The 72,089-nt window shown below is 37.5% G+C and overlaps 3 protein-coding genes across 11 annotated transcripts in view; all 3 read right to left on the bottom strand.

Annotated features, from left to right (window-relative positions):
• Positions 1–22,798, bottom strand: part of lzts2a (leucine zipper, putative tumor suppressor 2a) — a 54,909-nt gene extending 32,111 nt beyond the window's left edge. The window contains exon 1 of one of the 4 annotated variants that reach the window (XM_024297361.2): positions 22,383–22,798. The gene's annotated coding sequence lies outside the window, so the exon portion shown is untranslated. Of the gene's footprint in view, positions 1–511; positions 533–3,693; positions 3,919–3,994; positions 4,014–22,382 lie in introns of those variants that run through there. The other 3 variants (XM_036215445.1, XM_024297362.2, XM_024297363.2) reach the window with 3 other exon arrangements.
• A 17,825-nt stretch (positions 22,799–40,623) lies between these two features.
• On the bottom strand, positions 40,624–65,134 carry LOC112161812 (semaphorin-4G). 3 transcript variants are annotated; one of them, XR_004949170.1, is made up of 16 exons: positions 64,656–65,134; positions 60,559–60,809; positions 54,058–54,206; positions 53,436–53,498; positions 53,229–53,327; positions 53,023–53,116; positions 52,823–52,936; positions 52,464–52,612; positions 51,611–51,786; positions 48,538–48,682; positions 47,794–48,016; positions 45,759–45,874; positions 45,514–45,668; positions 45,152–45,210; positions 43,332–44,654; positions 40,624–43,072 (listed from the first exon to the last, which is right to left on the bottom strand). XR_004949170.1 is itself a non-coding variant. In XM_024297275.2 (16 exons), exons 2-16 carry the CDS (start codon positions 60,686–60,688, stop codon positions 43,053–43,055), a joined length of 1,836 nt encoding a protein of 611 aa, XP_024153043.1. In that variant the 5' UTR covers positions 60,689–60,809; positions 64,656–65,133; the 3' UTR covers positions 40,624–43,052. The 3 variants fall into 3 exon arrangements, 2 of the variants coding, with proteins under 2 accessions (XP_024153043.1, XP_024153042.1); XM_024297275.2 differs by having other exon boundaries at positions 44,511–44,654; positions 64,656–65,133; XM_024297274.2 differs by having other exon boundaries at positions 40,624–44,654.
• A 3,169-nt stretch (positions 65,135–68,303) lies between these two features.
• The window catches only part of LOC112161492 (apoptosis-stimulating of p53 protein 2), a 22,828-nt gene continuing 19,042 nt past the window's right edge, over positions 68,304–72,089 (bottom strand). For all 4 annotated transcript variants that reach the window (XM_024296642.2, XM_024296643.2, XM_024296645.2 and 1 more), the window contains 5 exons: positions 71,546–71,683; positions 71,324–71,457; positions 69,669–69,835; positions 69,366–69,565; positions 68,304–69,279 (listed from right to left, as the gene is read on the bottom strand). In XM_024296642.2, coding sequence (XP_024152410.1) covers positions 69,238–69,279; positions 69,366–69,565; positions 69,669–69,835; positions 71,324–71,457; positions 71,546–71,683 — 681 coding nt within the window. In that variant the 3' untranslated portion in view covers positions 68,304–69,237. The remainder of the gene's footprint in view (positions 69,280–69,365; positions 69,566–69,668; positions 69,836–71,323; positions 71,458–71,545; positions 71,684–72,089) is intronic.

Raw genomic sequence — 72,089 nt, 5'->3', positions numbered from 1 at the left:
TTGGTCACTTGGCTCTGAAGTTGTTGCAGGCTGTTGTGTGCTTGGATTTCTACATTTCTGTGAGTCCTGGTGCTTGAATAAACTTCTGCAGGAGTTGATTAAAACTGTCAAAACGAACAACTGAAGAGTGGAGCAAACATGTCTGAACGTTACTGTTGGCACACGACAACAAATAACTGACAAAACCTGTTGTGAATTCAAAAATGGCAACTTGTTTTCATTTTGTCACAAGTGTTTCTCCATTTTTATAGCTAAAATGACACCACTTAACACCAGATGGCTAAGATGTTCTGAGAAAATAATATTTAGATAACTCTAGATCTAATTATTTTAAAAAATTCAAGTTTTTCCATAACTTTTAAGCTCACCTTCACAAAAGTCTAATAAATGAAAAAACAGGCGACTCAAGTGCAGCTTTCAGGCCAGAATACTATCAACAGGAATAACAGAACACTCTCCTTTCACTGCAGTTACGTAATTCAATGTCTCTGCACTTATTTTCTGTTATTACCTGACACTGGTGCCCACAACTTTAGCGCTGCTCCTGTCGTTACTTTCAAGAAAGTGGAAAGCTGCTTTGCTGCCATAATATGCCCTGTGTGATGCTTGGCCCACTTTCCTGTCTCCTTTCATTGTGTAAGCACATATACATAAAACATGATTTGCTGCTTCAGTTTCTGACTTTTATTCAGGTGGGATTTGGTGGCAGACAACATCAGAGCCATGAAAAAAGAAAGCAGAGCAGCAACCAAAAAAAAAAAAAAAAAAAATCCAAGACTCTCCCTTTGATCCTCTCCGGCATCGAGGAGGAGAGAAAGAGTTGGCAGCGTTACAGAGAACAAGGTTTAATCACTGACCTCTACACTTGCAGCTGAAGAACATGATTAACGAGGGACATTCATCTTATTGTTTAGGAGCAGGACAATAGGAACCATGTTTGTCTGTGTTGCTTTGATCGATGTAGCTGCAGTAAATTTTAACTTCAATCCTCTTAGGTTTTCCTCACATTTGATCAAAGGAGCCACGTCAGGCTCAACGCAGATCCAGTTTTGACCACTAGAGGGCAGCCTGTGTAAATGCAGCAGCCGGAAAGTTCACACCATGTGACAACAACAGACTTTGTATAAAAACATATTTGTGTAAATTAGTTTTGTTGGTTGCAAGAGGATTTTCAAAAAGTATACTTTTTAACTTTAAACATCTTGAGTAAAAGCATTCACAAAAAAGGACTTTAAATTTTATAAAAATATCACAAGTCAATTTTAAAATATTTTGAGGAGATATCAAACATGACCATTCAATGAAAAAAAATGAAAAAGCCTAAAATACACAATAAAAGAAAAAACTAACACTTTTTAAAATAAAGTTATCGTTTTTATTGAATGTGAAACTCACAGAAAACAACCATTTTTTAAAAAAAAAGTCCCTTTAATTTGTTATTTTAACTCAACTTAAAAGTAAAACCCAAAGAAAACCAAAAGTCATTGTACTTAATTAACCCGACTGAGAGTTACTAGACTGTCCTTAAAGGTGTTAGTGAGTTCAACAAGCTTATTAATGCATCAGCACACAAATTACTTGATCTGCTAAAAACTTCAAACCAGCAACCTTAAAGTCTGGTACCGGGACGCTGACAACAGACCCTACAGGTCATGAGGTGTTTAGAGTGGAACCTCTCAGTGTCAGGCACTTCTAATGCGACTGATCAGCACCCAACATGTACGTTAGACTGCCATGAGAATACAAAAGAATTTGGGGAATTCTATTCATCTTGGTTAATTTGGGTGTTGGATGAAGCGTAGTGACAGTTTTTTGATTGTCGGTTCAGTGTAAACCTTAGTTTGACATTAAACAAATGAATTAATAAAAATGATTACAAATAATTTTAATTAGTACAATAAAATCTTTCAAGAGTTTTTTTGGACATCCATCCATCCATCCATTTTCTTGACCGCTTCATCCCTTTCGGGGTCGCGGGGTTGCCGGAGCCTATCCCGGCTACTGATGGGCGAAGGCGGGGTACACCCTGGACAGGTCGCCAGTCTGTCACAGGGCCTCAATCACACACCCATTCACTCTCACATTCACACCTAGGGGCAATTTAGAGTCTCCAATTAACCTATGAAGCATGTTTTTGGACGGTGGGAGGAAGCCGGAGTCCCCGGTGAAAACCCACGCATGCACGGGGAGAACATGCAAACTCCACACAGAAAGGTCCCAGCCGGGAGTCGAACCAGGGCCTTCTCGCTGTGAGGCGAGAGCGCTAACCACTTGCGCCACCGTGCAGCCCGTTTTTTTGGACAGCATTATTAAATATTATTGAATCTTTCATCTTTGCTGCTAATCTCTCAGTTTAAGTCACTCCTTGGAAAAGCAGATGTCACATAGTTGGTCAAAAAAATTAAATAAAATTTATATACAACCTATAGATTTCTACTTATAATAGCTTAGCTAGTTCCAAATTAAAAAAAATTTTGCAACAGCCTTTACAGTAGTTCGGAACTATATTATATTAAAGTACTTTGTCAAATAATTTAATCAAGTAGAGGCAAAAAAAGTAAAATTATATTGCTTGTTTTTTCATAAAATTAAATTTAACAACTACAGATAGTCTCAAGGCTACATAAAAAATGTAAATAGCTGATGCTATTCAGGAGCGGTGAGCTGCAGACACAGCCGCGTTCAGGAAGCATTGGCTTTTTTAACCCTATCCGTAACCGTCATCCTAACTTTAACCTATTTTTAAACCATTGCTGACAGTTCCGTTTGTCCACACTGACTTTGGAAAAAGGGCCTTTACAATTGCTGCCCTACAGGACTTACAGAAAACTTTTGTGTTATTATTTATCACAAGTATAATAAAGAAATGTATGAGAAAAAAATGAAAAAAGCTGGAAAAAAAACAGAATTCCAGGAAAAATGTAAAATAAGCAGCAGTGCTCTTAGGAGAGAAATTAACTTTTCCAGACAGAATTTTCTTTTTTTGCATAATTTTATGTCTAGTGTGTGAATATAACATGGAAAAAGTACTAAACAAAGTTACTGTCACATAGGAGAGGTTGTCCTGATTAAAATGATACCAAATAAGCAAACAGGTAGTCTTTCAAACTGAACATTGATGTAAATTCAAAAGTAGACGAAACTGAGTTTTAGACCTTATAGGTTTCAAAGGAATAAGAATTAATGTTCTAAATGTACAATTTTGTGTGTGATTTCATATTATAATAGTTTACAGATAATAAGTGGCTGGCAAATACTATAAAAAAAAAGTTGATTAAACGCGATTAATTTTTTCCAAATTTGCGATTAATAAATTATTTTTTTTTAGCGATTCCCGGCCCTGGTAAAAAGCAAATAAACTAACCACATTTGTTGCAATCCAGGTCATATTATTAAGCTTTGGAGGACATAAAAAAGACCTGTCAGAGATTATTAATATACAGTTAGAAAAAAAATGAAAACAACAAAGCGAGAAAAAACATAGAAAGACAGCATGAAAGCTCCAGTAGATCCAGTTACTTAAAGAGCTCAGCAGAATCCATCATCTGGTTTTACTCAAATCCTGTCTGCAAACTTTTTTTTTCTTAAAGTTCCTTTAGCAACCATCACCAGAACAAACACTTCCTGTGCACAAATGTCACGCACAGTTACACTTACTTTTAATAAATTTTATTAAAACTTTATCACACTTACCCACCATGAAATCTTTTTTTTGTAGTCGTCCTAAACAGCTTTACTAACATGTTGAAAGCACATTGTCATTAATGTTGTGCAAAAGAAAGCTAATATGTTTCATATGCAAATATCGATCATGCTTCTGTGATGTTCCACTAAGATCTTAAGTCATCTTCCTTGGTGGCCAGATTATTAGGGATGATATGAGCTGAGGGGGCAGCAGACGATGTGGGTAAAGTCGATCCCTGAAAGCAATCTTCAGGGCAGCTGTAGCTCTGCCACAGCTGCACACAATCAGCCTTTAGTATGAAAGGCTTACCAGTGATGAGCTTGCATGTTCACTGACAGCTGTTGAGTAATGAGGGGAAGCAGAGACGTGGGCAGGAGGAGCAAAAGGTGAACACACTAAAGGAAAAAAAAATGTAAACAAGTAAAGTCTTGGGAAATCTTTATATTTGTTTCAGCGCTCTAATCACAATCACAGCCTTTCTTTTATTCTATGATCTCTCTACTGTCTGGAGGGGGATCACAATCCTCCCTTTCTCTAATTCTTCTGCATCTTTTTTGCCTTTTTCCCTTCTAATCTCCAACTGTTTCTGCGCACAGACTCCCTTTGTCGTAGCTCAAAGCAGATCTCAGTGTTGTGCTGCAGCTCAGGCAGCAGCAGCTATGCTGTAAACCTGCATACATTTGTCAAAGACCCACTCAGCACAAATAAAACATGTGAGGGCAGCGTCTGCAAAGCTTCAGGTGGCTAAAGGGTTCAATATTTTATACTCACTGCAAAACCAAAGTGCACCTTGAAGGGAGGAAATCACGAAGACGGATGGAAATCAAAGGATTTGAGTAATATGTGAAAGTGAATTTCTTTACAATTTTGCACATGCTTATGTTTACTTTCTTTGGATTCATGAATATGTCTTAAGCCGGACAGCCCTGAGTGAACAATAAATCACAGAAACAAGGAAAGCTTTAGTTTTCCTGATTTCATTTCAAGACTCATGCAAACACAGCAGTCAAAAATAGTGAAATGTTTAGTTTATTTATCAACATTCTGTGCAAAAAAACTAGAAAAGTTGCATTCCCTGCAATAATACTAGTGTGAATGTTTTTTGCTGAAAACAGTCGCTGAAGATGCTGAAGCTTTTTGCTGAAAATGGTAACACAATTTACTTTAACTGTTGGATTTGCTGAAAAGTAAAATAAATTTGCTATAAGTTAAATTTGCTAAAAGACTGGAAATTTCCATAAAGATCTATAAAAAAAGTGTTGAAGTTGAGCTAAATTTCTCAAAATGTTGTAAAATTTCTTAAAAATCCCTGATACATGTAGATTTCACATACAAATTTTAGTGTGCTGCTTAAATATGAGCTCATATTTAAGCAGAAAAAACCTTAGTAAATACCAAATTAACCAAAAAAAGCTAACTCATTGCCTAAATATTAGCTAAACTACAAAATAGTCTAAAATTCCTCAGTAAACTAAATTTGCCAAAAATGTTAGCTTGTTGCTAAGATAGAAGCTAAACTCTAAATTAGCCTAAAAAAATTAGATAAAAAATTAGCCAAAATATTGGCATTTTACTATAATATTAGCTAAGCTCCAAATTAGCACAAAAAACCTCATTAGATGCCAAATTAAAAATAAAAAAAGCTAACACGCTGCTTAAATACTTTATAAACTCCAAAATAGCTTAAATTCCTCAGTAAACTAAATTAGTCAAAAACATTAGCCTGTTGCTAAATTAGAAGCTAAACTCTAAATTAGCTTAAAAAACAGTAGATTACAAATTAGCCAAAAATGTTAGCATGTTTCCAAAAATTTTAGGTAAAGTCCAATTTGTTTGACAATTACTATAAAAGATTAAAACATAACCCATGAATATATATATATGTATATAAATAAAGGCATGTTGCTAATCTAAGTAAAAATATTGAATTTGAAGACTCTCTCATTCATTTCAAGGAGCACAATATTTGCTCAATATTTTTTAAAACTATCAAGTTTATGAATACAAGCAGTAATGTCATGAACGAGAGTCCAAGATTGCCGAAATCGCTGAAATATGGATGAGTTTTTACATGCAACAAAAACAAACGGAAAGAAGCAGGAGAATCACTATAGTGTGAATGCTTATTATTAAATTGTAAAGCAATTATATATAGCCTCAATTTCATAAAATACTTAATAAGTTGGAACAAAAGTTATTTTTTTCTTTTTTTGGTTTAAGATCTTAAAAAATGTACCAAATGTAATAGAAAGAAATTCACATATTTGACTTGAAAATATTTGAAATGCATCACTTAAAACATGTGTCAAGGTCAAGGCCCAGAGGCCAGATCCGGCCCTCCAGATCATTTTATTTATTGTTAATAATGGCCCAATGTTTTCTTGCACTTATTTCTAACTTGTACAATTTTGACAAAATATATTTTTACGGAGGGTGAAATTATTTAAGATTTAAGTTAATGTATTCTATATTCATATTTCTCCCTGTTCTTATTTATAGTCATGTTATAAAAAGTTAAGTTTTTAAAGTTTTTAGAAATGAAGTTTTAGCGTGTGTCAATAAATGTTCATCCTGTTCGGCCCGTGACCTAAGGTGTGTTTTGGATTTTGGCTCCCTGTGCGATTGAGTTTGACAACCGTGACTTAAAAGAACAAAAGTTCATGTTGAGTATCATATAAGCTCATAGTTATTTCTGTTGTATTCACATTTTAAACAAAGCGTCTTTTTAAGAAAAAAAAAATGTGTTTGAAGTGCAATTATGTGCATGTGCATTTTGCTGCAGTGGAAACATAAAAAGTATGAATGTGAGTCCTTCCTAAGCCAGAGGGGAAATGCCTAAAGCTAGCCTGAGAGAAGTGAATAAGCCTGTCGACTCGACACACATGCACTCACCTGCACACGCACCTGTTCTCCTGAGAGAGGACTGAACAGTGGAAAACTCACAGATGTGCAAATCAGGCTCGGAGAATACAAAAAGTAAACTTTAAGGACACAGGAGAGTTTGCTGCTAATTTATTCTCAATCATTTATGTGATTCTTTGTGGATTCAAATCAACATTGTGCTCTTTAACGTGCACTTTTTGCCCCCAAATCTTTTTAAAAATAGTTTAAATCTAGCTATCTTCTTCATTTTTGTTTAGCTTTTTTCCCCCCTCACTCATGCTTCAAATCAGAGGTAGTCATATTTTCTCCACAACCTGTCTTTACGCCCTCAGGGTGTGCATGTGTGTGTTTCTGTGTATAGAGATAACACAGACTGACATGAGAACTGACACGGATGCTGAGCTCTGCTTCACTGGGCCAAGCGGTCTAACCCAACAGCAGGGATAAACTATAAATAGTCTCTTATCCCCCCTTAGCACTCACCATCTCCTATTTTCCTCCGATTTTTTTTTTTTTTGCCCCTTTTACTTCATCTCTGCTTTCAGAGCATATTTGTTCAAATGTCTGATGTGGATATTTTCTTCATTTTCATCTAACGAGAGAATAAAATGAACATATGACCCAGCAATTATAACATCATGTGTGTAGTCAAGGGTTGCTAAAGATGGAGGTGGTGGGGGTTATTGAGTTATGTAAGTGAAGCTAATCCCCCTTCCATCCCTGCATGGTAAATGAGACAAAATGACACTGGCCTCATTTTATCTGCTCATCACTGCCCTGCAAAACGCTCAGTCTCCACCTTAATCTGCGTTTGATCTTTCACAGCAGCTACAGTTGTAACCTCCACACACCGTCCTCTCCACATGCTGACAATGACGGCAAGACTGGAACCCAGCAGATGAGTCGTTACATAACTGCTGTTTTTCGTATGAAGGTGCTCCGGGGTTATTGTACAAACTTGGTTTTCCTGCTCAACAAACATCTGATTTAATTCCCTCATTTCTATTAGTTAGAATAACCGTGACAAAATTACATTTCTAGAAGAAGGAATAGTTAACAGGAGCAGAGATACTCTTTTTTTTTTTGGTGCATAAATCTTCAACATTATTGTGTTCCTCAATTTTTCTTCTACACTGTAAGTCAGATTTACTTTTGGTAGTGACATTTTTAGCACCTTTAGCACCTTTTGCACTCAGTAATCCATGTTTAAACCAGTTATTTTAATTCGTCACTCGCTTTTCCACCAGTAAATAGTTATCCTTTCTGCATCATTCTCTGATACGTTTAGTATCCACTACAACATGTTGTGCAGATTACTCACCAGAATGTTCTTTGGTGTATGCCACCGCACAAAGTTTAAACGTAAATTGAATGAGCGTTTCTAGACCATCGCTACACTGGATCACAACACAAATACCACAGACAGCCAGCGTCAGCACGAGCTGAAGGAGCTCATGAAGCTAGCTGATCACCGCTTGCTTCACATAGAAAGTGTGTGTTTGTATTAGGCTGGGGGCTGTGCTGGCAGCACAGACTCTTCCTGAAAGTGGCTGTTAACAATTTGTGACCTAAGCTCGTGAGAACCTGCTTGTTTTCGTGGGTTGGAAGGGGCTGGTGCTCAGAACGCAGATTTTTAGAGACTCAGAAATGCGTGAGCGGATCAAAATAGCGCTTTAGGGCTGTTTATAGTGAGAAATGAACATTTTACAGTTTTTCCCAATTGCTAAAACACTAAGTGCCATTCTCCAAACAAGCTCATCAATTGCTTTAGCTCTTTTCTCAAAAACATCACTCTTTGGTCAAAACCTAAAACACACAATTTGCAGTTAACACACAATTTTCAAAACTCCAATTCACTCTTTGCGGAACACAAGACACATTTTCACTTTTAAGACACAGTCGGCATTCACAACACACAAGGTGCAGAACATTAACACAAAGAGACAAAACTCAAACTCTGTTCCAACACAGGAGTCATCATTAACACACAACTGGTCAAAGCTGAAGACACTTTTTGCTAATAAACTGCACTGAATATATAGGCAGTTCTGAAGCAACTAAACAGCTAATGAAAAATGGAAAACAGAGAAAAGCAATTGAGACCCAGACCCACATTGGGACCCGAACCCCCACCCAGACCTGCACCCAGGCCCAGACCAGCACCAAGACCAGAACCTCCACCAAGACCCGCACCCAGGCCCAGACCAGAACCAAGACCAGAACCTCCACCCAGACCAGCACCTAGACTCGCTCCAAGACCCAGACAAAGGACAGCTATTTCAGATGCGATCTGAGCCACTGTAATTGACCATGTGTTGGTTCATGGAATGACCATGAGGGAAGCGGGTCAAAGGGTCAACCCCCAACTCAGTCGGTTCACAGTGGCATCAATCGTGCGGACATTTACAGTAAAAAGGAAAACAGGTCAGTGCAAACTGAAACAATTAGAGAATACGAAATGAAAGTATGTTTTACTTACTGTGACAAGGGATAAACATAAAATATATGTGATGTGAACAAACATTTGATGTTGTCTTTATCCATTTGAGTGAAAACACATTAGCAACATAGCTAACACATAGCTCTTTGTAAAACATTTTGTGAACAGTGCCAAGTGTTTTGTTGTGTAGTGTGTTGTGATTGCTGCATGTTTGTTAGTTTTGACGAGAGAGTCTTCATTATGAACTCATAGTGAGCATCTGACTGAAGAGTCAAAAATTTTGTATATTTAGTTTATATTTTGAAAATTGTGTGTTGGTGTGTAGTGTGTTGGATTTGATGCGTGTGTATAAGGTTTGACAACAGAGTCTTCCTTTTGACCTCAAAGTGAGATTCTGATTCATGAGTTAAGTATTTTGTATATTTAGCTTATGTTTTGAAAATTGTGTTTGGTTAAATTGGTCTAATGTTTCAGAAAATGTGTTTTAGCATTTGGAAAAAACTGTAATAAACTTAAAAGCTTAAAAAGTTGATTTTTAATGGTATAGGCCCTTTAACAGTAGCAGGATGACTACTTATTTGAAAATACTGAAGAAATCTGACTCTAAGCAAAGGCATTAACATTCAAATCTGCATTTTGGATACCCAGATTGTTGTTTTTGGGTTTCGGCAACAATTAATCAGTGAAAGAACTTCCAACAACTTTGTTGTTTGCTTAAACTCTCATTTTTCAAGTGGATTTGTGAACATTTAGAATGCCACTATTTCAAGCAATAGTTCTGAAGTGTATCAGACTTTTCTTTCCTAATGTGACTGATTTTAGTATAAAAAGATATTTTGATAAAGTTTAAATGCATTGTATTATAAAACGTTTATTGAATGACATCCTCCTAAACCTCTAAAAATCAAATTAGGAAAAATTAAAAACAAGCATAGAAATGTCAGGAAACAGTCTAGATCTTTAAAAGGAATCAGTGGACAAATAAAATGTAATTGATTTTCTAAAAAGAAAGCTATGATGCCTGAAATGCCCTTCTGAATATTAAGAACTGAATAATGGATAACAATAATAGTGGATATCACTAATCCAGTTTATCTATTAAGTATTAAACAGGGTCTCTTCTAAGTGCAGAATATTTTAAAGTTCAAAAGTGAATCTGAGTGAATTATTATGTTTCAAGTCACACCAGACACTTTTAATGCAAGGCAGGGCAGAATAGCAAAGATAAATTTAAAATGATTAATGTTCAGTTATGTTTTCTTAAACTTGCACTTGATTTCAAAGTGATTTTTTTTTCAACCAGGAGTGGAGAAAGTTTGTTGTAAAAACAGTTCTATCAGCCACATCTGTGTGTGTCACAATGCCATGTGAAAAAGTGAATTTCCTCCAATAGAGAATGTGAAGGTCACGACTTATTTGCGTTTGTTTCAACACCATTGTGTCGCATGTGCTCGCTCTAACACTCTCTTGTAGCTTGGAAACGTGACATTTCCTGTTTCAGTCAGTGGAGAAAAAAATACTGGACAATCCCATCTCCCTGCAGAAATGATTTTTTTTTTTTGCTGAGCAAAAATAGCAAGAAGGTTAAAGGTTTTTATTACTTAACACAATCCCCCTTGTATCACATTTGATACAGACATTTTTGTGACTCCTATATCATCAGTGTGATCCAAACTTTCCTGAAAACCTCATTGTATATAGCTTGATCCATGTTTTCTGCCCTGTAGTTCACCATCAGTCCACTAGGGGCAGTAGAAGGGCTTTTCCTGCTCATTTCAATATGGCTGCCCATGATATCTCAAAAACACTTTTGTCAAGAAAAGTTTTGCTAATTTACCAAACTTTGGGATGAGGATAGTTCATCTATTGTTCACTTTCTCAGTGACTATTTGCTGTATTGAAATAATGCATTTTTTGATAGTTGATTCTTTATGACACAGTTACACCATGTTGAAAATGTATGTATCAAATTTGAGACAATGGGTAAATAAGGTACTTTTTATCTTCACCATTTATGTCAATATTTTTGCATCTAAAAATAGAATTGCTGTGGACAAAAACTTAAAAAATTACCAAGCCTTTCATAATGATTTAATAGAAAATCTCAAAGACAAAAATGATGTAACATTTTTTTTTGTGAATTTAATTTTAAAACATTAAAAAAACATCTTACTTCAGAAAAAATACAGTAGATTTTCTCTCAAATCTTAGTAGTGGTCTTTACAGGGTTAATTTTTGTAAAATCACAAAAAGTAACACACAAAAAGCATTTGATTTATGAGCATTTAATTGTTTGATTAGCATTACTTTAAACAACACACAGCTCGATTTAAAAAGACAGGAGGTGTCGTCATAAGTTCAGCTGTCAACCTGGTCCAACAAATGTTCAGGAATCATCAAAAAAACTAAAACTGCTGTCTCATATCTCTCGCGAGAGTGATATAGCTCGCAAAATCAGTATTAGAGCAACATACGATGATTTTTATACAGTTTCTGACAAAAAAACCTAGATTCAAATTTTCTTGATAAACCTCCTGCACAAAACTCTGCTTAGTTACACATCAACCCACCTGTTGATTTTGTAAGCCCTCTGATCTGCAGAGAAATGTTTTGCTCACAAAAGTCTAAATCTAAAGTAAATATGTCAGAGGCAGACAAAAATCAGCAAAGTTACGACAAAGGCTCTGGACTGATTTTGCGCGGGCCGGAGGTATGGGTCGCCATGTCCAGTTCACATATGAACAGTCTCTGGCTGTAACAGAAGTTACGGTAAGTGGGGGGCGGGCTTACCCTGCAACAACAGTCCCTTTCACAACTTAGTGCAAAATTTCCTGCCAATCTGCAGAAACTATGTCCTAGAGAGCGATACAGATTTAAAAAAAATATTTGTACTCAAAACAGCAATATTTGAACACTTATGGGGGGGTCACAGGGATGCTGGAGCCTATCCTATCCTCTACTGGGTGAAGGTTCTATGGTCTATGTTAAAAGCAAAAATGCATTTTTTGCTACATGTTTCCAAAAAGTTTAGTTGGCCGGTAATTTACAAGAAAACTAACGTAACATTGAAGAAGAGTCCTACAGTTTTCACCCATTGACTGGAGTTTTTGTAATGCTTTTAGGAATACATTTTATGTTTTTAATATCTTAGGCTGAAAAAATAAAATGAGGTAAAGAATGAGCATATTTTAGGATAAATCCACTAATTACGTTCAATAAGAGTGGCTGTCAATCAGATCACTTTTATATGTAAAAGCAGAAGTCTGTGTGTACTCTATAAAGAAAAAGTCTGACAGCCTTCACTTTTGAATTGACGTTCTATCAACTCTTTTTGAATATTTAAGGTGGTTATTATTAATTTAAAAAAAGGAGGGGCTGTCAGTGTGGTTGGATAAAACAGAGAAGCCCGCCATCTGTTGGAAAGATGTTCCTGGCACCAACAACACCCTTTAACCCCCCTCCACCTCTCTGGTTCTCCTGCTCAGACAGGACGCTCTACTAAACTTTGACCTACTTCTGTCTAAACGCAGTCTGTGCTTTCAGAAGGCCTACAGAGGGGGGGTGTGATAGAACTTCACGCTTGTCTTGCCTGTTCATAATTATGCGAATATCAAAGGTTTATTTGGACAATACTCTCTTTCAAAATGCAGAGGCAAGCTTCAGCTGGCTTGAGGCGGAGAGTGTGTATGAAAGATTCTCCATGCTGTGAGTTTAATATTCAGCCGGACCCACACACACTCACATCCCAGGTTGAAGACTTGCTGATCATTTGCAAGAGAAACTCTGTTTTTCCTTCACTTCTCCCTCTTTCTCTGTCTCACCTCCAAGAAATCTCCTTTAGCAGACGAACACAATCCCCCAGAACCAATTCCCAGCAGAATAATCCAAAGCAGAATTCTGACACGGGCATGAAGCACCTTCAGGATTTTAGCTGGGACCGAACACCAGCATCAGACTGGATACACAGAGAAAATGTTCAATATGCCATATTTTTCACAAGAAGAGAGCAGACTCGAGGCTGGTTGATGATGAGGGATGAGGTTTGCCTAAGACGAGTGGTGGGAGTTAAGTTACCAAAATCTGGGACAGCATCCCAGATTTTCCCAGAAGAATGCTGAGAAACTCAACTTGTGCATGAGAAAGAGGATGGAAGTCATGGTCGATGAGGAGGAGACATCTGTCACCAATTACACAGAAGGGATTGATCCCCGATGATGCCAAACAGATACAGTTTTCCTTTTCTCATGGTAGAAACGACCAACGCCCACTACGTTCAGCCGAGCTTTTGTCAGCTGACGCAGGAAGGGGGCTGGGTGCGGGGTGGTAGAATCTCAGCAGAGAGGTCATCTGGCAGATGCGTCCTCCAATCTGGCTTAACTCCATCAAGCGAGTTTGCACAAACACAAGGAAAGAAGGCGGCCTAGAGAGTGCAGGAAATCCAATTTCAGAACCAAACACATGTCCAAACAACGGGGTGTCAACGTATATCCGATTATGTCAGATCAGAGGTCTCCCAGTATACCACACTGAGAAAATAACGTAAATGAAGCAGGGGAGGAATGTAAGAATGAAATCATACCTTAGATCACGTGTGTCAAAGTCACGGCCCAGGGGCCGAATCCGGCCCTCCAGATCATTTTATTTTATTGTTATTAATGGCCCGATTTTGTCTTGCGCTCATTTTTAACTTGTATAATTTGACAAAATATGTTTTTATGGAGGGTAAATTATTGAAAGTTGTTTAAAGTTGATTTATTCTGGAATAATATTTCTGTCTTTTATTCATAACCATGTTAAAAAGTTATGGTTTTAAAGTTTTAAAAATTGTCATTCTGGTAGCTTTTTGGACTAGTTTAGCATTTACTACAATTCTTTCAACTATTTTAGGCTAGTTTAGCGAATATTTCAGCTACATGCTAGCTGTTTTGGCTAATTTTTAAAAAGTTTTTTAGGCTGTTTTGGCGTTAAGCTAATATTTACACATTAGCTGTTTTTCATCATTTAGGCTTTTTTCAGTTTTTACGTTATTTTGAAGTTAAGCTATTTTTTGGCTATTTTTGGATAACCCAAGTTTTTTGTTTTTTTTTAATGCTAATTTGGCACTTAGCTAATATTTTAGCTGGCTATCAGCTTCGACGTTTTCAGCTATAAGCTTCAGTGATTTCAACTATCAACTTCCGTATTTTTAGCTATCAATTTTAGCATCCTCAGCTATGAGCTCTAGCATCTTCAGCAGCCGAATTCATCTTACAGTATTTACACTAGAATTATTGAAGATAATACTATACACAGTATCTAGTTCATAATTATGTTAAAAAATTTTCAGTTTCAAAGTTTTAAAAATTTTAGAGTAGAGTTTTAGAGTATTTAATAAATTGTTATCCTGTTCGGCCCGCGACCTAAGCTGTGTTTTAGATTTTGGCCCCTTGTGCGATTGAGTTTGACACCCCTGCCTTAGAGCAATGGTCCCCCACCTTTTTCCCCACCTATAAAAAAATTAAACGTTTAAATATCCCAAAAGATTTTGCTCACCATAAAATATATCCTCTACCATATAAGATAACATTGGGCAGTTAATAATTATAATATTAATTGATCTGGAGGGGTAGATATAATTACCCTGTTGGCCTTGATTTTGATCTTAAGTAAATGTAACAAGCAGAATCAAACGTGAAGCATTTTTCACTCTGACATTTTTGAAGAGCACACAAACATGGCTTAACTTCCAGATCTCCTCATCTGACTGATTCAGACACTTAAAGCAACCGCTTTGAAGCACTCTGGCTTACATAGTGTCAAGGGTCAATTGGATAAAAGTCACCAAGTGTGTAAGTTATGTCACACTAAACTTAGATATGTGGAGAACGCAAAAAAATTGTAAAATCCACAATTTGCAGCTAGCTAGACACTATCTATTTTGTTTGATGTGAGTTAAAGAGCGTTTCATTAAAACTGGTCTAACGATAAAATGTAACATCTTGTTTATCTCATTTAAGGGAAAATGTTTCTCTTTTGACACTGTGAAAGATTTTTGATTATCAAACGAAATATTTTTTATGTTAGAATTATGATTATGCTCTTAATAAAAGTTAAACAAGTTTCCTGATCTTGTCTTTACTTAAAATTGCACTTTGGTTGACAAAAGTAAGTCATAGAGAGACATTTCTAAACAAAAAAAAAAAATTCAGATTCGGAAATCATTGATAATTGTTTCATAATCAAATCATTTAAAAGTCAAATCATTTCCTCCTCAATCGTAATCGAATCGTGAGGCGCCCCAAGATTCCCGCCTCTAGTTGTCAGTGCAGCTGCTTTAAGAAAGTACTGGATGGATTTTTTTATACCGTACTTGGCTGAACAACTTAGCATACTGTATGTCAACAATGAGTCGGATCTGGAAGGGAGAATCCGGTGGTTTTCCAAAATAAAACTTCAATCAGAATCAGATTTTGTGGGTTTTTTTCTCTCGCCTTAGAGGATCACTTTGGACTCCTGCAATCAAACCTGAACACAGCATCAGCACTTAACAAGCTTTTACATGATTTCAATCATTAATTATTTTGTTTTTCAAAATGACAATAAAACGTTAAGCTTTTGTATGAAACATTTCCCATCTTTGATTTCTCAAGGACAAAATTGCCACTAATAAAAACATCTAATTGGAGCAGCAATAAGTCATCGCCCCCCAAATGAATTTTGTGCCACAGAGAAACGAAGCTCAATCTGGACATCATGCTTGTGTCATCCATCAATGTTGATCGTATCTGTGTGTGGTCTGCTGTTTCAGCACCGGCCATTTGGCTTCTCATTCATCACCCCTCTGACAGAAGTGAAGTGACACTTTGTGACATATGAGGCCACGTCCCGCGCTCCTCTGGAACGGCCGGAAAAAACGCAGAAACTCTGCTCAGATGGAGGACGTTTTCAAGCATCGTGACGTCTCTCATACTTCCTGCACGCTGGGGAGTCATTCTGCTGTGACCAAATACATGTGTTGAGCAAGTGCGTTTTGTGAACGATCACAGCTCAGCACTTTAGGCTCCTATGTGATTTGTACCAGCTTTCTTGCCCACTAACGCCCAATTTAGCAAGACTGTCTCCCCTCTGCATCGATTCTGTCTCTTCTGACACAGTGCTAGGGCTTTTATACTATCTTCTCGGCTTATAAACTACCAGTATGCAACAGTAATTTAAAGACCCACTCCGATAAACAATGTTTTTTGGTATTTTGGACATGTTTTTTTCTAAAAATTGAGAATTTATATAATGAAAATTAGCTTAAAATTGCTGTTCTTAGTATTCCTTAATTGTGATTGTTGTGAATCAAGAACAGACACGTCTTTTTTTTACCTCATCCGAGCTGGAATCTTGCTAAATGTTGCTCTCCATTTTGTTGCAACGGTTATGCAATGTTGGTGGGGCTTATTTTGGCTAAAAATTGCATTATAATTGCCCAAATCCAAATTTGTCCCCTACCTCTATGGCTTCTCCCTACTCCTACATATAGCCCTCCAAATGGAGAGTCATAGAAAAATAGTGTCTTTTAATTCGGATGGCACTAACAATCGATGACGTCATCAACAGTCGCCGGTCAGCTACATTAGCGCTGAGCTGCTAGCGCTTGAAAATACATAACAATAGTGCTATTATAACTTTAAAAAGCTCATGCTAAGACCAAAAGTCATTACTGACATTTAAATGTCATTTTTTTATACATCAGACCACATCTCTAACTATTTGACACCCCTACCCCTCCGAATGCCCCTATAATTGGAGGAGTAGGGAGAAACCTTAGGGATAGGGGAAGAATTCGGCCATAGTAAAATACCACTGGAAACCCTTTTAAAATCAAAAGTTGATAGTAGTGGGTCTTTAAATGCTCCTCAAAGCTTTAGGATTCTGCAAGGCCACGATGAAAGATCTGCTGTGTGTATGTTTATGTCTGCATTTGAGTGTCTCTAGGAGGAAATGACAGGTTAAGACTGAAGCAAACTGTGACTCAGTTTTTATGCGACGTAACATGGATGCCAGTTCTCCTTGATTTACGAGTTTGTTTACAGTCTGCAACCAAACACTGACACGCTCCACTAAATGAATACATGTCTGCATACAACAAAATCCATTGAAAAGTGGTTGCATGTAAGAAAGTCCCAGACAAAACACTTTAAAACACATTGCTGCACAACTCTGGTGAGAATCTAGAAAAGCAGAGGAGTATCCTGACTTTAAAGAGTAAAAAAAAAAATCATGCATTAAACCAGCTGAAGTATTTGCAGAGGCCAAACTGATACTGATTTATTCATGCATTTTATTTAGTTGCACAGAGAGCTTCTGGAGCAGCCACAGCTGTCAGTACACCTACAGATACCTCCAGTGATGACTTTAAGGCTGTTCTCAATGTTATTTTATCTTTGAACTTCACATCTGTAAATGTAAAAAAACAAATAAATAAAACGAGAAGAATAATTGTATAAGTTTAAGTTGGACCAGAAGGAGAAAAGACAAATCAAGTCCTCGTTTCAGAAACTTTAGCTCTATAAAATGTTTGTAATTGAGAAGCTGTTTACAGTTTCAATGATTTTTCTTTGTAAATCACAGTAACTATATTGAAGAATGTTGTATTCATGTTCTGACACAAAATTTATTAAAATTTTATAATAGGGCTAGGTTGATAAAATCGACTTAACACATAAAGCTAAAAAGTTCGCTAGCTTTATGCTAACGTTTAATGGAATTTCCCATAGGACGGCTAATGCTAACGCTTGGTCGACGTAAACATACATTGCTGACTAAACAAACAGCTTTATAAACTCAGAGGCATGAATTTTCCAAACTATTTTAAGAAATATTTTTTTTAACTATCAGTAGTCTAAATGACATTTTTTAGCTCATCCTTTGCTTATTCTTCATGAAAAATGTGTACAGTTATAACGCGATCGCCACCTAGTGGCCAAACTAAAACGCCCTCCAGTAGAAGCAGGACAATGCTTAAAATGTTAATTATCTGAACACTTTCTCCTGTATGCTATTAACAATCTGATTATTTCAATAATAAACTCAGCAGTATGTGAACTGTATCAGATTAATATAAATATATTCAAAACATAAAGTAAATTATGAATGTATTTCTAAACAAATGTGCATAAATGTGTAAACTCAAAATTGAATTGAATCTAATTGAGAGAATCAAAAGAGTAGAAAAAATCAGAATTAAATTGATCCATCGTTTCTGGAAATTATTATTGATACCCAGCCCTAATTTTAGGGATGGATGAGTCTGTCTTTATTTACAAAGCACATCAATCTAAAATAAGAAGTAGATTTCTGTGCAACACTTTTTCCCGATTCTTTGAGCTTCAACACTAAAGCTATAAAAAACAGCAAACTCTTTCACTGCTAGTGCATATATTTTGCAGGGGCAACCGGGCGAATCCCAACGGAGCGATGAAATTTACAACGCTGACACAGACTCTGAGAGCATAAATTAGCCTCTAGTTTGTGTAGCTCAGCCAGTGCTGCTTAAACTTTGATCTTTTTTTCAAAAGGGGCTGCAGTTTTATAGTATGGCAAAATGTTCAATCACTGTAACAACTAATAAACTCTCTGCAGACATGCGGTTTGTTGGAGAAGCTGTCGGCATAACGTCATGCGATGTCAAGTCATGATTACCCTCATTCATTCAAGCAGCAAAGCTCATCGCCGTTAGCAAAAATATCAGTTAAAAGAGGAAAATAACCTTATAAAAAATATCAACAACTGTGGAAAATTCTGCTTATGAAAAATGCACAAAAAATTAGGTTTGCATGATTAATCTGTATTAAAACATCATTGATATTGTTATTACTGTGAATGCTGAGCTGCATGACCTAAAGGTGACGGTTTATCACGTGATTTAATCAACAGCTTACAGAAGAGCAAACATGTCCTTTGCTCTGAGCTTTTTTTCTGCACCAAACTTGCTTCATTCGATTATGGTAAAATGTCAGCTCATTAAATGCATTTAGAAATACATCACATTTGAATGCATCATTGAAAACAACACCTGAGAACAAACTTCACTGTCAAAATTTGGGAGCTTTTCAGCTACTAATGTTGCAACAAAAATGGATTTAAAAGCAAAGATGCAAACATAAAAGCAGCCATTCTGACACTTTAATCTTCAAAAGCAGACAAAAAAGGTTGCACACCGAGGCAGATTTTAATTACATTTCCACACACAAGGACAGCGTTTGTGTTTGTGCGTGTCTGACTGACAGTTTGTCCCTCCCCCTGCTGTGCTCTCGCTCTACACGGATGACCCGCACGGCGAGACACCAGCAGAAATCTAAATGACACAATCAGTGGTGGAGAAGTCACAGCACAGGGAAATCTGCAAAAAAGACAAATCCTACAGCGATGCGTCAAACAGATGCTTGATTTAATACGTAGTTAGAAACAGAATCAGGCTCCAGGAAACAAATCACTCAAATTGAAAACAAAGAAAAATTCCTCCCATTTTTTCTTAGACGTGTTTGTGGTGATATTTAATAAGAGCAGCGTGTTGTGGTGGAATTCAACACTTCATGCTGTCAGATCATTTCTGCAGCTGATCGGACGACTGTCACGCTACAAACTCCCCTCATGTGATTAAAGACCTATTTTATCTCAAAAGCTTTAAAAGCTTTCTTTGAGTAACAATCATTACATTGGTTGTAGTTTTCTTCACTTTAGGAGGGATTTTCATCTACTTCTAGCTAGTAGAGCCTCATAGTGCTCAGCAAACGTCATATAATCAGATGAGATTAACTGACGACTGGTAAATACAAAACGTGTTATGTCAGTGTGCATCAACTCACTTGTAAACAACCTATAAGCCATTAAATGAAAATCTTGTTTTATAACATGTTCTTGAAGCATTTTTCTCATGATGTAGGACATATAATCAAGAAAATTAAGCTTAAAATTCAATTTATGAGTAGTTATTTATTCAATTTGTTGTGAATTGGGAGCAGACAAATAAAAAAAATGCTGTAGGTGTGACATAGAAGCTACTACGGCAAGCCTCAAGCTCCCTGCTCCACGCCATTCTGATGCACTTGTAGACAAATAGATTCATGTACGTCTTCGTTTTCCTCGTCTGAGCTGACTTCTGCTCAAAACTGTACGACTGGATAGCTCCGATATTGCTGACCATTTTTGTTGCACAGTAATGTTAGCTATGAGGTGTGAGGGGCTGTAAGCTAGAGGCAGAGGGTGTAAACACAGTGGTGGACTTATTAGTTGGGGGGCCACAGACGAGCCCATCAAATAATTTCTTTATTTGTCCACTTTAAGGCATCAGTATGGGAAACTCAAATGTTTTGACAAGATTTTCAAAAGTAAAATCACATTTAAATATTACAGAAGTGTGTATCATAGATTAATATATAGCTAACTTGCTGTTGATGGAATAGTCCATTTCTACACAAGGACAGAAGACGACAAAAAACAAAAAAAAATGGGTTTTTAAATACTACAGGATGTGAAAATTATTTTTGACATTGTTCAGTCTGGGGCCCCTAAAATGTTGGGCAATCGCCTACCTTCACCAAATCTTAAGTCAGTCCCTGCGTAAAAAAATTGGATTTTTGGAAGTAGGGGCTTACTCCAAGCCAACAGCCTCGCCCACAACTGAGAGGCTAATTTCTAATGAACTACTGCCACTCTACAGAAACTAAGTCCTGGAAATTGATTTTCTTTTTTTTTTTTAATTTGGCTCCAAATTGCATAAATATAATTACCATTGGGAAAATCAAAAGATGATCGGAGTGCGACTTTAACAACCTACGAGCCATTAAAGTTAGAATATTACCAATTAATGTTTTTTATCATAATATTATTAGTAAACATCAAGCTGCCCATCCCCCAATAACAATTGGCTCCATAATGAAACTCATTCAGCATCACACCCTCCTCCCCCATCTGACTCCACTTGAACTGCTCCAATCCATCACAAACACCTGACCTCCACAAAGCCCCGCCCTCCATTTGATGTATGCACTGTGCTGACAGATCTGTGGAATATGTTTGAACACCGCCTTAGCATTACAGCTGACACTCAGCCACACTAGAAGACATGTGATTGTTTGGTCACATTTAGGAATCTCAATTAACTCCCAAACCAAAAAAATTAAAACACTATTTTGTGATATTTATGCACTGTTTCAGCACAGAGTTTTTGAGGGATATACTAAAACATAACACTTTTTCTGTTTTCAAGGCTAGTCAACAAACTCAACTGCAGTTAAACTGAAGCAAACACGTCAATGTAAAGAAGCTCATATTTTCAACACAAATTAAGCTTTAACTCTGCTTCCAAACCCTTTTTTGAGCCTCCGCCACTGAATATCCATGAGGGGGAATTTTTATGCTCCTCATCTTTTTTAATTTGCATTTTTTTCCATCAAAATTGCTGTTAAAGAACTGCAGCAAGAAATTCCTAGATCTATTTTTCATTAAATCCTTTGAGTTTTCAGGTCCTTTCTGTGGATTTTGTCTCCAAGCACTCTAGGCCGTTCTACAATCTAAAAAAAAAAAGTTTTAAACCCTATAATTAATGACTTAATAGTCCATTATAGGAGAGAGCAGGCGTTCTCTTTTTCTGCATCTGGATTAGTCAAAATCTTTTGATCAACAACTACATTTTCTGTTGTAAATTTACCAAAATGTTGTCAGTTTTTGCTAAATTCAGGATCACATCAAAGATAAAGTTGGAGAAACTTTCTTGCTTGCTCAGATTTAGGAGCAGGAGAAGATGATCTCCCTTATATGCTTTTACCTGACAAGTTTCTTCCTGATGAGAAGTAAAGTTTAGATTTTCTTTTTGCGTGAATTATTGATGCCATCAACTCAAAGCCAACCCTTACTGAAGCCTCAGGGCATATGAAGTAAGAAGCGTCTCCTTGTGTCTTCTCCTTTTGCATTTACCATACAGTAAAAGCAGCTGGAGACACCCTGAGAGGAAACTGACATAACAAGAAAAGTCTCTTCTAGAAGCAGCTGTGCAGGAGTCTGTGTGAGTGACAGAAACAGCTGGATCACAAGAAGAAAAGAAAATCACTGGTTTCTTTCCTTTTGCGAGCACAAAAACGCAGCACTGTATAACTCCGTTTTCTGGCTTTGAGAAAACCTGTGAAGCAGTAAAGTGATTTACAGCTGACATAATCTGTTTGGATCTCCTGCAGATTACAAGGTTGCACTTCATGAAAGCAATAAACATCCACGCGGGCATTTGACGCAGCGCAAAGCGCGTCAACACATGTGTTGGTAAACACAAACATCCTCTCTCATCCATCAGCGCTCCTTTTACTGTAAGTCAGTCATTTATATGCTTCTCAAAATGAAGGATCAACTCACCGAATCCACAATCAACCCAAACAGCGGGGGTCTCCGGCGGGAGGGGGGGTCTCCACAACAACTTTTCATCAAACTGCTGATCCTTCCTCTCTACTTCTGCCTTTGTCCGTCAGACTGTGGAGTTTAGGGGTCAGCGGCTCCGTCCGCTCTGCTGCGCGAGTCTGTTTGGTGCCATCACCGCCAGAGCCCGCCGGTCCGCCGCGCAATCTGAGCTCCAGCGGGGCGGACTGCTGGTCCGGAGTTTAAGAGAGGAAGGAAGGGCAGGGGCTCAGCCAGGGGGGGCTGCGACGGTCAGTGACGCTCCTTCTCCGGTCCATAGAGAAACAGAGCGGAGCTTTGTCAATGACATTCTGTTTGGCGTTACTGCTTATGTAAATAAGATATCCCAATTCTATGTCTCATTATCCTATTTACAAAATATTATACTCAGAAAACTACATTTAAAAATACAACTTATTTGAGTTATTAACCTAATAAAGGCTGGGTTGAAAAAAATGGATTTGAATCGATTTAAGCTTAATAGATCAATAATCGATTCACAAGATATAAATCAATTTAGCACACAAAGCTAAAGTCCGCTAGCTTGATGCCAACGTTCAGTAGAATTTCAAAAGGAGGGTTAATGCTAACGCTCGGTTGACCAAAAATACATTGTTGACTAAATGAACATCTTTATTTACTTACAGGCATTAATTGTCCAAACTTTTTAAAGGAAATACTGTTTAAAGTAACTATTTGTGGTCTAAAACTTCGTTCCTCCCCCCCCCCCCCTCATACTATTGTCTTCTTCTTGAGCAAGGTGCACTTCTATGGCGCGATCGCCACCTAGTGGCCAAACTGAAACGCCCTCCAGGAGAAGCAGCACTGATTACGATGTCAATGATCTTAACATTTTTATTAAAACTTCTCCCTTAGAGAATCTATGTAACACTGTATGATATTAACAATCTCATTATTTCACTAATACATTTTACAATATGTGAACTGTATCAGATTTAAATAAATATATTCAAAATAAATAATAGATTTTTAATGTATAAAAAAATGTGTATACATTTGTAAACCTAAAATTGAATTGAAGAATCGAAAGAATCAGAAAAAAATCTGAATCGAATCAATTCAGGCTCTTGTGAATCGAATCAAATCTTTTCTGGAAATTATAACCAAATAACCTAAATCAAACATTATGTACAGTCTTTTTCACTCAGTACTACTGAAAAAAAATCTTTCTCAGCGTAATAAAAGGATTTTACTTTTACTCATTTATTTATAACCCCCTTTTTTGAAAATTGATTACTGTATGTTACTTTAATGTTTTAAATAAAGTTCTAAAGCTAATTTATTTCTCCAAAAACTATAAAACTGATTCAGTTCTACTTCAGAGCTATATATAGATATTTTACATTTTAAGACAAAAAAAAAAAATCACTTTTTGTGCCATTATATCTGAAGGATGCATGTCTATTCGCTAAAGAGTCCCTGTTATAAAATACAAATAAAACGTTTTAAAAATGCAAATTTTACAATCACATTTAATACAGTAATTTACAAACTGGACCAAAACTTATGAATCCAAACCCAATTTAGTAGTTCTCATTCATTAAGGGAAATATTGTAGTTTTTATTTCTAGAAGCACAAGTAGTCTTAATTAATTGTTTTTGTTAATCTTTTTTTTTTTGGTAAATAACTCAAATGCATTAAATATAATTAAATATAGGCAAAAAAAGTAAGAAAGAAATCAAAACAGCATTTAAAAATGAATTTAATGTTGTATTTTTATGTGTTAAATTGTGTTTTTTTTAGCTGTAGTTTAGCACAATCAACTCTGCAGATTAAAATGATCTTGCACGATTAGATGTAACAAAACCCGTTTCTTAGGAACCATTGAATTAAAAAAATATAGGAGAACATTGGTGAAAAATAAACAGAAATGTAAAACTGCAATTAAATAGGTGGGAAAATAAAGAAAATACACGACAAAGTACAAATTCTACTATAACTATTAGATTAGGCCAGCTTTGGTAAAGAGGTAGATCAGTGGACCTGCTTGGCCTCTGCCCATGTGCTGAAGTGTCTTTGGGCAAGGTACTAAACCCCACATTGATTCTGCAGGTTGACGCCATCTTTGTGTAAATATGTGTGTGGACGGGACTGGGATTGTAAAGCATTTCTGGGCTTCAAGAAAGACAAAAAGTGCTATATACCATTAAAAAAAACAAGGAAATTATTATTTTGCAGAGTAAAGAAAAAAACAGAGATCTTAATCAAAGCTAGAAGTTGCTGGTTCCTCAGAAATAAAAACTAAAACCTGCAAGAAGTAGTTTTAACCTCATTGCAACAATACAGTCTGAGAGCGAGGAGATCCTGATGCTTCAGGTATAAGAAAGGCTCTGCAGGGGATAAGAATTATATTTTATTTTCTACATTTAACCAGATAAGGGGAGGTTGTGAAAGCACATTTGCAATTTTGAATTAAGAGAAAGTGTTTTTTTTCTATTTTGAGTTGTAATAATTCATCTCTGACATGGATTTATCTGTATTTTATCTTGAATTTAAAGCTAATTAAGGTTGCAAAAATTACTTTCTGACATTACTGGTATTAGGTTTTCATAAATAGTTCTTATCCAAGCTGATTTACAGACAATAACACCAAAGTTTCTTATAAAATTGTTTGTTTGTAAGGATGTAGTTGAATTTCTGCACAAATGGATCTAAATCAGGAGCAACATCAACAGAAACAATTGTTATTTAATATTTATTTCTATAGCTGTAACCTCTGGCTTATGTTTTTAATTCAGTGATTACTTTTATTTTACCTCTTTACTGCTCAGAAAAATGTCACATTTTATGGAAAATATAAATTCAAATTCTCTGCTATTTCATCTGCTCATTTTGTACAATACTTCATGAGTCTATGGAGCATTAAATACTTCATTTAAGGGAGAACCTCCTGCAGAGACTCATCATATGGAATGTTCCAATCCTTCTACACCTGACAGACAAACCTGCCGACGTTTGAAAAGCGAGCAAAAACCTCTATGCTGTTGTAGAAACATATCTCTGTCATGTTTAATCCAGCAGCAGAGCATCCGTCTGCGTCTTTGATGTTCAGCAGCAATCTGGGTATTAAAGAGTCCTGTCATTTCTGAACTTCAGGTGACCCCTTCCCTTACAACAAATCACTTTATTTCCTTCACTAAATCCGAGCACATAACCCCCAGCTTTTCCTTGCCTGGTCCTCCTTCTTATGTGATTCTTTCCCCTCAGAAGCACCTCTGCTCATTTTCCTCATCCCACTCCCTCCCAGCAATCACCCGTCCTGCAATAGCGTTGCATCTTTTCCTGTTTTCAGCTTCCTTTCACCCTTTTCACAGCTCCGTCAAATCATCTTCATTTTGACTTCAGGCTTCAGCAGACTTCCAGTTTTAATGAAACATGGAAACCTCTGCTCAGCCTCAGTAATTTCCTATTCCTATTTTACTAAGAACCTTTTTTTTATTAAAGTAGTCCAAAATACAAATTGCTTGGGTTTAACGTTCTTTGTAAAGACATCCTTCGTCATTTCCATGTCCCCAAAGCCTTTCCACTTAACATTCCTGCATGAGGAATGCTCCGTCTTTTTGCAAAACGACCCTCCAACCAATCATTAAAATGGAGAGGGAGCGTGATTTAAAACACTTCAATGAGATGGCTGTTGGTGCCAGATGATCTGGTTCAGAGCAGTTTTTCAGAGAATTGTGGTGTTCTGGGATTAACACACCCAAACACTTTGAGGGTTTCACAAAACGGTGCTGAAAATCGAGTGAGATTTCTGCAGATGAGGTCAGTAAAGAATGACCAGATGATTTACCATTCCCCGAAAACCTTAAATAACCTGAGTTTGGACAAAAAAGAGAGAAGAAAGTGAGGTTGTTTTGATCAAGACAACTGATTTCTTCATTTCTGATGTAATTTTAAAGACCCACTCTAATGAAAAAGGGTGTTTTTAACATCTTCTTGTCGCACTTTTCTAAATTTGAGGACAAATATGAAGAAAATTAAGCTTGAAATTGCATTTTTGGGTATTTTTATATTCAAATCATGAATCAAAAGCAGATGAAAAAGTGCTGTTTAAAAAAAAGGTTATTTGTAATAAAGAAATACACTGGGTGGGGAAGGGGGGTGGGGTTGCCTTGCGCCATTGGTCCCGCCCAGAAATCAGAGACAAATTTCTAATCAACTACTGCTGCTCTGCAGAAACTTTGTCAGAGAAAACAACACAGGTTTCTTAAAATGTTTGGCTAAAAATGGCAAAATCATAATTAAATTAAACTAAAATAGATCAAAAGAAGATCAGAGTGGGACTTTGATGACATGTGAGGGATTTAACAGGTTTTCTTGACCGTGTCTATCTGCTTAACTGCACTGAATTGCTGCTGATGGTTTTGCGAATCTGTTTTTGCACATCCAGTCTTCAAACATGATTGTTTTTTTAGAGCAGGGGTGTCAAACTCCAAAACACACCTTAGGTTGCAGGCCGAACAGGATAAACATTTATTGAATAGACTAAGGCTTTGTCCGAATTCCCCCCTAATCCTAACTACTAAAAAAACCATATAGTGCAGGATTATATAGTGTCCTGGATTTTAAGGCAATTCGGACACGATGCTCACTACTTTTCTTTCGTTTTTTTCTAAAGAACAGATATGACATCAGCGATTTCAAGTCAAAAAAGAACAAAAACGAACATTTCATGATGTTTATTTCTGACTCCACTGTGTTCTGATGGTGAAAATGTGGTTGGTTTATTCAAATATTATATTTAAACATGTTTTTTTGTTCAAAATTGTTCAACCGCAATGCATTGTGGTCTATATCCGCTAATCTAGTGATCATCGATGAACGCTAGTTTTTCTGCAAAGACTTCTGTGAAATTTCGAGTGCACTCGATTTGGAATGAGTAGATTCAGGCAGCACTAAAAATGGAGAACGCATAATATTTTAAGTAACTGTTAATTCAGACACAACCTAAAACTACATTTTTAAAACTTTAAAAACATAATAGTGTAACGCGGACTGAACCGGGACCCAGCTGGTACCCTAACCCTTGCCTAGTCCACGTACCAACTGTCCTGTACTGGGTTATGGTTAGGGTTAGGATACCAGTGCGGTCTACAGACCGGTACCGGTTTGCGGCCCGGAGATTAGAGACCCCTGGCTTAACTGGAACAGCCAGTACATCAATAAACGACGAGTTGGGACTCCCAAAATGTCAATTTTTGACGCAGAGGGGTCCTTAACCATATGTCAATATGTGACGACTTAGGAATAAGAATTTGCTGCAATATTCTACCAGTGCAAGATAACATCAGGCCTTGAATAAATATAAAATAAAATGATCGGATATAATCACCCAGCGGGCTGGATCTGGCCCCGGGCCTTGACTTTGACACTTGTTTGGAGTATATTGAAGTATAGCTCAGTGGCCTTGTGGGGTCAGAGTTAGAGTGTCTGCCCTGAGAATGGAAAGTCGTGAGTCCAAATCCAGGCCGAATCATACCAAAGACTCTAAAAATGGGACCCAGTGCCTCCCTGCTTGACACTCAACATTAAGGGTTGGATTTGGGGGGTTAAACAACCAAATGGTTCCTGGGCGCAGCTGTGTCTGCAGCTCACCCCTCCCCCACAGGATGGGTCGAATGCAGAGAACAAATTTCATTCACCAAGAAACTGATGTTTCTTTGTGAAATGACGCACTTTAACATCTGTTTTTTGTCTTTCAAAGTGAAGGTTCCAACTAGAAAATCCAGTTTTTGAAGATCCTCTGAGCTGCACTTTGATTCCCCCAAATTTTGGCTGGTTCAGTCTGTGTGGTTTGTGAATGATGCATGCAAAACTATTGACATTTTCAATCAATTTCAACCTCTGTAGATCCATCTTTGTCTCCCGGCAGACTTTAGAATCCTCCCTCAAGCTGAGCGTTTTGCATGTCCAACCCAAACAGAAGAAAAACGAGGGTCAGTCGAATGTTTTGTTATCTTTGAGGTTTGTCCCTGTTTCCTTGCAGTGTAAACTGCACATGCTGTGTTAGCCTGCTATCGCTTCCACAGCTGCTACATCTCTGAAAACAGCTGAGAGTGAGGAGGTAATCATGGTGTCACAGCTCCGATTAACAAGATGAAGTCGATTCATGGAGACATTCCTCACAGTCATGTTTCAGCAGGAATACTTTTGGTTTCCAATCCTCTTTTCCCCATCCAGTGAATACCAAAACCCCCGGATCATATGACTCACACATGCTTGGTCCCCTCGGGGTCTTCAGCCCATCGGCAGACCAAAGCCTGACCCTCAACCCCCATCCTGGCTGTGAAATATCAAAGCGGTTTCACGCAGACTTCTCCACGGATTAGCACAAACATTCATCCAACTCACTCAACTTAAAGCTGCATTCACTCAAGCAAACTTTTGTTTTTAATAGCTCATTAATTGTTCATGATCCATTTGTCAAATGGGTAAATTTTCCCTGATCAATTAACAATGAAGCTCAAAGTGCACCCTGGTTTAATCAGTCACACACAAAAAAAAGCAGCATGGGGTGGATTTTGAGTAATGCAATTATCTTTGTTGTGGCTCTTTAAAAATTCATCAAGCACTCTGACATCTCTGTTATGCTCCCAATCAGAGATGTGCTGCTCTGCCAGCTCGATGCAGAGGTGTATTTACATATTTCCATAATGACCAAATCAGGAGAGTGCAGTGTAGCGTGAAGCACTTCATTACCTCAGGTTTTGCTCTTTTGGGGCCCATCAAATATTGAATTTTTTTTTTTTATCTGTGAAGAAAAACACCACAACTGCAGAAAAAAACATGAAAAGAGCATGGCGCCTGTTTTCATGCTGCTCCCTCCTCAGATCCTCTCATCCCCCTTTTTGTCAAGCTGAGTCTTGTAAACAAACGTGATGTCTCAGTTTCTGTCTAATTCTCTGAAATGTTTCGCTGCCGCAGTCAGGTCCTTTTGCAGTGCAAACTCACTCAACCACACACTGAGGATGATTATTTAATGCAGCTTTTCTGCACATGCTCGTTAGGACCTAATCTGTGGAACAAAAACTCCACATAATTTATTCAGTCGCCAGCCACCCCTTTGATCATCCCCTTTTTTCTCACATGCTTTTATGCATTTTAATTGCTGTCCTATATGTGTGTAACTTCTGCTGTACTGGCACTGCAGCTGAACCCAAAACTTAAAACTGTTATGGCAGAGAAAACATTTTCAATAATATTATTAACCGTTGAAGCTAATGAGTTACTGGCTTTTTATATCCTGCATTGAGGATGTTACAGAAACATGAATTTGCTTTTGTAGTTTCACAATCCTCGATATTTGTACTTTAAGGGATGAACAAAAATAAAAACTTCAATTTATTATTTTTTTACGATGTTAAAAGAAAAAAAAGCAAACATACTGTTTAGGTTTCTACCCTTTCGTGCATGTGAACTATATTTAACTACATCAGTCGCTGATGTTTTCCACTTTAGTTGTTTCTTGGAACATTTTTCTGGTTGGCCAAGCATGAAAGATATGACCTAATGTTGAAGTTCAGGTAAATCTGGACCAAAAAAGAAAAAGCTTTAAAAGTTTGAGTACTTAAAAGATTTTTAGACAATAAATCCACACATCCGACTGCAATCCGATGAAATAATTTGTTAGATTAAACTCCAGAATGTGCAAAAATCTTAATTTTTGTATCTTTTACGTTAAACCTGGCTCGGGCCCAGAGGGAAAAGCACAAAAGAGGACACAGAGAATAAAAGGAACACAGTTTATTAAATAAAAGGAAATCCTGAGTCCTGAAATGAAAGAACAAAATCAAATAATTAGTGCACTAGTCCAAACAAAAAGACAAACCAAAAGGAGTTGGAACCTTGACCAAAAATAAAATAAGTCAGGAAGACTGCTGACCCAGCCATGTCGACTGTCAGAGTCAGCTGCCTAACTAAAATCTAATCTAAGAAAACAAATAAACAAAGCCTGCAAATCAAGACTACCAAGGTCCAACCCCAAACTAAAATAACAAAACTCAGCAGTGTAAGACGGATGAGGAAGAAAAGAACAAAACACAAACTCAAAGTAAACCCCAAATGCTTCACAGGCTACTGCTCTGCCCCCTCCCTGCCTGTCTTGCCTCCTTTGACTTAAATAGTTAGCAGCTCCCATTTAAGGCACATTGGCCACACCTCCCAGGGAAGCAGAAGGACGGTGTAGGTACCATATGTACTCGGCCTGCAAGATCGGCTCGGGGACTTGCGACCTGATGATGTGTAAGATTGTGATTGGTCCGGACCATTAGATCACCATCACGTGACATGTGATATGACACACACATTGACGGTATAAGAAAGAATAATTAGACTTTTTATTAGACTGTCTATGGACACACATGCGCCATAACAATGCACAGTGTCGCCCTGAGTAAAGAACTGAAGAGGTCTGAATAAGTACGCAAAGAATCACAAAAGGGGGCGCAATATATTTTATCAACCGCAAAAACCTTCACAACAAAATAATCTGATGTGGGAGAATCAATATAGGATAGTAATCGGATTTTAATAGAGAGAAATCAGGCTGGGAAGCGTGAAGTTTGTGCTAAAGTGGGTGCTAGCGAGTAGCATGATAGTTTGTCGTTGGTCGCACATTAAAAAAAAAAAAAAAAAATTGAGTATTGTATTTTTTCAAAAGCACATGGGCACATGTGGTACCTAAAACGGGATGGATAAAGGTGCAGCAAGAGCAGCAGGGCGTAACAGAATCTCAGCATGATGAGAGTTAATGCTAATCAGTGCAGAACACATTTAGATAGATTACAACTAACTAACTCTTCGTCTTGGCCCCAATCTCAAAATGTGAGGTTTTTTTTTTTTTTTAGTCTCACTGAGCTGAAAATGGGATGCCTGGAAGAATCCCCTTAATCACTTCAAAGAAGAGCAATCATAATCCTGCATTATTGATATGCAAAAACCCAGAGAGTAAATGTCACCAACGCTAGAAATGAACCTCACACATGCTACACGTGAGCACAGACACTACGCTATCATTTTAGAGGTTACCCCACTATAGATCTTTATGCAACATCCCAAAACAATATTCTCCTGCATTTCTGCAAGTATGGAGAGCACCACTGTACATAACCTACTGTAGAGTCCGTAGTGTCATGTGCTGTTTGGGCAGCTGCAGCCTTCAGGACACGTTTGTTCACAGATCACATACGTGGAGGTCAAGTAGAAAATACGCCGCCCAACCTTTTCCTGTGGAGGTTTTTCTAAATGTCACGAGTGTCACAATTACTCAGTGAGTGCGTGCACCCGCAGTGACTTACAAGAAGGGGTGAAGTTGTAATTTAAAACAAGTCCTCAGATTGGAGCGAAAATGTGTGTTTGTGTGGAGCTCCGACGAGTTAGGCAGCACGTGGCCCACAGCACTTAGTGCAGATGGTTATTCTTGTCAGGCGGAGGCTGCAGGCGGCTCACTGTCATGTTGTGTAAATCTGACTGTAGGAAAGTGGTTCATCCTTTTAGGTTCATGGACGTATTTTGAGGGATGAGAAAAGAAATATATATTGTGTAATATGTTGTGCTTTGCTCTGTAACTGGAGCATTTGGTGAGTTACAATTTTATGTCTCAGTGACCCTGTTGGAATTAAAGTGTACTGACCTTTAAAGCCTTTATTTACCTGAATCAGTATTTTTGCCAACATTACTCCTTTTTTGCTTTGGTGTTATTAAATTTCTCCTGTTTGATTATGAAATTGGATAATTTAGCAGCTTTTAATTCCAAGAGTCATCTCTTAGCATCAAGATGCAAAATTGTGCTGTCCTGGCCCAACACACAGATTATTTTTATCCCCCATTTCACCCCTGATTCATTCCTAAACTGACCGCAAAGATGTGACGCCGTGTGAAAAAAAAACCAGAATGCAGATTAAAGCAGCAGCTGTGGAAATGTTTGGGTTGGCTGCGCCGATGCAAAAGCAGTGACTGCCTGGGACTACAGATGTGCACGCGCACAAATCCCTCTGTAGTGTCTGCCCAGATAATGCTTGAGGTCATCTAAGCTGAAACTATAAATACTGTTTTTTTTTAATCCTTGAACTCCAGGCAACATCGTTGTGGGACTGAAAAGAGGTTGGATGTGCCTTCACACTTAAACGTGTCCTAAGATATGACAAATTTTCAAATCAATGATACAATGTATTTAAGTTGTAAATTACCATATTTTCTGCAATATTAAGGCACAATTACTTAAAAAAAAACGACAGTGCGTTTTATAATCCGGAATGTATGGATTAACTGGTTGCGTTTACTGATGACACAGCAATTTTGAGAGGTCAAAATGTCAGTATGTTGTTTTCTTATATCCAAAGAAAGTTGGGTGTTATTTTGAATACGCTAACCGCTAACGCAGCAAATGTGTAGTGTTGCTTGATTGTGTTTTTTTTTATTGTGTTACCAACAAGGTTGGGAGTTGTCAGTTACATTCGTTTGAGTCTCTTTTTTTTAAGTATTGAAAACAATGTTAGCAGTTACAGGTGATGCAAATATGCTAACGTGGCTAACACTTTTAACATGGCTAAAGTGCAGCGTCTTCCAAACAAATTCCATAGTTACTTTGAACTAAGTTAATTAATTCTGACTGACTGATGGGCTTCTGTTTCGCTTAAAGTGGTCATCTGGACCCCACAAGACAGAGTGCTGGACTTTTTTTTTCAAGAATTTTTCATCGTCACTGATGTCCGTGGCAGACATAAAATCCTGTCCACCTTTGTCATGGGAAGAATCACACATCAGCATAAGGGTCGGGTCATCTGGACCCCATTAGATAGCACAAGGGTTAAATTAGAAAACAGACTATTAATTGACGATGCATCTCATAATCCGGAGCGCCATAAAATACGGTAATATCAAATCAATTCAATAGTCAAGCATTGATGTCGAGCCAAAATTAATTAATATGCAAATAAAAAAAACTCATAACTGAATAATACGGATGTAAAGGATATAAATAGGTATAAAAGTGTTCTAATTTTGAGAGTAACTGTCAGGAGTCAGCACTCTTTCCCCCCCTCTGGTCACTGGCGGAAGCCACCTCCAGAGCACTGACTGCACTACATCTCCTTAAAGGGTAACCAAACAGGGAAGTTGGAGGCTGACTCCACCCACACCTGAAATTTGAAAATCCTGTTAAACGGGTGAGGAACAGGACTGTTATCATTACTGCAGCTGCAAATCATGACGTGGGACCTGAATGGTTTGACCAATCAAGTAATTCAACTGTAATACCTCGTTTCAACCTGTAGGGGCAGCACACAGACGATTTTAGACTGTATTTTTAAGAATTAAACACGTTTTTTTTTTTTTTTTTTATGTGGCAATGACCAACTGACAGCAGAGGTCAACAGCCAAAAAAAGTTGATTTAGGGTTTGGTTACTCTTTAAGCACTGCACAGAGCTTCACTCAGTGCGAAGTATTGTTTGTGCCAGCGTACCTGCAGTACTGAGCGTTTCTAACTGGACCTAATCTTCTGTGTACTTGACCCTGCTTTATCTCTGATAGTCTGCTGCCTGCCCTGACCCTCACTTGGACTCTGACAACTCTAGTCTCCTCTTGGATAATCCCATGCTCATGATTGACCTCTGCCTGTCTGACCCTGATTTAGCTTTGTGAAAATTTTGTTTTTGTTTCTTTTTTTATATACAATTTATCATTTCATACAGCAATGTTTACTTTTCTAAAAAAAAAACTTTCCTCCTTATGTCTCACAAAATGCATCTATCTAAGCAAGACAGACAGTCGTTCTGTGATGTTAAAACAGTATAATATCAGAGAGGTGAGGAGGAGATGCCCTTTCCAACAGGAGGGAGACACGCATGTGAGAGGTGGAAGAAAAAAAAGGGACGAAGAGGGCAAAGACAGAATGACGCACTAATGTTAGGAGACAGGTCCAGTCAAGGGAGCAACTGTTTTTAGAGTCCATAAACTAAGATTTTCCATCCGTCCTCCTCTTCCTGACCCCTGCAGATTCTCTAAAAAATCTCTGTATGTTCTGTCCCCGGTGAGCTCTGAGCAGCTCCCGCTATGAAAGCAAAAACCAGAAGCTTCTCTCAGAAGAGCTGGGTAAAGTTGAAAAGAGCCAGAGGGTCCGTGGTAATGTTTGACAGCTTATAAATCATCATAATAGTTCTTTTCATACCTCGAGAATATAAAAATAGTAAGAATAGCTGTTGGATTTAGGTATTAAGATATATCTCAAAGTGTTTGTTTAAGTGTGAGCCATTAATACATTAAAAAATATGAAACAAGAGAAATGTTTCAACAAATTTAAATAAAGTTTTGCACTTTGGAACGGAAACTAGAATAGGTCAAAAACAATTTATTTTTCGAAAATTGTTTTAATTATTTTAGCACTTTGATTGATTGGTTTATTTCAAGTGATAAAGCCAAAATAAAATGAAAGGTAAAACTACATAATTCAAGAATATTTAAAATATGATTTTATAAATTAATCAAATAATAAAGCAAATAAAAACAATTATGCTATTTTGTAGACATAATTGCTCTTAATCATAAATAGATATATTTGTACTTATCCAATAAAAAATCGATTGAATCCATTTAATTTAATGATTGTCAAATAGAGTCTGATTAACATGTACTTCCATTTCCTCAGTGCTCTCCACTAATAACCCCTCACACATCTTTTATCTCATTTGAATGAATAATCTGCAAAAACTTTCATGTTTTTTGTTACAACACATAACAGAAAAGAAAAAAGGATTTGGGTTGAAAAGAGTAAAATTCAGCGTTCACAAAAGCTCAGAGATACACTTCTGTTCAAAAACATGCTTCAACATGATTCTCACTGCAGGAGCAAACAAATTAGCAAAAGTCATGTTAGGAAGGCTGTTTTTCATCCTAATAAAGATGTCTTAGTTGCATTTACTATAAACTTAGACTGATTTTTGCTGTTTCAGATAATTGAAGGAGCTGGAGATGGATTATAAGTTAAATTAAAATGTAAGTTTCTATTTCTTGGCCCTTTAAATAGCACACTTGCGATTCAATCAGGTATTGACGCTGATGGAGAAGTTGTGTGGTGGCGTTAGACTGCAATGCAGATCTCCCTGCATCGGCCTGAAGTCGTTCCCTGCAGGTTAAACACCTGCTGCTGTTCTGCTGATTCATCAGTAAACAAAATGGTAATCCTCCAACAGTTTTCCATTCCAATTTGCAGCGTGGTGAGCCATTGTCTGTCTGCTGCTTTTGTTGCGTGAGTGTGTGATTGTGCATGTGCTTAACTGGGTCAAATCCCTGTGTTGCTGCACAGAAAGTCCAGGGAATAATAATCCAGGATTGGAGCTGGATTCTCTAACTCAATTAAACGTCTCTGTCCCAGACACACACACACTTGGGATTATTTTTATATACAGTTTCAGCAAACAAGTTATTTTCATTTTTTTCTACTAAAAAACCTTAAAGTTAAGCCAAAATCTTGAAAACTTGAAATTCCAAAAAGGCAAAAGAATATAAAGAGATACGCACAACGTTAGCATATTTCCACACTTAGTTGAACCAAATTCTGCAAAAGTTTTTGCTTTTTGGAGCAAAACATTAAAAAAATAAATAACAGAAGCTCAAAATCCTTCATTGTGGAAAAAGACAAATATTATTAAAATGAAAATATTTTTTCTTTAAATGGGAAAAAGAAAAAAAGGTTAAAAAATAGTCTTACCAAAAATTCTTATTTTAATAAATTATGTTTTTTTAAACTAAGAATATTTTGCTATTGAAAAGATTTCTTGATATTATGAAGTTTATAGCATTTATTAAGGGTTAGGTCAGACTAGAAAAGGTAAGTAAAACCTTAACTTACCTTTTACTTTCTATAACTCCGAACAACGTCCCATCCATCCATTTTCTCAGCCCTGTATCTCTTTTGGGGTCACCAGCCTGTCACAGCGCCACACAATCACACAACCATACACATTTACACCTAGGGACGATTAAGAGTGATCAATGAACCTTGAGACGAAAGTGCTAACCACTGCACCGCCGTCCAAATAAACAACCAGAGTAAATGATTACAACAGACATTAAGGCTTCATTCACTAACATGCTGTTGATACATACATAATGTTAAGTAATTGCAAAATGAAACTTTTATTAATGCTTTGTAATGCATCAGGTAATGTTAAACAAATTGACTTTAATAATAAACAGGAATGCATACAAGTGGCTGTTAAAACTTAATTTAGCAGTTAATTAACAAATATTAACAAAGGAACTCCTATTTTTTTCTGTTTAAGGTTCAGTTATTGTAGCGTAAATCTGATCTGTATTTTTATTTCAAAGATTTGTGATATAGTTGAAACTTCAGTTTGTAGTTTATAAGTGTGTTTTTAATTTAAGTGAAGTGTACCTCCACTAGTTTCTGGGGAGTTGCTGTTTTTTTCCTACTTTTCCTGAAAGGAGAGGTCAAAGTCAGAGATGAAGCGTCGCCCGTGGGACTGGCAGGAGTTTAGCCTCGTGCTTGTTCAGTGACACGGTCATCTCAGAGGACGCTGGCTGACGTAAAGACGTGATGCCGGGCTGTCAGGGTCTAGGTCAGCCTCCCTCTCATGAGGTCAACCTTCAGCGCCACCGGATTCCGCCTCGTGGAATAACAGGAATGGTAAAGCAGGATGGAATCAAAGAGTCAAAGCAGGAGTGTCAAAATCCAGTCACCAGGCTGCTGTAGCACAGTTAATTTAAAAAAACGCAAGAAAAAAATTTAGATTTGTCAATTAAGATGCATTTTTGACAAAAAATAGAAAAATTAAATATGCACAAAATGACAACTTCATACAAATGAATAGACGAAAAACATTTTACTCTATTGGAAAATTTTTTGCAGTACAGATAGGCTTTTTTTAAAGATAAAATTACAGAATAAATAAAAAAAAAAAGTCATGTTGAGAGGGAATATAGCACATAAACTGTTTGTAGTGAGTTTAATAACTTGAGGAGAATTTTATGAGCAGAGCATCTATGACCTCTAGTGGTAAAAGAAAGAAAACAATGCATAAAGTAACCACTAGGTGGCACTGTGTGAAAGGAAAATGAAACATTAGGGTGTGTGGTATGTAATTTAAATCTCTGGGGTGTACAAATTTACATTAAACCACACTCTATGCTGAAATACAAAGCCAGAAACAGAAAAAGAAAATACATTTATTTTATGTTTGTCCTTCTTTAAGATAATCTGTAGTTAGTGTTTGTGTGGTTAAAGTTCAAAGGCCATAAAATCTTTTTTTTTTTCCTGAGTCAACATGTTTGTCTGATCAGCTGGTCTGGAGTGACCTTGTTGAAAATCTGAATGTCCAAACAACCGTATTTGTCTAATTTAGAAAAGAAATAGAAAAATCACTTACTGAAACCTAAGCTGCTGATCTTTTGTGAAACCATGATTTCAAAAGAAATCGCAACGCTCAAGTATGACTGTGCTTATGTGGGTGAGAATGCAGGCGGCATCCCGATGACGTGTTCCTCCTGCCGTCTCAAGGTGTGTCTGTGTCCTGCCCTTTGACCTCACTCAGCACGAGTTGTGTTGTGAAACAGCAACAGTATCTGTTTGCTTTGGAGGGAAATGGGTGGCGTGATGCTCTTCCCTTTTGTCAGCGAAGTGAGACGAGCTTTTGTAGTAATAATGGATTATTATGGCGAGGCTAAATGTGTGGATTACTGTCAACTGTACGGCTATAGTGGTGACATCACCGCTCCCATCAAAACTACAGAATAAACAGACTCAGCATTTATTTTTGAGAGCTTGGATGTGGAGCAAAGACTCTGACAGAGGAGACTTGTTTGTCTAAGTCCCAATTCAAAGTCTCCTTTCTCCACTACAGTTGATGCATCCTCTTGCAGACAAATAGATCCATTAGGATCTTCATTTTCCTCATCTGAGCAGCCATCTGACTCAGAAACGTATGACTGCACAGCTCTGACATTTTTATATTTGCTATGCTAATGTTAGCTTGGAGCTTTGAGGTGCTACAAGCTAGAGAATGTAAACAAAGAGCTGATGGGAAATTAGCTCAGGCTAACTTTCTTTCTAATGAACTCCTGCAGAAAAATACTTTTTCAATTATGTCTAAAAACTGCATAAAATGGGAATTATTTTAACACTGCAAAAAATATAGTCGGAGAGAAACTTTAAAGTCCATCAAAAACGTAATTCGTGGAACATCTGGACAAGGAGGGTTGATAAATACAAAAGATCAAACTTAAAAGAACTTTCAGAAAACAAGGATGAAAAGAAATCTGATCTTGAATAGAGAAGGTTTTTTTTAATGTTCTGCTCTGATCACAAATCTGTTTGTTTGCAGTCAAGGCTCTTCTATTGTGTCTGTGGGAAACAGTCCTGCTGTGGTTTAAATTGAAGTTTCGACCAATGAGCAATGAAAGGAACTCACGGAAAACTCAGAGATTCTTACATTATCCCACAGTGTCTGCTCTGGAGGTTACCATGATTTATGGTGGATCTCCAAAGGGTCTAAGTACATTTTTCATCTTCTACCATTAAAAGTTCCTTCACTTGTTGTTTTCCAGAAAGGTTTGTCACTTTTTGGAATAAAAATCAATCACATGATGTCTTGCAGTTATTATCCTTAAGATGCATGTCTTATGCAGGAGAAAAATCGATGACTTTATCTTGAAGTAATCTCGACATATTTCTTAGAAATAGAAACAAAAAAAAGAAGAAAAAAAATTGATTTCCTCCAGAAAAAAAAAAATTAAATATAAAAAAAAACACATTTATCATACATCTATTGTCACATACACTCGCTGGCCACTTTATTAGACACACCTGTCCAACTGCTCATTAACGTGAATTTCTCATCAGCCAATCACGTGCCAGAAAGACTACAACCAGCTAAGAACAGGAAACTCAGGCCACAATTCACACAGACTCACCAAAATTTAAAAAAGAAGAAGATTGGAAACATGTTTTTGATCTGCCGAGTCTCCATTTTTGCTGCTACATTTGGTCAGAAATTGCGGTCAACAACATGAAAGCATAGATCCATCCTGCCTTGCACCAACTGATCAGGCTGGTGGTGGTGGTATAACCACAACCATCATGAGTATTGAACATGATGTTCCTGGATTCAAATAACCTCCACAGTCAGCAGATCAGATGGACCACCGTTTGGATGTGGTGGAACGGGAGATTGGCATCATGGATGTGCAGACGACAAATCTGCAGCAACAGTGATGCTATCATGTCAATATGGTCCAAACTCTCTGAGGAATGTTTCCAGAACCTTGTTGAAGGATTAAGGCTGTTCTGAAGACAAAAGTGTACCTAATAAAGTGGCCAGTGAGTGTATTTCTACTCAAACATGTTTTTTTTTATATCCAAAAATAGGTAAATTTGAACTACAGGTAATCTGTGTAAATCAAGTCAAAACTACTTCTAGATAAAAAAAAATAAAAAAAACAGCAAGAGATTCTGCCTTGATTATACTGCAACATTTTTCCAAAATACCAGAGAAACTGCAGCATCGTAGGACCTTCACCCACATTTGATGCTTGCTGTTGCCACCATGTACCACCACATAGTTCCTGCTTTTGCAGAGATTCCAGCCTTGATTTTCTTACTCATACTCCCGTTCACTGCTTTGTTTCTGATATCTAGCATCTTATCTTGCTTCTTACGAAGGGTCAAACAAAGTAGCAAAATGTAATTTCTTTTTATCAAAATCCCCCCCTTTTTTTTCCATCCGTCTCTGATACAATTTCTCAGTTTCTGGATTTATGCGTTTGCTGCAAATCTTTAAAGAGTGGATGCTTTTCATTTCTTCCTGTTGATTTTTGACCAAACAAAGGCAGTCTGACAGGAAAATCTGACCAAACGGAGACGGTTTGTTCTTCACATGGCAATCTGTTGGCCCTGCAGGGAGCTGGCTGTGTGAAAATCACCCGCATGTTTGACATCATGTTTCAGTTTTTTACATTTTCATTGTGTTATTGACTCAAATCTGGGTGCTACCTTATCCACAAAGGTCAAACGGAGAATAAAAAATATACATTTTTGATGAAAAGTGTGATAGAAATAGGACAAAATTTGTTTTTTCTTAATTGGAGCTTCGTTCTTCAGCTCCAACAGGAAAGAAACTTTTTTTTTTAACCTTCAAGAAAACCATAAAAGAAGAAACACTGACAGATTATGACTGGATAACACAATTTATTTAAAATTGAAATGAGAAGGAAAGAACGTCAACAGTGTTCTTTGTGTTAGTTCAGGAAAGTAGTTTTGGTGGGAACAAGTTTGCACAGAAAAGTGAGAAAACATCAAAGTGATCCTAAAAAATGTAAATATGTGATTAAGTTTGGCGAGATTTTCTCATGTTAGCAGGTTATAAACATCTTAGTTTTAAAGTCTCAGTTTGCTTTAAGCCGTCCTGTTTATTGTTAAATGTGTTATCAGTGAGTTTCACAAGAGTATTCAATAACATAATTCGGAAAAGTAAATTTACAAAGCTATCAAATAAATAGTCCCTTTTTTAAAAACCAGTTTTCTTCTGGTTTTGCAATAAAATGAGCCCACAAAGCACATTTAAACATCGATTTGGCACTTGTTTTTTGACTTTCTGGGGTTATAATTAATGCAGCAAGCCATAATTCGAGTTGTCCAAAGTGTGGACGATGCACAGAAATAACTACTTTAAAAAAACGCAGCTTTGTAGAGCACCGACTTTTTTCAGGTAGGAGTGCCGGGGCCATCATGCTGAAGCCCTCTCCTTTGACCTGGCTGTCAACTGAAGGTGGTACAGTTTGTTCCTCTGCTCATTAAAACACCGTCTCTGCAGCCTCAGCTGCCACCTGACAGTTTAGGACAGGATTTTCTCCTCCGTAAATTAAACTGAGAGGGATTCCTCCTGACTTGGTCACCTGGAAACAAGAGACAGGTGTAAAAATATTCAGGTGTCTCCACTGTTGTTTTGCAGCACCGGAAATGGTATCAACATAGTTTATAAGTTTATTTTTTTATCTTCTTTCATTCTATAATTTGTATTTATTTTGAAACCACTCTACTTTTGTCACAGGTTTTGCTTTCTTTTTCACTTATAGTCTTCGTTTTGTCATTTCTTCTGACTCTTTTTTGTTCTTTAAGTGCAGTCTCTTTTAATTTGATACAATAGTTTTTATTTTCTTGCCCCAACCGTCTTTGTTTAATGTAGCTCTTTATGTAAAGGGTGCAGTTCATCTTTTGTATTAAATTATTGTCTTTAAAAAAAAAAAAGATTTTGGACATTTGCCACCACACACCCTGACAATACCGGTTCAGTCAGTTCAGTGTGCGATGACACAGCAGGTTCAATGTCAGACCTCATAAATGTACTACTGTAAAAAAGGAAACATAAAAGTTTTGCTCAGGGGTTTGAAACAAGCGGAGCCGTCGTGTTGACAGCAAACACAGAACATGCCATTCGTTTTAGTCTTTTCTCCCTGTGCGATGAGGGAATTGTTCTCGTGATGTTAGAGGCAGAGTCGACTGACAGGAAGAGCTGAGGTGATGTAATCACGCAGCTCCAACCACAAATTTATAAAAAACCGCAGAATAGAATTACTTCTCTTGAACAAATAATCAAATCATAACATAAATAGGAAGTTTTAGCTCCAATTATAGTCAACTTTAACCCCTTTTGTTTGGTTTCTCAAGTGTTAATTTTGACAGTTTTTCTTAGAGAATTGAAGAATTTCCACTTTCATAACAGCTGTCAACAACTTGTTGACATGCACTTCCACTGAATTTAAAGGCAGATTTTAGTGGGTGAAGTCATCATGGATTCCTTTAAAGCATGATCTATATCTCTTAAGTTGGCAAAGTCCTTGCGTGGGCGGCGTGTCGTAAAGACACGAGAATGATTCGGCGGGCACGCTTTTCGCATTGTCCGTCTCTCTGCGCAGTTGCTGTCCTTCAGAGATGGAATCAGGCTCGGACACAATCAGTAATTTTCTTTTCATCTCTTGTGGCCGAGGTTTTACACTGTTACTAGAATGAGAGGGAGAAAAAAACGCTCTCAGGTTTAAATGTCTCTCAACTTTAACAACGCACTTTGAACGAGTCATAAAAGTGTAATAAAATAATACTGTTTTATATCTCATCAGTTCCTGGAAAAATCAAAATCAATATTTAATTCTTTATCAGTTAGGATTGATTTGTTGTTTTTATTAATATATAAATGTTATTAATATTTATGCTGATTTGTTGTTTTTGCTGATGTTGATAGATTTAATTCGTCAAATATTTTAAATATTAATTTTAAACTATTCATAATGGTTGAGGATTAACTGTAGTTTGCATACATAACTGCACGCTTTCACAATAATCAATAACTAAAAGTGTCAATTGCTGTAACATTGCAAAAAACAAAATGATTCATCATGATTCAATTAATTCAAATAAATTAAATTATTATTAGTTCACCAGTACTGATAGGGGTTTTTAGGCATCTATTCCAATTGTGAGTTCCTGTTTTGTGGTCATCACAATTTATTTAAGGTGCAACGTATTATTTTGTTGTTCAGGATTAAGTTTTATCCTCTGTAACTTGTTAGTCCTCATCCTACAGAAGTTCATGAAGACTCGTCAGCTCCTTAAAGTCCGTCCTAAGAGGCAAAGAAAGCAGTAACATGGTCCTATCAAACATCATTCTCCCCTTTCAAGGTAATAAAACAAAAAAAAAAACATATTTCTTTGTGGCTTTCCCATGCAAAAACATTTCCACGTCCTTCAATACTTTTAGCGAGTAAATGTCCTTTCTCAAAAGGCAATTTGCGCACTTTTAGTGCTAACAAACTTTGGCTAGCTGCCGTCTTGTCCATGTTGATGCTTCACATTTATTAATGTCCCCAAGCGGCTCCATACCTTGTTAAATTGTTATGCGGTTTCGGGTTCTGTAGATGCCAGCTCTGACTCATAGATTACACCACAGTCTGACTGCACAGGACGCTCTGGGCAGCATTGAGGTGAGGTAGATTGCAGTTTTCATTTTTTGTTTCAGGCTTAGTCTTTTCTTGGTATTTCATTGTTTTTTTTTGTTGATGCTACAAAAAAGAAATAAAAACAGACTGACAGGCAGCTGTTCAAGTCGCAGACGGATCAAAAAGTCTTTGTAGACTTTGTCGCTTTAGCCCTAAAAATGAGTCACACGACAGGCACCAGGTAAAAAAAATGTCCTCTACAGGACACCATCCTGTCTTCATACAGAGCTCTCGTCTGGTATGGGCAGCAGCTGAGTGTGTTTTCTCTTTTCTAGGATCCTGTTGAGCTCTTCAGCAAAAGAGAATGACGATGAGCTTTCGGAATCACTCTGCCTCAGCAAAATGTAGCTGTTTCCGTTCATTCTCCTTAAGACGCTCGGCAGCGTGGCTGCTAACCCGTTGGGGAAGTTGCACTCTGGAGAGGGGTGCTGTGGGGTGGAGGGTAGAGGTGGAGCCGGGGGAAGAGTCTCTCTAGTGGGTGAAGTGTAGCCCTCACCAGGGACTATCTGTAGAACCCCCAATTCTTGGGTGCTGCCATTATGCGGCTTTGAAATCCCATTACAAATGCCGTTGCCATTGCAGTGACTGGAGATGGTCTTTAGCTCCATGTGGGAGGAGTTTCTGTGCGTCTTTCTGCTTTTCTTGTGGTTCCTTGGATATGCAGCAGCTGCAGCACGCAGCGAGTACTTCCCGCTCTGACCAGCTCGCAAGCAGAAGCCCATGTAGACGAGGACCACAGCGAGGACCACGACGATGCCAGACAGGACTGTGATTAGAGACAGATACAAAGCCTCCATGTTTTTGGGAGACAAGAACTTTGAAGGTGTGAGAAGAAGACTTGGTGGTTCCAGAGACGTTCTTTCATTATAGGAACGCTCGACTGCTCTTGACGGGGTAACGAGGAGCTTAGGAGCTGGATCAACAGGTGGTGGAGGAGGCAGGTCGACGACGATGGTTACATTGTAGGTTACTATAGCAACCCGGATGTTGTTTTCAACGGCGTGACAGGTGTACAGGCCACTCTGGTCCACTTGGGCCTCAATGACCAGCAAGCCGTCCGTACCTGTCCTGAACCCAGAGTTGAGGTCATAGCCCTGCAGCTCCTTGCCATTCAGAGTCCAGAGAGGCGTTGCCAGGTTGGAGATGAGCTCACACTGCAGCAGGACGTCATCACCCACCCGCACGGAGCGGCTTTTCTGAGCAACATCTGAAACACAAGAACACCCACATGTTTAAAAATCCGTTTTACAAAATAAAAATCTCTTCTTTTAGCCTCGGACTCTTATCTTATGCTAATTGTTTTACACCAGCGGCACTTAAAGACTGTCCAGACTTATCAGAGCCAGACGTCCAATTAGAAATGCTTGAATTCCTGCTATCAAGTTGCCTCGCACAGACAGTGAGGACGAAGAGCAGGCTACATTTCATCAGACTGAAACTGAGAAGTGAGGGGAAGGCATTTGCCTGCCTGGAATATCAAACAGATTTTTCTCCAGAGATGGTACAGATGTGATTAAAAAAAGGGAGGAGAGGATTTTATCAACACTGTGTGCATAATCAACTTTCAAAGGGTTTTTCTTCCTGCTATCAGATGACAACTGTGCATCTTTTGAACCTTGCATTCTCTATTTTTAATCTGCTTTCTTTCAGTGTTAAAAAAAGGGGAAACAGCAGATTTGAATGGCAGATGAGACTTGTGCTTACCGTACTGCGCCTTCTCACATCCCCTGTTGCCGTGCTGGATGTCTTGTATGAAAGAGGATCTGAAAAGAATAATAAATTAAACAAGAAGATTAAAAAATGCCCACTAAGAGTTCTATTTCTGTTTCTGCTATGCGGTTCCACTCTGGTGTATTTACATCTTCTGAATCAGTTTATCTGCTCAGTACAACTCAAGCACACAGCTGAATGTTACAGTGACGGTCACATGCAGTATCTGCTTTCAGGACTAGATTACTAGTGGAGCTGACACAGATAGAGCACGGCGATACCTCGTGAAACGAACAAAGCGGCACCTGCAGTTCTTCTATCCGGCAGTGAGCTCGCATGCAGATTCCAACACCCACCTGTTTGCCTGCGCTGTAACGTCCACACACTCGCCGCCGTTCCAGGCACAGTGCGGGTCTCTGGCAAAGACGCATTCGTAGCAGGTAGAGTATCTGCCACAGTTGGAGAGTGGAAGCTGAACCACGCCGGATGGAGAGCCTACATACAAGCTCGCCTGGGGGAGAGGAAATATTTTTGCATGAAAAAACAGATTCTTTTACTTTTTTTTAATAGAAAATACATTTGTGTGCATTTGAAAGGCTACCTGCTTTGTGGACATTAGTAGATTGGTGATTGGCTGCGGTTCCTCAAATAGTTGAAGCTCTTCTATAATGTGGATCTGACCTTGGACCTCCACAGCTTTATGTAACCAGCCTTCATCTGAGTGACCAATGCAGGAGAAATTTAATATACTAAAAAACACAAGATATATTGACCAAATACTTCTAAACAACAAAATACCTTTTTCTAAACAGATTTATTTTGATTTGTCTTACAGTGCTAGTGCTTAATAGGACACTCGTGACTTTTAGTTGGTTAGAACATTTGATTTGTAAGCTAGTGCTAACTAGCGCTAGCGCAGAGGTCTGCAACCTGTTGCTCTGGAGCCACATGTGGCTCTTTTATCCCTTTATTGTGGCTCTTTAGCATTAATGAAAAATGTTAATGATTGAATACATAATAGATGATTTAATTCAGTTTGGTCATTTCTGCTTAGATTTCTAACGTGTCAAACAACTAAGCAAAAAAAAGTTTAATATACTGTCAAAAATTCTGCAGAAGTGTTCTTTAAATTTGTGTTTTTAATTTATAGTTAGTCAAATAAAAGACTCCAAATGTTGTTTTATTTTGTTAATTACACTAAACTGGTTAAAGTTTTGAACAAATGCAGTTTAAAATGATTGAAAATGATTTAGAGTTGTGTGTTTTGTCCCTCACATCTTAGAACAAGACAATAAAAAGCTCAGTTTATTCTAAATGTTTTGAGTTTTTTTTCTTTAATAAACATTTCAATCGAAATTATGTTTATATCTGAAAGTAAAAAGGGAAAATTGATCGTGGCACACCAAAATCCTAATGCTAAAACCATCATGTTTGACTGCATTTTTACTTTTTAATGGACCTTTTTGACGCAGCGTGGGTTTTATTTTGAAAGGAACAAGTGTGTGCTGCTGTCAAATGTAGAAGAAGTTACAACTGTTAAATATAAACATATAAACATGTTCTAATGTAATTATTTTCATATTTAAGTTATAAATAAATGTTTAATTGACAAAAAAGCATAAATATTGTGCATTTTTGAATAATAAAGTGGGACATTGTGGCTCTCGTTGGTTTCTAGTCTGTAAAAAAATTATAGACCAAATGGATCTTTTAGTGTTAAAGGTTCCCCTGAACTAGCCGTATCACCTGACCAGCTCAGTATTTGCACACACAAAAAAAAAAGGTAATCAAAAGTTGCTTTTGACTGAGTGACACTTTGCCCATTTGTGCAATAAAATCCAGACAGTTTGGGAATTGGAAGTGGAAGAAATGAAGAAACAGTTGCTAAACATCCCTGCAATCACCTACCACACAAATCCATAATAGGAGTCTTTTTTTTTAATAAAACTGTACTTCCAGATTAGTTTAAGCCTTAGTCACAGCTGACCTTATGGGTGGATGCGGGTGAAAAATGGGGTATGCAGATGGCCGGCACAAAATATCAAGATAGTAGACTTCTCTGTGATTCCATGCAAAGGAAATTTTCATGCACACTTTTCTTTTCTACAGACATGTTGCGAGCAACAGGATATATCTAAGCAACACATAAGGGTAGGTAAGGGTGAAGTAAGTGAGACGGGAGAGCGGGAGAGATTCCAGGTGGCTTGTCTGTGCCCCTGTTCTGAGCAGTGGACCTCGCCTCTGGCTCGTCTCACACCCAATGGATGAAGGCCATCTGCTAAACTATTCAAACTATTCAAAGCTAATTCTTCTTTAACAGTCCTGGTACATCGCCTGTCTGTCCTTGGAGAGGATTCTTCCTTCCTGTGGACATCCCTGAGGTTTTTTTTTCTCCTCAGAATCATTTTCTAAGACCCAAGAAGGAGGGTCTACTTTAGTTTAGCAACCAATAAATAATGTATTATTATTATTTATAAATAAAAATTTAGTGCATCTTCTGCAGACATAAAGCTTTAAAGTATAAGAAATTAAAGCCCCACCATTAACTTTTTTTTTTTTTTTTTTTAGCATGAAGGATGTTTATTTTTCAGGTTCTTAGGAGGCAGAGTAAGTGTCTGACATTAATTCATACGCACCTGTCCCCATGTATAAAACATGGTATGTTTCTCCGTCTAGTCCCTGGACCACGTGTGCTGCCATATGTGTGTAGTCTGTCGTCCGCCTGAACAAAACCGGCCGTTTGTCTAGAGGTTGGACTTGATGGGACATCAGAGGATGCCGCCTGACAAACTCCAACACATCATCAGGCAGGGAGGTGGAAATGTTTATGCCCCTGGCCCTCAAAGCATCATTTATACACTTTGGGGAGAAAGTAGAGAGAGAGTGATGAGAGGAGGTTAGAGGAGAAGGGAACAAGAAAAGAAGTGGGCGTCGTGGAAGAGAAAAACATTCTTTTAAGTTGGGTCTCTTCACCTGACTAAATTAACTTCTTTTCTTCTTTCTTTGTCCTTTTCATGCGAGCTCTTTTAATAGGCTTTCACGCTTCCAAGTTCAAACCCTTCAACTGTTCTCCTTTTTGTTAAATAGCAAAGTTAAATGAAGTCCGACAAAGTGTTGAAACTACTGTGCCCTGGGTAGTGTCTGACCCCACTAACAATGTCATGGCGGCTGCTCCTCTAAGCGTTCATTGAACATGTGATAAACCAGAATTAATCGCCATGGAAATGGCTTCCATTTGGGTTTTGAGCCTCCACCCATCCTCTCTGATGCTGCGCTTCCATTCAGACTAAATCTCTTTGTTCCTCTTCAGTTTAACTCATCTTTACAAGGATATAGGGAACAGTTTTCAGCACAAAAAGGCATCACTGAGATTTCCTTACAGTTCCGGGTCGTGGTTCCGGGATCTTTCCGGTGTATTCCGTCCACTTGGAGCCAGAGTCCTGGTTCTCCATGTAGGGTCCTTGAAAAGCCTTTTGGACCTCAGACAGGCTGAAGCGACACACTGCAGACGCCTTCACGTTTTTCCTTTAGAAAACAGAGCCACACAATGACAAAAAGCAGATCTTGAGCCATGGTCAACAGCTTAAGCAAACCTTACGTTACTATGGTAACCATGAATGATGAATGGTAGCTCACCTAGTCAAATGTTAAAAAAAAGAACGAAAACGACATAAGATATAATAGAGGAGACCTCAAAATAACCAGATGTTTATGAAAACTCAAACAAGTGAAATGGTTTAAGGAGTAAAAGATTTCATGAGAAAATTAATGCCTAACAGAAAACTAGAAAAATTGCATTACCTCCGATAATGCATGTGTGAATGCATTATCGCGCTAATGCAGTTGTTGTAAATTGCGTAAATTGCTTAAATTTGCAGTAATTGCTTAAATTGTGTAACGTGTATTAAGTGCTTAAAGTGTGTAAAGTGTGTAAAGTGCTTAAGTTGCATTAACTAGCATTAAAAGCTTAAATTGCATTAATTCGCATAAATTGCGTGAAAATCGTAAAATGTACGAATACCAAAAGTTCGTGCATTAATGTCCTGAACGTGCTGAACGTTTTGATACCAATATTGTAAAAGTTTTAAGGTGCAGTAAAAAGTTTAAAATTTTTCCATTGACTTAACATAAGGCTGAAAATTCGCATAAATTGCGTAATATCGCGAAAACTGTAAAATTTGCGAAAACCAAAAATACAAGCAGTAATGTCCTTAACGTGCTGAACGTTTTGATACCAAGATTGTGTAAATCGCATAAAGTGTGCTTGAGTTTTTACGTGCCGAAAAACGTACGGAAGAAAGCGTAAATGAAGAATCTCAATAGTGTGAATGCATTGAATGCATTCACACAATAATGTATAAAGACGATTAAACAGCATTCTTTAGCCTGATCGTGACATGATTGTTTGTGTTGCTTTATTATCAAAGCATCTGCTTCACTTTCGTATTCATTTTTGTTTCCATATGAGATGAAACTAAAGGTTGTAAAAGATCATTTCTGATAACAGCAACCGGTATTTGATTTCATTTCCTGTTACTGTACTGATATTATTTCACGCTTCAGGTTGGATAATTAGACTTAACTGGCAACGAAGGAAGCAGCTATGAATTCTTCCTGTATTGTCAAAGAACATCGTTTTTAGTCTTTACATTTAGTTTTTCGTTTTTTTTAGTGCCCTTTGTTGCCAACACCTTCATAAATAAAAGCCCTGATGACAACAGACAAAAAGTATGAGTTTTCTAACTATGTAGGACTTCTTTTCCTTTCGGATTTCGTGAATTATCTTCCTCCATCTAACCCTCTCTTCAGCATCCTCCACTCTAACACCAGCTAGCTTCATGTCTTCATTCACCGCATCCATAAACCTCCTCTTTGGTCCTTCTCTAGACCTCTTGGCGTGGCAGCTCTAGACTCAGCATCCCTTTACTGTCTCTCCTCTGGCCATGTCTGAACTATCTCAGTTTGGTCTCTCTGACTTTATACTTCTCTGTCACTCCAGACTTCCTCATACAATACCATAGTTCCTCTCTAGGTACATGCTACTCGGTCATTAGATTTCTCCAGATCTACAAAGACACAGTGGAGCTCTCTCTGACCTTCTCTGTACTTCTCTATCAACATCCTCAAAGCAAATGTTGCATTTGTAGTGCTCTTTCTTGGCATGAAATAGTACTGCTGCTCACAAATGTTCACGTCTGGACTTAGTTTAGCTTCTAGTCTTTCCCATACCTTCATTTCATGGCTCATCAACTTAGTTTCTCTTTAGTTGCCACAACTCTGCACATCTCCCTTATTCTTAAAAAAATGTGCATCATCACAATTCTTCATTCCTCAGATTCTGTTGAACAACCCAGTCAAAAACTGCAATCTCTCCAAAATACTTCCATACTTCCACAGGTGTATCATAGGACAAAGTGCTTTTCCACTCTTCATCATCTTCAATGCCCCCTCACTTTACCTTTACTAATATTTGTTCATTTCTGCTCCACTCTTCTATTCTTTGTTCTCTTTCATTTCTACCTTCATTTACTCTTTAAAGTATTCTTTCCACCTTTCCATTACACTGCAAACAATGCAAGACAATCTTTCATAAAAAAAACATTTTATAGTTAAAGTGACTGTAAAAGAGGCTCCATAGTTAAAGACAAAGCTGCCCGTTTTCATATCAGTAAACTGATTTAAAACTGGAGTAAACTTCTCAACTGCATTCCATGCAGGTTTATGTGGGCATGCCGTTCCCTCTGGAGATGCTGGCTGCCTCCACTCATGAGGTGGGTGTTATCATTTTGTGGGGGGAGGGTGCATTTTTCATCTGAGTTTTTTCCCCCGTTCAGAATTATTAGAACCGCTTTAATATGTAGACTCACTAAAGCCATGTATGAGCCTCAGGAGTGGTTTCTACACTGCAAAAAACAACCCCCCCCTGAAATGAGTCAAACATTCAAAAAAGTTTGAACATTTTCTTTAAACAAGCAAAAAATAAAGAAAAAAACTCTTGCTATTGAAACAAAAATATTGATATGATTATTATTTTTTGCTACAGCAAATAAAACAAGACACTTTTTCTGATTTCTTATGATTCTGCTTTTGCTGGGTAGCCTTAAAGTGTGGATATTTACTCTTCTGTTTTCATAAAAATGAACAAATTATTTGTATAGCTTCAATATGTACTTACAATAAAGTATCCCTGAGTATAAGGAAGTTCTGAATGTTACCTTTAGTATTTTATCATGCTGTTAATAGAACATTTTTGGTACTTCATCACTAAGTGCTGTCCTAATTACAGAAATGTTTTGTAGCTAAATTTAGTCAGATGTTCAAGGAATGCTGTATTTCTATGAATCTTCTAATCCTGTCTTTTTCAGAAGCCATCAATATAGAAATATCGATGGCTGTCTTTCTCATTGTCTCTTATCACTGTATGATCTTGACAGGACATCAATTTCCACTCACCACTCCAGGCCGAAGATGCCATAGAAGAGGGTTTCCTGCGGTTCCAAGTCAGGCATAACAAACACGCTCCGCAGCATGTTGAAGTGGAAGTCATAGTCAGGCAGGGAACAGGTCAGTCTGGCCTTTAGGAAGGAAGTCCACCGTTTTTGGAGAGTCAAATGACCTCCTCGGTCTCCCTGAGGGCATGAGAAAGACAGAACAAGGAAGATAGGAGCATGAAAAAAATGTTCTATATTATGTAATATTGCCATCCATCCAGGTAGTATTCATTTCAGAACCCACTGAATCCCTTTCAGAGTAACCTAGCAGCTGTTGGGCAAAGGTGGGGTACAGTCAAAAGTTAACTACTTGACATCGGAATTTTTTTGCAACTGTGAAATAAAAACCCACTAATGTTTTTGCTTTCATGTAGATGCAAAGTTAAGGGAAATTTGTGGCAGAAATATTTGCATCAATAGGCGCCAGGGGTTTAATACATGATAACAAAAGTTTGAGCTTTTATTTTGAAATTCTAGCATGCACTTCTGAATGAACTCAACCAGCAGAAAACTTCAGATGGGAACTGTTAAACCCAAGATCAGAGAGTAAATTTGCTTATTTCTGAGTACAAGGCTTATGAATCAACCTAATTTAAACAAAAACACGCTAAAAAAAACGATAACATCTAATCATAATATACTCACACTGCGGAATGTAAAACATTTACATTACAGGCAGATGTTGAACCTCACCTTCGAGTCCTCTTGTCCTCACACTGACTCTGCTACTAGTTCATCACAGTCTCACTCAGTTTTTGGTATACATGTAAAAACAGTCCTCATCCTTCTCTACGGGCATCTCGGTCTGCACTCACCTTACAAACCCGACCTACTCGAGCCACTCTACTGTGGCTGTAGGTTCCAGAGTATTCCTGATTCCTCTCTGTAAAGAAGAAGAAGATCTGATCATCGCCGCCGCTGCCCAATCTCTCTTTCAAGAGGGAGGAACCCACAAACTCCGCTTCTGCAAGTTGGAAGAGAAAAGCACATTTCTTTTTAGCTTTTGTGTCTGTTAACACTTTATTTAATAGTTAGTTCATGCTTAATTATGCATTAACTAATATTAAAAAGTGTATTTGATGTACACATTTGATGTACACAGTTAAGACTACCACCCAGAAACTGGGGTCTACATGCTACTACATGCTCTTATCACGCTGGGAGGTTATCTCACCGTTCAGCCAGCGTGTGGGCGCATCTTCCGTCTTCAGAGTGGGAGACGGAGAGTTACGCCGAATATCTGGAAAGCTCCGAAACTCATACTGGGAAGCTGTGTACAACTGTTGATCTAAAGAAGAAGAAAAAAAGATTTATTTGATCTTGAACTTATCCAAACAAATTTCTTATGTAACTGAGTGGATTTAGGTTGTTTACCTACGAGGAGACCAGTATAACCTGTCGTTGGCCCATAGGGACATTTATCCCTGCCCTCCTCAGGCTTTGATGACATAACAAACCTCTCCTCGTCCTTTATAGACGAAAACATGATTTTATTTTGAAATAAAAAGTACATAAAAAGGAAAAAGTTGTTTCTCAGATCAAAAGTCATAGAAGTATAAGCGTTTGTAGACAGGTCTTACTATATAAGCACAGAGCGGGCTGAAGGCGTGAGTCCCACACATGTAGAGATGGGTCGAGTTAAACCTTTGGAGTAAGCGAATGTGATTAAAACACTCCGTCTAAAGGAAAAGAGAAAATATATGACAATTAGAGAACAAAAATCAAAAGACAAATGCCAGAAAGGCATAAATAAAAGACTGAAGGTGAAAGGACAACCTCATGCTTACCTTGTTGTCTTTTCCTTTCAGTAGGCACTGAAACTTTTGCTCTGCTGAGGCCTCCCACTCAATCTGTGAGAGAACCAGGACATGACATGAGATTAAGTAACATCTACCTAAAGAATACACTATAGAAAAATTATTCTTTTTGTAGTCATATATATTCAAAATTTAAAAATTGTAAAATGTCTCATAAGATATTTACTAAAAAACCTAAACAAATATGTTTGATTTAACAACAAATCACATTTTTTGTGACAAAAGTGTAAATAAAATCACAAAATGGAAAAATCTTAGTTATTGCTGCAATTTTTTTTAAAGTTTGTCGACTTTCACATCCTTGATTCTTCATTTTTTTGTCAATATTTTATATATATATATGTTGTTGTGTTTAAGGAAACATCTACAATCGACTTAAACTGACATCAACGGATTTGATATGATTTCTGTATTTATTTTATGTCATAAGATTTAAAAAGCCACCTTTCTGTTTTGTTTAGATAAAAAAAGAAGATAAAACTCTTCTCTCCCCTAAAAAAATTCCTGCGTTGTGCAATGCAAATCAACTTGTGACCGAGATGAAGAAACGTGGGAGACGAGGCGCTCGGCATGCTGCAACAATCGTACTTACAGAGGCAGCAGGGCTGGCTGAAATGTCAGTGGCATCGAGAGCGAACACAGCTCCTCGAGCCCCCACATAAAGACGCTCTCTGTCAGCATCCAGCAGCAGCGTGCTGTAGTTGACGGTAGAAGACTGGAAACGCCTGCTGCCCTGCAGACCTACAGAAAGGAGAGGGTTCAAGGATCTCTTTCTATAAACACTTAAAGACACAAGAAAACTTTTAAAGTAATAAAGTATTTCAAAGATCAGATATGACAGTCCCCTCCCCATATATGTTTCATTATGTTGTGTGAAGTTTACCAGCAAGATTTAAGTGAAGAAACTCCATAAGTTCTTAGAAAAACTGTTCAAGACCCAATCCAATGAAAATTGTATTTCTTGTGGCGTTTTTCTGACGATGGAGGACATTTATTTAAAAATAAATACAGCTTAAAATTGGATTTCTGAGTATATCTTTATTCAAATTGTTCTAAATAAAGAAAAAAAAAGGTCATATTGGTGGGCGGGCCACAAGCTCCATGTTCTGCTCCATTCTGATGCATCCACTTGGTGACAAATAGATCCATGCACGCCCTCATTTTGCTGGCGTAAAACTGTGTGGCTGGATAGCGCCAGTATTGTTTGCCATTTTTGTTGGGGCTGTGAGGCAAGTGGGAGAGCATGTAAACAGAGAGCTCTCAGTAATGAGGAGGGCCGTTAAAGAAATTCATCTTTGACACATCTGTAGATTTAAACACTTCAAGGATGAAGATGTCCCTCTCAAAACAGCTTTAAACTTTATTCACCTTTCCTCTCATTATTTAAACAACACAAGCCTACTATAGTAACCACGTTTAAAGAGCCAGTTTCTGTAGGGCCTCGCATTTACCTGGACGCTTGAAAGCATTCCTCCGAGACTATTGATCAAAGCCCGTCTCCATGGAAACAAATGCAGATTCAAAAATAACGCTTCCCAAAAATTGCAGGTTACTGTTTTCAATAGCTTTTTAAAGTGATCAGCCTTGCTTTATTGCTTATATGTCAGCAGAGTCACAGCAGAGCGTGATATGATAAAAGCTCAAATGCGAGAGCTCTTTCAATCAGAGCCGACAGCAGAAGAAGAGTAAAAGATAAACCTGATTTCTACATTTGGTGATGGATTTCTCGCTTTGTCTGCATGACGGCCTTGTTTTTCTGATAAGAGAAGTCCGTATGCAATCAAGGATTTTTATTTGTAAGAAAGGAGAAACTTTTACAGCATTAGGAAATGACAGAAAACACATTTTTATGAACTTTCTTTTCCCCCTGGGCAAAAACAGAAAGAAATACACCAATCAAAAGTTTTGGGAAAAATAGAAAAGTTCTACAACAAAACATTTCTAATATTTGATGCGTTTGATTTTTTATTCCTTTTTTAACAGCATCTAATATTTTTTTATTTCAAGAAAAGATGATTTTTTTCTGAATGAATTGTAAAAATGAATGAGAGTTCAGATTCACGGAACAATTTAGCAATAAATGACTTTCAAATTGAATAGCAATGTTACCATGGCAACCTGTGTGTAGTTAAGCCAGGTGGTCGGTGTGCTAGTATTGAACTTGGAACATGATGAGAAAACATTCATTCAAGTTCTGCATTTAAAATAAATGTTCCAGCGTCATCAATTTCCCTTGACAGGAATTATTTACACTCGCCATTACTTCCACCACCTGCACTGGAGCACTGAGTTTTTGGATGTGGTGTTGTCATAGCAACATTATAGATGTGTGTGTAAGGGGGGGGGTGTTAACTGTATCAACAAATGAAAAATATGTTTTACATTTTCAAATGGTGCAAAAATTTGCCAAAAGTAGCTCAATATTTGTGTTCCTTTAGAGTTTTTTGCTTAGTTAAGTTGGCATGAATATAGAACAATAAACCAAAAATAATAATAAAAAAAAAAAAAAATCAGCCATGTTCAAATTTTTTTTTTTATGTCTTCATCTTTAACATCTTTTGTAAATGAGAGAAGCAGCAACATCAACATTTTTTCGATCTTTCTAGATCGCATATAGAAGCGTTGATCAAGCCAGACATCTACTCTCCACAACGATAAAGTGATCATAGACTGATCTGCACGGAATAATAAGGGTATGAAGCGCTGAAGAACAGAGTACAGAGAACGCTTTAGAACTTTTTGTTTTTGTCCCGCGTTAAATTCTTTAGGCTCCATAGGCATCCTTTTGTTTGACAAGTGGAAATACTAATGAGGCTCAGTCACACAAACACTCGGCAGAGAGACATTCTTGACGTCGCAAGCACACTCAGAGACCAACAATGCGTGCAACACAGTCACTTGCAGCAGCCGTCGTGGACAGTTATGCAACTTCTAAACACAATCTATCAAAGGTCCATCTTTTGAGAGTAAACGTGACACTACTGTCGCAACACGCAGACGAGGAGGCTGCTAAAATTACAGCAACATGTGCAGTGATGCACAGCAAACCTCATGTCTAATTAAAATACTTGCTGGGACGCAGAGCAGATTTTACAATCGACTCTCAGCAATTAAGCCAAAATGTGAACCACTTACCCATTCCTTTAAGTAAATACTGTAAGAAAACAGTCAGACTTCCTGCATGTGTAGCCAATTCATCCACCCCCAGCACGGATATCAACTTAGTTATCATTAAGATTCCTATCTGGTGCATTAAAACTACTTCCTGTCTGAGGAGCAGTGGCCATATCTATCTCACAGGCTGCCCCCGGGTGTTTAAGTGTCAGCTTTCCTTTCTTTTTCTTCCAAAGAACAAAAAAAGAAAGAAAAAGAGTTCAGTCTCCTTTATACACAAACTTCTCCAATGCAATATGAGCGTTTTATTGCGGTTGAAAACAATACAAAGCAAAAATAAAGACTGCATTTTCTGAAAGTGATCCAAGCATTAGACTCAGAATAACGTGTGTGTGGTCCTGTTAGTGGAGCTGGGTGACTCAAAGCAGTTTAGCTGGAAGCGTGACGCAACACAGGAAGATTTATCTGGGTTGTGTGACAATTAAACCGCGTCCTGAAGCACAGTTTGTCTTCAGCTTATGAGATCAGGGCAGGAGGGGCATGTATGGGTTGGTTTGTGGGAGCAGACGTGGTAGGAGTGAGCAAGCATGAGGGGTCCAGATGACTCTGTTTACTATGCAAACATTTAGCGTTACCTCAGCTGATCGGCAGAGTACACACAGTTCAGGGACACACAAACAAGAGCAGGAGACGTTCAAAGCGTCGGAGCCGTTCCAGAATGACATGGGAATTTGGAATATCAGATTCAAGCCTGTTTACAGTACAAAAGTTTGTTGTATGTGAGTGGGGCTGCCACGATTAATCGACTATTAAAATTGTCAAGGACTAATTTAATAGTCGATTTGTTATTACTTTAGATCATATGGAGTTAGAGTTAGTAAAGTTGAAAGTTATATTGGCATTCTGCTAGCTGTTTGGACTATTTGGCATTTATTAAGGTTTTTTAGGCTATTTTGGAGTTTAGCTAATATTTCAGCTGCATGCTAGCTGTTTTGGCTAACTTAGGCTTTTTTTTTTTTTGGTTATTTTTGAGTTTAGTTAAAATTTCATCTACATGCTAGTTGTTTTGGCTAACTTCGGCTTTTTTGTGGCTATTTTGGGGTTTAGCTGATATTTCAGCTGCATGCTAGCCATTTTGGCTAATTTAGACTTTTTTGTTTTTTGGGCTAATTTAGACTTTTTTGTTTTTTGGGCTAATTTGAAGTTTAGCTAATATTTCAGCTGCAAGCGAGCCATTTTGGCTAATTTAGGTTTTTTCTTTTTGTGGATATTTTGGGGTTTAGCTAATATTTCAGCTGCATGCTAGCCATTTTGGCTACTTTAGGCTTTTTTTTGTTGTTTTTTGGGCTAATTTGAAGTTTAGCTAATATTTCAGCTACATACCAGTTTGGCTATCTTAGGCTTTTTTAGGCAAATTTGGCATTTAACTAATATTTTAGCTGGCTATCAGCTTCAGCGCTTTTAGCTATCAGCTTCAGCATCTATCTATCAGCACTAGCATCTTAAGCGGCAAAAATTCAGCCTACAGTATTTACACTAGCATTATCGCAGGTAATGCTATACATTTAGTTTTTAGTTAGTTTAAAGCTAATGACTGTTAAGATGTGTGCTTTACATCCAGCTTGCGCATGACCTGATTAGTCGACTAATCATAAAAAATAATTGGTGATTAGTCGACTATTAAAATAATCGTCTGTGGCATCACTACATGTGAGTGAAGTTTAAGCAATAGCTTTTCCAGTCGTTTAGCCATTTAAAAAAAAAAATAATTTAAAAATAAAAAGATTTTTTCTTCTAATTTGAGTTGCTGAATGCCTCAAACAAATCCTTTCAGTTCAGAGGCCTTGCCTTTAGGTTGCTAAGGAACAAAAAGATTAAAGATCATGAGTTTGCATATCAAACTACCTTCAAAAAAAAAAAAAGAATGAAACAAAGACAAGAAGAAAGAACAGAACAGAGAGAGCAGGCGTAGCAATCACAAAATATGCAAACTCAGAAGAACAACATGCCATTAGAGATGAGGTGGAGGAGTACGGTGTAGGAAGGCTTATTGGCTGAGCTGAAGATCATCCGATGATGTAAAGCAGCTCGCTTTAAGACAGGTTCGTATCAAGTGGAACAATAAAAATTGAAACTATATACTGTATACCAATGTCTTGCGGCACAGTTAAACAGTTGTCATGGTTACTGTGCTTACAGTGATGTCAGACTCCTTTGGATGCTCTGCAGGGAACCAAGTGAAAGCTATTCACACATCTGCCGATGCCTCTGAAGCCTGTTGTGATACATGCCATCACTCACAGGGTGAGCAAACAGTAATCAAAGCTCAGTAAAAAAATATATAAAAAACGGCATTCTTAAGAGAGCCCACCTCTTGCATAGCAAGCTTCTCTAAGCAGGTGCATGTCTATCTGCCTGAAGGACTGCTAGAAAGACTAATTAAATACTTGATTTGGAGCCAAAGATCTTCAAGAATATTAAACTGTGCTATGCAGCTTCACATGCATAAACATGACTCTGATAGAAGGCCAATAATAATTTTGCATTGTCAGAATTTTGCATGCAAAGTATCAGAGGAAATCATTTTGAAACTAAGGGTGTGTTCAGACTAAAGTCCGTCGGTCCAGACTGAGTCCGCTTAATTTGGTCCGCATTGAGTTCCGAACTTTGCATTTGGTCTGTATTCATACTGCCGTAAAGCAGATATCTCTGTTTTGAACTAAAGCTTGTCAACAAAAGCACGTGACTAAAGATCTGTTCAGTCATTGGTCAGAGTAACAGGGCGGGGAAAAGCAACGAGAGGCAGAAATCCGACGCTTTGTAATCCTTGTCAAGATAGTTCTCTTATTCAAACTTTATATTTCACTGAATAATTTTAAACGTTTCTATCATTGTCGATTGGTGCTGGGCGATATGGAAAAATTTTATATCATCATATAAATTATTTTATATCCAAAAAAATGATATGTATCGATGATATACCAAGATAAAGTATATTTTTAAAGTTATTCTCTGAAAAAAAAGAACAAATTTGTCATTACTTTTCACTGACTTTAATTTTTCAAGTAACTGAATAGTTACAAATGAAAACATTTTTTAAAGTATTAAACTGTTTAAAGTTTCTTAGTAGGAAAACATATTTTTGCACAAAAGTTCAGCAATAAAAATAAACAGTAATGATAGAAGAGAAATGGTACAAATACACTTTTCTAGCGCCCACATGATATGCATCGACATATCGCCAGCACTAAGGCCAAGTATAACACTTTTTACCAGCTACTTTGGTACGACGGAGGCATGCTGCACGGCGGTTGCTGAGGAGGCGACGGCTAAGAAGGTACACTGATAAATGACATACAAATGACCAAGAAAAGAGTAGGAGAAGAAATGCGTATCACGTTAAAAGTTGGTTTATGCCCGGCTACGGTGGCCGATTTGGTCCAGTTTTTCCGACTAACTCAGAGTGAATCCGAGTTCAATCCGACTGGAAACAAACTGAGACCACCTCGAAAGACGGGTCTAAGAGCTGGTCCCGGATCAGGGTCGGGTTTGGTGTATTCAGATTCAAATTTGTTCCAGATTATCGGGGGAAACGAACTCTGGTTCAGCTTGAGCAAACCAAGCTGAGTTCTTCTCTTCTTCCAAAACCAACCAAAGATATGTCTAACAACTAAATATAGTGACTAAAAATCTGTGAACTGACTTCATGAACAGTGCTTGAAAACATCTCACAGAACTTGAGACTCCAGCATGAAGAATGTGTGACAGAAATGTAATCTCCAAGGTTTCACATTGACAAGAAGAAGCGTCAAACAGAATTATGAGAAAAACTATGTACAAGATGAATGAAAAAACAAAAAAATCAATACTTAGTTATGAATCCAAGAAGGTAGCAGTACAGAACTTCACAAAAATAGAAAGATGTTGTATCGGAGTGTGAACGGATGACAGGGATGTGATTGTGCGAGTCTCTCCTTACCACTGATCAACACAGTGACGCGCGGAGTCACATCCAGGTCCAGGGGCGGTCTGAATGGATAACCGGACACCGCCACACACAAGCAGCTCAGCAGCAGGAGCTGCGATGCCAGAGGTCCAGCGTCCTGCATCTTCTCAGACAGACACTCCCCAATGTGTGTGCGGAAAGAATAATTCACACCAACATCTTCATCGCATGCACCCTTTATCCAGCCAGACCCAACACACACAGTGCGGCGTTCTGCGGAGGATCTGAAAGAATAAACACAGTTTCACAGTCAATGGCTGAAACACAATTCCCGATGTGTCAAAATATAAAAATAAAAGTTTGTGCCGCAGACTTTTAGTCAAATTGAAAGCGCGCAGGTGGCGGCTTTCACAAGGAAAAAGATGCAAACTGCATCCATCTCCAGAGGGCAAGCAGCCACCGCCGAGTCCACTCACAAGTCAGAAAAACACCAAACAACAACACAAGATCACAGGTAAACACTTGAGGATTAAGCTGTGATGTGGAGAAATCCAGAAGAATGAGGCGTGTGAGCGTTTCACACAGCAAACATACCTGAGAGCAGCCAAACCTGAGGAAGGATTGTGAAATGTGTTCATCTATATATGATGTGTTGTGATATGAATGCCAATGCTGCTTCTGCAGAGTAAGAGACCCCACTGTGGATGGGTGCAAAGAGTGATGGTGAGAGGAGGGGTGGGGTGAGGAGCACCCGTGATAGAAAGAAAAAGAGACAGAGAACGACAGCCAGAGAAATAGAGATGTCACCGTTAACTAAAGTGAGACTGGACTGGAGGATCAATGCTCCTCAGAGGATCTGTCAGTGAATACACACACACACACGTCTTAAACAGCAGACAGTCCAGGTAGACTCCTTGTTTCCTAATTTATGTGAACACACATTCATGTGCAACACAAATCTGAAAGGGATCGACTGAGACTTTAGAGAAAGTCCCAGCAGTCCATCAAGGCTGACACCATGACAACAGCTGGGCTGAGCGCTGTAATGAATGAACACTGCAGCCAGCAGGTGGAAGTGAAGGACACACGGCTAATTTGATTCAGCCTTTTTACTGCATATTATAGAAAAGCATGTTTGGCCGATTATGGATTTCTTGCCTTATACCACTGAAATGGCTGATTATTTCACAGTAAAATTGTGCCGTATTTGCAAGGAACGTGCATAGAGAAAAGCACCAATGGCAGGTTTGCCTAAATTCTCTCAAAAGCTGAAAATTGCCCGTTTGTGTTCTGTCAAACCAAGTTAGAGGGAGTGCAATTTCTATTCTAAAACTTCTGTATGACAGATATCGGAAACTGAAAAGACCGCCCAGACGGTCCAGAGCAGACCGTTTGGGCTGCCAGGACCGCCCTTCACCCTCAGACTCGTTAGCTAAAAAGTTGACGCTAAAAACCTGCTCATGTGGAGGAGCAATATGTTCAGCTGTGATTCTGCAAACTTTCCTGACATGAGAGTTTCATATTTTGGTGGAGGCAGTATGATGGTGTGGGGAAACTAAGTTTGGCAGCAAAGAGATAAGATGAGAAATCCTACTTAGCAGAGAAGATATTTTAGAGTTTGAGAGAAACATGATTTCTCTGCTACCAAAAGTATTTTTTTTTTTCAATGTGGAACTGTTTGAAATTAGTAATAAAAAGGTTGACTAATGAGATTTTGAAAAAATGAATTTTCTCAAAATAGGCCTAACAGAAATGTACATACTTTTGAATTCTGTTTCAAAAACAGGCAATTCACTGTCGGCTTTGTGTAAATTTTATTCAAAAGATCATCGTGAAATTTAAATATTTTAGGTTAAACAGGAAACACAAACTTTTGGCATCTAAAACACTTTCATACGAACATTTAAGACGTCCAACTATATAATTTATGTGTTATTTTGAAATTAAGCAAAACAAATTATTATTTGAAAAACACAAAAATATGTCATATTTATATCAGTAAAAGCAAAAAGGATTTAGTAGATTTACAGCTATTTTAAGTTATCCAGATCTATGCAATTAACAACTTTTGTATTTGGAAAATAAGATGTACCCAAATAAATATTTTTGGTGATTCTGCAAAAAGTTTAACTGATGGAAGTTATTTTAATGATGCATAAAAAAACATAAAAATGTAGATAAAGTTATTTTTAAGTCTCTTCAGCAGAGCTACTCTGTCAAAGATAATAATCTATGTGTACCTTAATCCTATTTTATAAAAACATTTAGACTTTTAATCTTAATTACTGCTTATTATTATTTTTGGCATTCTGAAATTTGACAGTTTTTAATCATTTTAAATGTCTTGATTTAATCTGTACTTTCAGTTTGGAAATAAAATGGATCATCCACAGAGGAAATCAACCAATGTCTCTTCTCCCGTCAGCTCTCTTTCCCGTGACATCCATTCACAGATTTTACCCGGCCTTTATAAAAACATCCTTCAATAGAGAAAGTGGTGATGGCTCCATTAACACACAGCCCTGACTCTAAAGGACTCAAACGCCGCCGTTTTAGACGAGCATGCATGTGCCTGAGTGATAAATAGTATGAAGGATTATTGTGGAAGCCACTAAGAGAGGATTCAGCGCTCACGAAGACAGCTTTAAAACAAACACTTGTCTCCCAGGGAACAAAAGGAAGCCATCAGAGCTAATCTCTATTTGTTAGCAGGACCATAGCTTTATATTTTGCAGAATCACTGTGTGAATGAAACAAAGTGACAGTTCAACACAGACATAAACTGTGGTCAGTCTATATTAAATGTTCAATTCAAGCTGAAGTAACAGGACTATAATTACAATGAATTTATATCTTAAAATAACTTTAACGGTTGGCAAAATCTGTCCAGCAATGATAAATTGATTAGTTTAGCACACTAATGTGTCTATAATGAGATTTAGCAAACTACAATATAGAATCAGCTTTGGTATTACTCTGATAAAGTATCACTGAATATGTTTTAATACATATAAAAGGTTCTGTGTGTTTTATAATTTGCATTTTATAATCAGATAGGATTTCAAACTAATCCAGTGATAGCAGACAAAACATTTTCTTTTAAAAAGATCCCAATTACATTCCGAAATTCTCTCTTTCTTCCTTAATGCATGAATTCAATACACATTTATAACTCTACAACTTAATGAAGGGAAAGGAACCATTTGAAGAATAAAATTCATACTTTTTATATCTCCAACTTTATTCTATTATTCAAATGATTAGGTTCTGCAATAAACATAACAGCTTTATATTTGTTTTACGTGTATTACCCAATACTTAACTCAGATAACAAGTGAACAATACAATATTCTGATTGATTTAACATTATTCAGCACAAATACACTTACTTTTAACATATAAGAGGTTATTTCCAAGACATATTTTCATCAAATATCCATATTATGCATTACTTTTATTCAGTAAATGTATACTTTAATTGTTTTCCCTGTGATTGTTGCTTTTTACTCTCTTATAAGTCAATTATTGATTTACTTTTATTTCCTTTATCTCTTGTGGCAGGTGAGTAGAATGAGAGAATGAAAGCACATTTAACAAAAGCTCTCGTGACTTTCCACCCTCTCCATTCACATGTCATCATCTGACAGTAAGATTAGGCTTTTTATCACGGTTCTGTTTGCTCCAAATGATGAAATCGAAATGGAGCTGTAGTCCATCTCCCTTTAAATGATCGATGGTTTCCTTCAGAAAAGGCGCTGGAAGTTTTGCACTCCTCTTTGCTGCTCTCTCAGCTGGCTTCCCTACAGGTTTTCCCGCGCGGATTTGGTCAAAAATATGACCAGAAAAGTATCAGTTATAACGTATTAGTAAGCAGGAAACGCAGCAGCGGTGTGTTTCAGGTACAGCACGCGCGCATTCACGACGTTTCCACTGATTAGATGATGTTTGAAAATCCTCTTGTAATATTCTAAAACGTTTTTATTAAGATGGAATAGGAATATTCATATCTGAAGGACACAAATAATGAGGAAAAACGCCTAAAAGCAAAACCAGAGCAATAAAGAGACATAAAAAGCAGAGAGTTCGTGGTATTCACATGTTACCGGTACATAGAATGTAAAATAACTTACCGGAAGTTGGCTGTCAGAATCCACAAAAAGCTAAATTCGCGAGTTTTTCTTGAGTTGGTTCTAATCCAAACGCACTTTGAACGGCTGAGCTCCACCTGTCAAACACTGAGAGCATAGAGGCGCAAGCTTCTCCTGCTCCGCCCACTGCTTACTCAGGTGGCTGCGGCTAGGCCACGCCCCATTAATACAGATTTTTTTTTTCTTCTTTCCCTTTAAGACTCATTCAGAGGGTTTTCTTGTGCTCCCCCAACGTTTTCCAATAAGGGGAGAGGCTGTGATCAATAAACGATAAGATTTGATATAGAAAAATAGAAAAAATAGAGTGAAGGAAAAAGACAAAAAGAGCAGTTTATTAAGCACATGTCCCACTGCACCAACCTTGGTAGAGTGACATCTAGCGGCCATTAATGGAATTACTGACAGCATGGAGTGGATCCATTTTTTCCTCTTTTTTGTACGACAGATTAAGGATACTATAAAAATAATAAAACATAATACATTTAAGAAAATAAATTCGTACAATTATGAGATTATATCTGTATTTTTTATTCAAAATTACAATATTTTTACATGAGCTTACAAATTGTTTTATTTTGTTTTTATTACTTAAATAATACACCTCTGAATTATAAAAACTGTTTTTCCACAGTCCAACAGTCAATATTACACAAACTTCCATATTTATTTAATCACAAGAAAAAAAATTTCACTTGAGGAAAAAAAAAATCCATCTATCATGAAATACACTAGAATACCAAAAGTTTTGGCTCACCGGCCTTGACTCACAAATGAACTGAAGTGTCATCCCAATTTTCTAACAGTTCTGGGAAGTCTGCACAGGAGTGTGTTTTAATAGGAATTTCTAACCGTTCTTCCAAAAGCGGATTGGTCAGGCCACCACACTGATGTTGGTGGAGAAGGTCTGGATCTCAGTATCTGCTCTGATTCATCCCAAAGGTGTTCTATGGGGTTCAGGTCAGCTCTCTACGTACTGTACTTGGACTATTCTCTGCAGCTATTGACTGCAGAAAGTCAGCGACTACTTTGCACCTCTCCATCAGTTTACGTGGTCGACCACATGGTGGCTGAGTTACTGTTGTTCCCAAACTCTTCCATTTTGTCATGAGAGAGCCGAATGTGGAATATTTAGGAAATTTCACAACTGGATATGTTGCACAGTTGGCATCCTATGACAGTTCTATGCTGTGGAGCTCCTGAGCTTCCTTCACAAATGTTTGTAAAACATTCCACATACCTGATTGCTTCATTTGATACACCTGTGGTCACGTGATTAGGACACCTGATTCTAATCATCATTGATGGGTGAGCCAATACTCAATTCAGCTTTTAACATGTAAACATTGAACTGCAGTGGTACATTGGAGATAGAAATGTATTTTTCTCCAATTATTACTGCTGATATGAATAAACTAATCCAACATTTTTATTTTTTTTTATGTGTTAGGAGCAAAACTTGTATTTTTGGGAGAATTTTACAGACTTTTTACCCAAAACGGACACTATTTATTATTTGAGACACTTTTTTGACAGAAAATCACATCTCTGTCAACTTTTACAAACTATTTAATTTTAGTAGCAAAGTTGCAGGAAATTATATTTATTTAAAGTAAATTTCACGAAGCATTTTGAAATATTGAAGCTTGTGTTTTAGTTTCCAATAAAAAATATTAAACTAATGAATTATAAAAAAAAACACAAACTGATTGTTTTGGACTTTCTGTTGTTGTTATGAAGATCTAAACCCCAATCTTAAGATTTATTTCAGGGCTGGAGAGGGTTTTGTTTTGATTTCCCCAAATGAGCAAGAATAATGGTGCAGCAGATGAGTAAATGTGCAGTTTCTATACGCAGGGCTAAATGAAGCCGTGTGATAAACAGATGTTCCGCTGTGTTCCTCAGAGGCACGAAATCAAGGAAATCATACATCTAGAGGGGGGTATGCATGAGATTCGTCGCACAAGACATCAGTAAACAAATCAGACTATCTGTGCGGGTCATCACTGAGCCTAAAAAACAGACATGCTTATACGTGTGCAGCAAAAATCAGCCAAATCTCCGATTGTGAAAGAGCTGCTGTACTCCATCCTCACATTAGCCCATCATAACTTTAATTCATAATGAATGTGCACATCAATTATGAATGCAGTTAGTCATGTTCAGTGGGCAGTCCTGGTGTTGAGCTGAGCCTTTTATCTCTGCTCCTTATTCCAATTCAGTGAAGGCTTTGTGCAGCAGTGACCTTGTGCCTCAGACAGACAACCAGTCCCACAGTGCTCATCCATAAGGACTGCAGTGAGGAAGTTTGCTCAAGTTCGTGTCAAAAGGAAGCACCATTGTTGCTGGTTGCCATGGCAATTGTTGTCTTGCTGTTGTGGATGATTTGTTGGAGAGAATGGCTGTTAAGCTCTGCAGAGAAGGAGCTTTCCCTCAGTCTAGAAAATAAACGCTGCTGAGATTCTTCAGTTAAATTATTAATCATTTAGTTAACCCACTGAAATATTTCTAGTTTTTTTGCAAACTATTTCAGTCTTAAACACAGAATTTTTTAAAAGCGAATAAAAAAAATGTAGATTCTAATGTTCTTTTCTTTAATATTGTTGAATATTTGCTTCAGCTTCATGTGTGAAAGATGTTTATTGTAAAAATCTTAATTTTGTTTGTTCTGCAACTCTGAAACATTTAAACCCCCTTCACAAAAAACTTTACACATTAGTGATGAAAATTCACTTTTTAAGACAAAAAAAATTTGACATTTGCCTAAATAAAATCATAAACACCTATCACCTCTGATAGAAACATAAAACTGCCAGAAAATAATTGCATTTTTGCTTTCTTGATTTGATAAGAAGTCATGTCTTCTTAACCCTGAAATGCTTAGGAGTTGCATAAAATATTTTTTTTTGCGTTTCATATTTCCATTTTGAATTCTCTTCACTTGGGTTTTAAAGCGACACAGACAAGTTTAATAATAAAAGCCAGCTGTAAAGTTTGGAGAATTAGCACACAAATTTAGCTTCACTTTTTTTCTACCAAAATCCTCGAGTTTCTACAAACTTATGTTCAAAAATTTCTACATTTTGCCTGAGAATAGTTTGAAACGCATCATTGTAAACAATTTTGACCATTAATGCTTGAGAAATGAAAATGATCTTTTAATTTGTCCAAAAAAAAAAAGTTTAACTAAATATGTACTGTATGTTTGGGAAGATTGTGTCAGCAAACAACTTGTATTCTTCTGTCAATTTTCCTCTTTTTTTCTGTATTTCCTCAATGTCCTGGGTACACTTAAAGATAAAAGGTTCAGGATTAAATAGTCTACATTTAACATTTTTATTGAGAAAGGAACAATATTTGAACAGAAGGAAAGGCTCTAAGAAAATATCAAATCTAATGCACAAAACAATTCCAGCCTTGGGTGAAGTTAATTTTTTTCTCCAGCAGAGGGCAGCATTTATAAAGACTTCAAACAGTTCACTCATTGAAATACTTGTTTCTGTTTCCCCTTCATATTCAGGAATCATGCATTGTATTAAAAATTAAAATCCATCAGTATTTTTTTAACATTTATGCTGATAGTGATAATATGACAAACTCTCAACCTGTAAATGTAACAAGAAAACAATCACATTTTAGTACAAAGTCTTTTATTGTAACTTTAAGGTACTACAGTACACTTATGGTCATAGATTTAACAAAAGAGCTACAGAACCAAGTAACAAAAATAAATAAATCTGCTTGGACAGAAATAAGGATTTTTTTTCCTTTTTTAAGTTTTTACAGTGGAAGTTTCAGATTACCAGACTGCTCTACTCTATGCTTTAAACGTGTTTTTCCTTTAAAAAAAAAAAAAAATTAAATGGACCTTTACTGGAATGGTTTTCATAAAATAAAAAAGCATACGGCATAACATACTTTTTTAATGAAAGGATTGGAAAAGAAGAATCAAGTTTATAACAATATAAACTCTACAGAAACATTTCATTAGTTTACTATAAAAAACAAAAATGACATGAACAGTAAGTATATTTATGGCATCTCAACCATTTTCTAAAGCTGACCGACTTTCAGGTCGCCTGTGAGGACTGAGGAACCGTGATAGAACTATTACAAGCTGATGTGAAATCCTCTCCTTTCATTTGCAGGTTGTTCCAGAGGATTAGGCATCAAACTTTACATTTTAGATGTCAAAGTTGACAAAGATGTCTGCCTGAGCATACGTCTGTAAAACTAGACTACCAAACTGTTCTTAAAACTATTTTAAAGTGTTTCTAAAGAAAATACTGCTTTTTCCATTTTAGTCCCAGCATTAGTGAGTTTATGATTTCAGATATACTTCTGCATAGAAAAGAAAAATGAAACAACAGTGAAAAAAAACAAAAACAGCTTGATGTCTGGGATACATAAAACACTAAGGACAAAAGTGAGGGTGAATTCATCAACTGAAACTACAGAAAAGTGCCAGAAATTTCCTTCATATGGTTTGGTCCGACCTCGCCTCTCCATTTCGGCAGCGTCCTCTTCTTCTCCGGTTGGTTAAAGCCTGTGCGTCCTGCGGCAGGTTTTACGCCAGGGTGCGTTGCCTTGGCTTTATTCTTGGGTAGAGCTGTTCAAAAAGACAAAAATAGGCATCAGCAACACAAATCTAGACACTTCAAGGAACAGAAATATCCCACGTGATGCACGACTCACTCCCAGCAGGTTACGAGGAATGTATCCCTCAGTGTCACCGAGGCGCGCCCACCACCAGTCGACCTCATCCTCATCCTCTCTGCGGACGATGGTCATGCAGTCGCCCTCGTGGAAGGAGAGCTCGTCGGGGTTTTCAGCCGTGTAGTCCCACAGGCCGTAGACGACGCCCCTGTTCATGATACCCATCTTCTCCTGCACCCCTAAGGATGAATCAAAGTGATACTTTAAGCTTTTTTTGTCTTTTAACTACAAATATGGATGCATTAGGAACACAAGGAGGATTAGAAATCAAAAATCACTCACCATAAAGGAACTGTGAGCATTGGGTGTAGCCTTCTTCCATCTCCTCACATTTATCAGCTGCTGTCTGCATGTCACTGTAGGTCATGGCAAACACTGCAGCACCCGACTCCACCAGGAATTTACACACCTGAACGTTGTTGCAGGATGCAGCGCAGTGAAGAGGTGTCCTAAGATGGAAAAACAGACTTAATGTAGTGATGCTGCCAATCACGTGTGTCTAATACATTTGAGGAAGGATAAAACTCCATTTAGGTGTTTGTTGAAGCTTTAAAGACAGCTAAAGGGAGAAGAAATGCCATGAAAATGTTCAGCCGAAGTCTTGAGAATACAATATTATATAAAATAAATCAGCTAGACCGAGTGGAGAAAAGAGATTTAAGCTTAAATGCATTTCACAAACATTTAAAGACCCACTCTTATGCAAAGTGTGTGTTGTGGCATTTTTCTGATGATTGAGGACATATATTGACAAAAATTGAGATTAAAATTGCGTTTATGAATATTTCTTTATTCAAATTGTAAATCAGGGGAAGACAAAAAAATATATAATTTGAAAAAAAAATTGTGACGTAGAAATACAGTGGGCGGGTCAAAACCACAACACTGGGAACGCTTTTAAAAATACAGGGTCCCTACAAGTTTCTTCAAGTTAAATTTAAGAATTTTAAAGACTTTTTTTTTTAAGGCCATGCATATCAAAAATTAAGACCAATTTCTCAGTCTATTCCCCATTTTATACATTATTTCCCATTTTATGATCAAAATTGTTGCTTTTTATCTCCTTTTGTGATCTGCACTTTGTTTTTTCAGGGGGTCTTTCAGCGCTTAACAACTGGTTCCCCTGCTGTTTTTTTTTCCAAATATTTGATCAAAATAATCTTTCTTAAAAAATAAAAAATTTAACATGAAATGTGAGACAGAGGAGTTTCAAGCAGCACAATCCTTAAGTCTCCGATATGAAAATTCAATACTCTTTAAGGCTTTTTAAAGGTGTTATATTCAAATTCATAAATTTAATTACTCTTATGATGATTTAAGACCCGACGGGAACCCTGAAAATAGATTAAGAGATGATTGGAGTAGATCTTCAATGTAGAAAAATAAACATGGACAGCTGGAATCCAGAGGTTCATAACCTCCAGAGGTGAATGAGATTTGTTTCAGAGGACATGGGAGATTTTACCTTCATTTCTCACAAAAGTTTGAAGTCTACAAAAAAAAGTTGTTCGAGTGCTTTGATAGCCAACAAAATTTAAATTTTGCCAGAAAACATGGTATAAGAAAATATTTTGTGTCTCTTTACTGTAGCGATGACATCACTGCTAAAGCTGCTGCATTTATTCATTTAAAGGAAAAAAAATTGCAACTGTTTTGTTGAATCCAAAACTATAGTTTTTTGAAGAAATTGGGAAAAAAATGAGTTTGATGTTATATTGGCTGAAATCAGCTAAAGAGTAATAATATAGATAAAAAGGTATTGAAGAGTAAAACGAAAATGGAATAATAAATACAAAAGAACTAAAGTTTGATAGCTTTATATAATCCAGCAAAGTGGGTATTGAAAAAAATAAAAGACTAGATTCTCAATAGACATGGAATAGCTTTTCATTCACTCTTCAACATCAGCCGTTTTCACATCTCAGCAGCAAACTCACCATCCATCACTGTCCGCAGCATTAACATTAACTCCAAACTGAACCAAGAACTTCACGATCTCCGTGTGTCCAGCGCAGACGGCGTTATGTAGAGCAGTTATCCCTTCATCGTTTGGCTGACTCGGATCCTCCACCTAATATTTAAAAAAAAAAAAAACAGTTCTACTGTCCAAAATGTTCTAAAAAGTCGAATGACTGCTTTTATTTTGAAAAATGACTTACTTCATAGATGATCCTCTGCACCAGGTCGTACTCTCCCTCCAGAGACGAGTCCAGCAGCAGAGCCAGCGGGTTGAACTTCACCCTCATGTTGTGATCGATGCGCTCGGAACCAAGCTTGCGCAAATTGGTTCTTTTTCCCTGAAGGAACAAACGTTCATTACTTAATTCTGAAAAGCCATTCCAACATTAAAGGAGGAAGGTGCGACTCTCAGCCTCTCCGACACTCTGTGGCGTCCAGCCTGAAGGTGAAGCAGAAAGTGGATTGTTTTACCAGCTTTACTATAATCCAGTTTATCAGAATAAGCTAAAAAAAAAAAAAAAACTCCAAACCACCGTTATGCAACAAGATAAGGAATAATCGCCGACCTCTTTCAAACTTTATTGTAACGTGAATGTGGGAAAGAAGGGAACCTCTGGGGGAAATGGGCCACAGACCTGATTTCTGATTGTTCTTTTGAAACCACCTTCTTAAGGAGTCTTAGCAACGACAAAATCTAATTTGGTGTTTATTTTCGGGCTGTAGAGTATCCTCTTATGAGGTGCA

Source organism: Oryzias melastigma, linkage group LG15, assembly GCF_002922805.2.
Source record: "Oryzias melastigma strain HK-1 linkage group LG15, ASM292280v2, whole genome shotgun sequence".
In the NCBI taxonomy this organism is placed as follows: domain Eukaryota; kingdom Metazoa; phylum Chordata; class Actinopteri; order Beloniformes; family Adrianichthyidae; genus Oryzias; species Oryzias melastigma.
The sequence above is the reverse complement of the archived record's forward strand: the minus strand, read 5'-3'. Positions and strand labels throughout refer to the sequence as shown.

Excerpts from the sequence above, each read along its gene's own strand:
- LOC112161812 (XM_024297274.2), bottom strand. The coding sequence starts at position 60,688 with ATGCAGGACGCTGGACCTCTGGCATCGCAGCTCCTGCTGCTGAGCTGC. Across the intron at positions 53,499-54,057 it reads CAGCCAGCCCTGCTGCCTCT|ATTGAGTGGGAGGCCTCAGC; the intron begins GTAAGTACGATT and ends GTTCTCTCACAG. Across the intron at positions 51,787-52,463 it reads GAGTAGGTCGGGTTTGTAAG|GGAGACCGAGGAGGTCATTT; the intron begins GTGAGTGCAGAC and ends TCATGCCCTCAG.